Genomic DNA, 72,089 nt, shown 5'->3' with positions numbered 1-72,089 from the left:
GTTGGCTTGAGATTAATTTGCTCTAGAGGTTGGAGATGTCCTCTGATTAGAGCATGGGGGAACAAGCTAGTTAAGTACTAATTAACTAAAGGTCTCAGCTTAGTCTGTAAAGGGAGGAAGAGAAAGTATGCTGACGAGGGACAAAGGAATATTATTGTGTCAGCAATTAATTAAAGTTGCTTACTTTTCATGCATGCATACATGGGGCCTAATAAGGCTAACCTTGCGTGCAGCGACTTAATAAGGCTAACCTAACTCTTATTTATGCTATTTTAATTACTGATTAATCTGTCATTAGTTCTTCATGCTTGCAGCAGTTAACTGAAGTAGTTAGTAAGTAGTACTGGCCGGGGTTGCTGCACGCTAGCTTAGGGCCTCTTTGATTCATAGGATTTTGAAAGTGCAGGAATAGGAAAAGTGTAGGGTTGGAGTGGCATGCCCATTTGAATCCTATAGAATTAGCAATGATTGTTTGATGCCACGGGAAAAACAAAGGAATTGTAAAAAGAGGTTGGAGTGGATGTTAAATTTCCTATGAAATGTAGTACAAAAGATTTCATAGGAAATTTTTTTATGAAATCCAATCCTATAAATCAAAGGACCAACATAGGAAAAAATCCTAAGGATTTCAATCCTCCAGAAATCCTATAAAATTCCTTTGAATCAAAGAAGCCCTTAGCTTCAGCAATCTAAATTCAGTGAGTCGGTTAGTCAAGGAATTTGTTGAGGACAGCAGGTGGGGTTTGTCATCCATCCATTCATCCATTCCAGAGTTGTTCCAGACAAGAGAATCCTGGAGCAATCACATCACATGCATATGCTAGGATTGGAGGAGTATCAAATCTGGAGGCTGTGAGACACTGAGACCAAACAACCCATGTGACTGACATGACTAAGTTTCATGCATTGCTTAGCTTCTCTCACTTGACTTATTAGCCAATCAGATCACTTGAGTTGAGTTGAGCTGAGCTGCTAGCGAGCCAGCATTCTCAAGGGCTCCGTCCATCCATCATTGTTGGTTGAAACAATTCAATTCAATTCAATTAAAGAGGATGAGAATGTCGATTTCATTAATCCATCCTGCCTGTCTCAAGATATCATCATACATGATCAATTAAGCTCGACTGGACTAGCTTTACAGGCAGCAGGTACAGTAGTAACAGGATGCTGAGTGAAGAGGGCTGAATTTAAGCTAGCTAATATGCATGCTGATTAGTGGGATGAGCTGATGCAGCTTATCTTCATGCATGCCTCTGTATCTGTCAGCTCATCTTCTTCGTCTACTGTTTTAGCTTGCAAAACCATCTTATATTATGGAACCCTTTGTATCTCATTAATCAACTACGTACAGTACTACACTAGACTGCATGATGCTCAGTTTGAGACGATCTAGGCGTCGTCGCGGTACAAGTGACACTTGTCGTACCTCTGGTGCCCTGTCAGGATACATAACTGTCGCACAAACGATGCAAATTCAGTGAAGCGAAGCGAACTAACAAAGTAAAGGCTACATAACTCTCGCACAAGAGAATATATACTTGAAAAACAATATAATGCACTTTCAGCGTGTTAAGCAGAGCAAGAGAGATGGTTTTTTATCCAGCTTGCATGTAAGATGATCCGAGAAGCTTCAAAATTTCCTATCTCAACTACAAACCGCAGGTCTTGGTTAAACTTAATTTCCTTAGCCCAGCATTTATTTATAAGAAAAACAAATTAAGAATATACTGGTTTCAATACATATCAGTAATAGTATAATCACTTAAAATCAGGTTCGTTCAACAAAATATAATATAAAATGGAAGCAACAGGAAAAACAGCTACTAGCAGGAAGGTTGCTACCATGCACGCACAGCAGTATATATCAGGAGAAGCCCCGTACCAGGACAGTTTAGAAAGACAGTGTTGGTTTTTAACCGAAATTGTGTGCGCACTACAACAATTATTATTAGCTTGTCAAACTCTTGGATAGTCTCATGGTCTGGGACAATATCTATTATCCGATTATTAGCTTTTCAGCCGAGGAAAAGCATGGGCTGGAGAAATCTGGAGGAGTATATATATGAGAGACGTCCACATATGCCATTGCATCTTTGCACAGACGGGCCACTGTACTGTGACAAGAGCAAAAGTTAGAATATGAGTTTAACCTAGGTAGTAGGTAATTAGCAGGCAGTGATCTGACCACCCTACTAATTCAACTCTGCACCTTTGCAGGACCCCTATGGAAAACTAAACATGCTGAAACCTGCTCCACCCCACACTTTCATGATCCTTGGTAACTAGGAGTATTTGTCGAAGGTTAATAGGCATATATATGGATACACGTTGTGAGACGTGACATATTTAAATTCAGTAAGTGTTAACAACTGTTTGTTTGTCTAGTTGATTGTTACGTAATTCAGTTACTATAAGATGATTATGTGCAGAGTGAGCATATCTCTGAGCATATGTAGTGTCGAACCAAGCACAGGATAGAAACTCTCTCAGACCTGCCTGTTTAAAGACGACATGCACAATGAATATACTCCTTCCAGTTGATATTGCAGGCACATTATTCCCCTGCTGTTATTGAAATTGACTAATAAATAAATAAATTACCAGCGTATATATTCGTATTCATGCTCCTTGAGGTGAGGTATAGAGGAGAGGAGTGCATCGATCAGAAGAATATCCAAAACATGTAAATGCGACCAGCTTGTATGTCGCGTCCCTGTAGCACAGAGGATTCACCAGGGCACATTTTTATTTTAGAAATACGTGCATGTCCATGGAACTGTAGTAGTGAAAATTAGGCTAGCAGTGAAGAGTTTGTTACTCTTTTTTCCTCAAAAAAAAAAGAAAAAGGAAAAAAAAAAGAGAGTAATCACTCGATCATCAACACAGAAAGTACGTATATTGCACAAATCTCCCTCACAGAATACTTGCAGTGAACCAGCAGTCGCATTGTTTGCCTTTAATTTGAAGCAGAAAAGACGAGTGAGCAGTAAAATTTGTGCCAGAACAAACCTTGTGATTATTATTTCAAATAACAGTAAAACCGATGTCACATCGATCTACATCCTTTCTATCAAGCAGATAAAAACAAACATTAGACATCATACGGTGCAACCAAGGCGCTGTTTAGGTTGGCCAGAATGCGCAACCCCTCGTTTTCACTAAGCAGCGCCTCCGCCCCTCGCACATCTCCAAGCTCATTTTCACACTCTTGGATAGTCTCACCAGTCATATCCACACAATGGAGTAGACCCAATGACTTCAGGTCGCCCTTGTCACCTTGGTGATCCCTAATCATAGCTTGGCAGATGTTGAGCGTGCTCACCACCTTCTCATATTGCAACTCAGAAATGCTGAGAGCATACATTGTCAGCGTGCCTTTCTTGGCGTTTTGCAACATTTTCTTTACCTTGACGCTAGCATCAGTGACACGACCCTTCAGGATGTCAATCGAGATGACCACCAAGTCACGGAGGTCTTTAGCCTTGGCGCTCCGACTGTCCGACTGGAGGGTCGACAAACAGAATTCCTTTGTGACACCGGTGTCTTGGCTCTCGCCTGAGGTGTTCTTGCACGCTTCCACTATGAGGCTTGTTGCCTTAGGTTTGCCACTGCCAGAGCCGCCGGCTTGAGTGGTGATGCCATTGGAAAGGAGCAGGAAGACGATCACGGAGAAGACGATGGAGGTCGGCGCCATTGTTGCCATTGCTAGAAGGCTAGATACAAGCCTTCAACTGTCCTTAAGCAGAGGGAGATAGAGTGAAATGGATAGGGAAGGGTGTGTATTTGTAGATATGGATGTATGAATGGAGGTGTTCGTGAGTTTGAGTTTTATTTATAGTGCGTACAGTGAGAATTCATAAATGCAGTATGCCGCTTGATCATGGATATGCATATTAATTAGTGTCCAGTCTCTGCACATTTTGCACATCCAAGTAATAATGCCCTTTATATTTACAAATACGATCGATGCTCTTTCACATTTTCATTTATTAATGCACATGAAGCTTCCATATATTGATCCTTTAATGCAACATAGCTTGAACATGGGTATCGAAATGATGAGTGTCCGTAGAATGCACAAGGATATATTCGTGTTCATTTTGCAACTCATCGTATTAATGCTCTCTATGTTCCACAAATACACATATACTCATTTTAGATCTTCTCATAGTAACACATATAATATCCATAGACTCATTAATGCAAAACAACTTGATCATGGATATCCAAGATGTATCTCATCAATATAGATTCACTATTGCAATGAAACATCTAACATTGATATCATCCATAGATTGATCCTTTAATTTAATGTAACATAGCTTGGACGTGGATATCCAAATGATGAGTGCCCATAGATTGCACAAGGATATATTGGTGTTCATTTTGTATCTCATCGTATTAATGCTTTCTATGTTCCACAAATACACATATACTCATTTTAGATCTTCTCATAGTAACACATATAACATCCATAGACTCATTAATGCAAAACAACTTGATCATGGATATCCAAGATGGATCTTATCCATATAGATTCATTATTGCAACGAAACATCTAACATCTAACACGGACATCATCCATATATTCATTATTGCAACATAGCTTGATCATGGATATCCAAATGACGAGTCTCTGTATAGAAAGCACACATATATATTGGTGCTCATTTTGTACCTCAGGGTATTAGTTGTTGGAAATATGCCCTAGAGGCAATAATAAAAGGATTATTATCATATTTCCTTGTTCATGATAATTGTCTTTTATTCATGCTATAATTGTGTTATCCGGAAATCGTAATACATGTGTGAATACATGGACACCAACATGTCCCTAGTAAGCCTCTAGTTGACTAGCTCATTGATCAACAGATAGTCATGGTTTCCTGACTATGGACATTGGATGTCATTGATAACGAGATCACATCATTAGGAGAATGATGTGATGGACAAGACCCAATCCTAAACATAGCACAAGATTGTATAGTTCGTTTGCTAGAGTTTTTCCAATGTCAAGTATCTTTTCCTTAGACCATGAGATCGTGTAACTCCCGGATGCCGTAGGGGTGCTTTGGCTGTACCAAACGTCACAACGTAACTGGGTGACTATAAAGGTATACTACGGGTATCTCCGAAAGTGTCTGTTGGGTTGACACGGATCAAGACTGGGATTTGTCACTCCGTATAACGGAGAGGTATCTCTGGGCCCACTCGGTAATGCATCATCATAATGAGCTCAAAGTGACCAAGTGTCTGGTCACGGGATCATGCATTACGGTACGAGTAAAGTGACTTGCCGGTAACGAGATTGAACGAGGTATTAGGATACCGACGATCGAATCTCGGGCAAGTAACGTACCGATTGACAAAGGGAATTGTATACGAGGTTGCTTGAATCCTCGACATCGTGGTTCATCCGATGAGATCATCGAGGAGCATGTGGGAGCCAACATGGGTATCCAGATCCCGCTGTTGGTTATTGACCGGAGAGCCATCTCGGTCATGTCTACATGTCTCCCGAACCCGTAGGGTCTACACACTTAAGGTTCGGTGACGCTAGGGTTGTAGAGATATGAATATGCAGTAACCCGAAAGTTGTTCGGAGTCCCGGATGAGATCCAGGACGTCACGAGGAGTTCCAAAATGGTCCGGAGGTGAAGATTATATATAGGAAGTGCAGTTTCAGCCATCAGGAGAGTTTCGGGGGTCACCGGTATTGTACCGGGACCACCGGAAGGGTCCCGGGGGTCCACCGGGTGGGGCCACCCATCCCGGAGGGCCCCATGGGCTAAAGTGGGGAGGGGAACCAGCCCATAGTGGGCTGGTGCGCCCCCCTTGTCCCACCCCATGCGCCTAGGGTTGGGAACCCTAGGGTGGGGGGGCGCCCCACCTGGCTTGGGGGGCACTCCACCCCTTGGCCGCCGCCCCCCTAGGAGATCCCATCTCCTAGGGCCGGCGCCCCCCTAGGGGAGCCTATATAAAGGGGGGGAGGGAGGGGCAGCCGCACCCTTGAGTCTTGGCGCCTCCCTCTCCCCTGCTACACCTCTCCCTCTCGTAGTAGAACGGCGAAGCCCTGCTACGGTGACCCCTGCATCCACCACCACGCCGTCGTGCTGCTGGATCTTCATCAACCTCTCCTTCCCCCTTGCTGGATCAAGAAGGAGGAGACGTCACGCTGACCGTACGTGTGTTGAACGCGGAGGTGCCGTCCGTTCGGCGCTAGGATCTCCGGTGATTTGGATCACGTCGAGTACGACTTCCTCATCGATCCCCGTTCTTTGAACGCTTCCGCGCATGATCTACAAAGGTATGTAGATGCAATCCGATCACTCGTTGCTAGATGAACTCATAGCTGGATCTTGGTGAAACCGTAGGAAAAATTTTGTTTTCTGCAACGTTCCCCAATAGTGGCATCATGAGCTAGGTCTATGCGTAGTTCTCTTTGCATGAGTAGAACACAATTTGTTGTGGGCGTAGATGTTGTCAACTTTCTTGCCGCTACTAGTCTTATTTTGCTTCAGCAGTATTGTGGGATGAAGCGGCCCGGACCAACCTTACACGTACGCTTACGTGAGACCGGTTCCACCGACTGACATGCACTAGTTGCATAAGGTGGCTGGCGGGTGTCTGTCTCTCCCACTTTAGTTGGAGCGGATTCGATGAAAAGGGTCCTTATGAAGGGTAAATAGAAGTTGACAAATCACGTTGTGGCTTTCACGTAGGTAAGAAAACGTTCTTGCTAGAACCCTATTGCAGCCACATAAAACTTGCAACAACAATTAGAGGACGTCTAACTTGTTTTTGCAGCAAGTGTTTTGTGATGTGATATGGCCAAAGTTGTGATGAATGATGAATGATATATATGTGATGTATGAGATGTTCATGCTATTGTAATAGAATCACGACTTGCATGTCGATGAGTATGACAACCGGCAGGAGCCATAGGAGTTGTCTTTATTTTTTTGTATGACCTGCGTGTCATTGAGAAACGCCATGTAAATTACTTTACTTTATTGCTAAACGTGTTAGCCATAGTAGTAGAAGTAATAGTTGGCGAGAAACTTCATGGAGACACGATGATGGAGATCATGATGATGGAGATCATGGTGTCATGCCGGTGAAAAGATGATCATGGAGCCCCAAGATGGAGATCAAAGGAGCTATGTGATATTGGCCATATCATGTCACTATTATTATTTGATTGCATGTGATGTTTATCATGTTTTTGCATCTTGTTTACTTAGAACGACGGTAGTAAATAAGATGATCCCTCATAATAATTTCAAGAAAGTGTTCCCCCTAACTGTGCACCGTTGCGACAGTTCGTTGTTTCGAAGCACCACATGATGATCGGGTGTGATAGATTCCAACGTTCACATACAACGGGTGTAAGACAGATTTACACATGCAAACACTTAGGTTGACTTGACGAGCCTAGCATGTACAGACATGGCCTCAGAACACAGAAGACCGAAAGGTCGAGCATGAGTCATATAGAAGATACGATCAACATGAAGATGTTCACCGATGTTGACTAGTCCGTCTCACGTGATGATCGGACACGGCCTAGTTAACTCGGATCATGTTATACTTAGATGACTGGAGGGATGTCTATCTGAGTGGGAGTTCATTGAATAATTTGATTAGATGAACTTAATTATTATGAACTTAGTCTAAAATATTTACAATATGTCTTGTAGATCAAATGGCCAACGTTGTCCTCAACTTCAACGCGTTCCTAGAGAAAACCAAGCTGAAAGACGATGGCAGCAATTATACGGACTGGGTCCAGAACCTGAGGATCATCCTCATAGCTGCCAAGAAAGATTATGTCCTACAAGCACCGCTAGGTGAAGCACCTGTTCTCCCTGCAGAACAAGACGTTATGAACGCTTGGCAGACACGTACTGATGATTACTCCCTCGTTCAGTGCGGCATGCTTTACAGCTTAGAACCGGGGCTCCAAAAGCGTTTTGAGAGACACGGAGCATATGAGATGTTCGAAGAGCTGAAAATGGTTTTTCAAGCTCATGCCCGGGTCGAGAGATATGAAGTCTCCGACAAGTTCTTCAGTTGTAAGATGGAGGAAAATAGTTCTGTCAGTGAGCACATACTCACTATGTCAGGGTTACATAACCACTTGACTCAGCTGGGAGTTAATCTCCCGGATGACGCGGTCATTGACAGAATCCTTCAGTCGCTTCCACCGAGCTACAAGAGCTTTGTGATGAACTTCAATATGCAGGGGATGGAAAAGACCATTCCTGAAGTATTTGCAATGCTGAAATCAGCAGAGGTAGAAGTCAAAAAGGAACATCAAGTGTTGATGGTGAATAAAACCACTAAGTTCAAGAAAGGCAAGGGTAAGAAAAACTTCAAGAAGGACGGCAAGGGAGTTGCCGCGCCTGGCAAGCAAGCTGCCGGGAAGAAGCCAAAGAATGGACCCAAGCCCGAGACTGAGTGCTTTTACTGCAAGGAAAGTGGTCACTGGAAGCGGAACTGCCCCAAATACTTAGCGGATAAGAAGGCCGGCAAAACGAAAGGAGCTGCGGAATAAGCGGAGACTGGCGAAGGACGAGGTGACGATGCGCGTCGGGAATGGTTCCAAGGTCGATGTGATCGCCGTCGGCACGCTACCTCTACATTTACCTACGGGATTAGTTTTGAACCTCAATAATTGTTATTTAGTGCCAGGTTTGAGCATGAACATTGTATCAGGATCTCGTTTAATACGAGATGGCTACTCATTTAAATCCGAGAATAATGGTTGTTCTATTTATACGAGAGATATGTTTTATGGTCATGCTCCGATGGTGAATGGTTTATTCTTAATGAATCTCGAGCGTAATGCTACACATATTCATAGTGTGAGTACCAAAAGAAGTAAGGTTGATAATGATAGTCCCACATACTTGTGGCACTGCCGCCTTGATCACATAGGTGTCAAACGCATGAAGAAGCTCCATGCAGATGGACTTTTAGAGTCTCTTGATTACGAATCATTTGACACGTGCGAACCATGCCTCATGGGTAAAATGACCAAGACTCCATTCTCAGGAACAATGGAGCGAGCGACCAACTTATTGGAAATCATACATACTGATGTGTGCGGTCCAATGAGTGTTGAGGCTCGCGGTGGCTATCGTTATGTTCTCACCCTCACTGATGACTTGATTAGATATGGGTATGTCTATTTAATGAAACACAAGCCTGAGACCTTTGAAAGGTTCAAGGAATTTCAGAGTGAGGTTGAGAATCAACGTGACAGGAAAATCAAGTTCCTGCGATCAGATCGTGGAGGAGAATACTTGAGTCACGAATTTGGCACACACTTAAGAAAATATGGAATAGTTTCACAACTCATGCCGCCTAGAACACCTCAGCGTAATGGTGTGTCCGAACGTCGTAATCGCACTCTATTAGATATGGTGCGATCTATGATGTCTCTTACCTATTTACCGCTATCATTTTGGGGCTATGCTTTAGAGACTGCCGCATTCACTTTAAATAGGGCTCCGTCGAAATCCGTTGAGATGACACCGTATGAATTATGGTTTGGGAAGAAACCTAAGCTGTCGTTTCTAAAAGTTTGGGGATGCGATGCTTATGTCAAGAAACTTCAACCTGAAAAGCTCGAACCCAAGTCGGAAAAATGCGTCTTCATAGGATACCCTAAAGAAACTATTGGGTATACCTTCTACCTCAGATCCGAAGGCAAGATCTTTGTTGCCAAGAATGGATCCTTTCTAGAGAAAGAGTTTCTCTCGAAAGAAGTAAGTGGGAGGAAAGTAGAACTTGATGAAGTATTACCTCTTGAACCGGAAAATGGCGCAACTCAAGAAAATGTTCCTGAGGTGCCTGCACCAACCAGAGAAGAAGTTAATGACGATGATCATGAAACTTCAGATCAAGTTGCTACTGAACTTCGTAGGTCCACAAGGACACGTTCCGCACCAGAGTGGTACGGCAACCCTGTCTTGGAAATCATGTTGTTAGACAACGGTGAACCTTCGAACTATGAAGAAGCGATGGCAGGCCCGGATTCCGACAAATGGCTGGAAGCCATGAAATCCGAGATAGGATCCATGCATGAAAACGAAGTATGGACTTTGACTGACTTGCCCGTTGAGCGGCGAGCCATAGAAAATAAATGGATCTTTAAGAAGAAGACAGACGCGGATGGTAATGTGACCATCTATAAAGCTCGGCTTGTCGCTAAGGGTTATCGACAAGTTCAAGGGGTTGACTACGATGAGACTTTCTCACCGGTAGCGAAGCTGAAGTACGTCTGAATCATGTTAGCAATTGCCGCATTCTATGATTATGAGATATGGCAAATGGATGTCAAAACGGCATTCCTTAATGGTTTCCTCAAGGAAGAATTGTATATGATGCAGTCGGAAGGTTTTGTCGATCCTAAGAATGCTGACAAGGTGTGCAAGCTCCAACGCTCGATTTATGGGCTGGTGCAAGCATCTCAGAGTTGGAACATTCGCTTTGATGAGATGATCAAAGCGTTTGAGTTTATGCAGACTTATGGAGAAGCCTGCGTTTACAAGAAAGTGAGTGGGAGCTCTGTGGCATTTCTCATATTATATGTAGATGACATACTTTTGATGGGAAATGATATAGAGCTTTTGGACAGCATTAAGGCCTACTTGAATAAGAGTTTTTCAATGAAGGACCTTGGAGAAGCTGCTTATATATTAGGCATCAAGATCTATAGAGATAGATCAAGACGCCTCATAGGTCTTTCACAAAGCACATACCTTGATAAGATATTGAAGAAGTTCAATATGGATCAGTCTAAGAAGGGGTTCTTGCCTGTGTTGCAAGGTGTGAAATTGAGCTCAGCTCAATGTCCGACCACGGCAGAAGATATAGAAGAGATGAGTGTCATCCCCTATGCCACAGCCATAGGTTCTATTATGTATGCCATGTTGTGTACCAGACCTGATGTAAACCATGCCGTAAGTTTGGTAGGTAGGTACCAAAGTAATCCTGGCAAGGAACACTGGACAGCGGTCAAGAATATCCTGAAGTACCTGAAAAGGACTAAGGAAATGTTTCTCATTTATGGAGGTGACGAAAAGCTCGTCGTAAAGGGTTACGTCGATGCTAGCTTTGACACAGATCTGGATGACTCTAAGTCACAAACCGGATACGTGTATATTTTGAATGGTGGGGCAGTAAGCTGGTGCAGTTGCAAGCAGAGCGTCGTGGCGGGATCTACATGTGAAGCGGAGTACATGGCAGCCTCGGAGGCAGCGCATGAAGCAATTTGGGTGAAGGAGTTCATCACCGACCTAGGAGTCATACCCAATGCGTCGGGGCCAATCAAACTCTTCTGTGACAACACTGGAGCTATTGCACTTGCCAAGGAGCCCAGGTTTCACAAGAAGACCAGGCACATCAAGCCTCGCTTCAACTCCATTCGTGAAAATGTTCAAGATGGAGACATAGATATTTGTAAAGTACATCCAGACCTGAATGTAGCAGATCCGTTGACTAAACCTCTCCCTAGAGCAAAACATGATCAACACCAGAATTCCATGGGTGTTCGATTCATCACAATGTAACTAGATTATTGACTCTAGTGCAAGTGGGAGACTATTGGAAATATGCCCTAGAGGCAATAATAAAAGGATTATTATCATATTTCCTTGTTCATGATAATTGTCTTTTATTCATGCTATAATTGTGTTATCCGGAAATCATAATACATGTGTGAATACATAGACACCAACATGTCCCTAGTAAGCCTCTAGTTGACTAGCTCATTGATCAACAGATAGTCATGGTTTCCTGACTATGGACATTGGATGTCATTGATAACGAGATCACATCATTAGGAGAATGATGTGATGGACAAGACCCAATCCTAAACATAGCACAAGATCGTATAGTTCGTTTGCTAGAGTTTTTCCAATGTCAAGTATCTTTTCCTTAGACCATGAGATCGTGTAACTCCCGGATGCCGTAGGGGTGCTTTGGGTGTACCAAACGTCACAACGTAACTGGGTGACTATAAAGGTATACTACGGGTATCTCCGAAAATGTCTGTTGGGTTGACACGGATCAAGACTGGGATTTGTCACTCCGTATAACGGAGAGGTATCTCTGGGCCCACTCGGTAATGCATCATCATAATGAGCTCAAAGTGACCAAGTGTCTGGTCACGGGATCATGCATACGAGTAAAGTGACTTGCCGGTAACGAGATTGAATGAGGTATTGAGATACTGACGATCGAATCTCGGGCAAGTAACGTATCGATTGACAAAGGGAATTGTATACGGGGTTGCTTGAATCCTCGACATCGTGGTTCATCCGATGAGATCATCGAGGAGCATGTGGGAGCCAACATGGGTATCCAGATCCCGCTGTTGGTTATTGACCGGAGAGCCATCTCGGTCATGTCTACATGTCTCCCGAACCCGTAGGGTCTACACACTTAAGGTTCGGTGACGCTAGGGTTGTAGAGATATGAATATGCAGTAACCCGAAAGTTTTTCGGAGTCCCGGAAGAGATCCCGGACGTCACGAGGAGTTCCGAAATGGTCCGGAGGTGAAGAATTATATATAGGAAGTGCAGTTTCGGCCATCGGGAGAGTTTCGGGGGTCACCGGTATTGTACTGGGACCATCGGAAGGGTCCCGGGGGTCCACCGGGTGGGGCCACCCATCCCGGAGGGACCCATGGGCTAAAGTGGGGAGGGGAACCAGCCCATAGTGGGCTGGTGCGCCCCCCTTGGCCCACCCCATGCGCCTAGGGTTGGGAACCCTAGGGTGGGGTGGGCGCCCCACCTGGCTTGGGGGGCACTCCACCCCTTGGCCGCCGCCCCCCTAGGAGATCCCATCTCCTAGGGCCGGCGCCCCCCCTAGGGGAGCCTATATAAAGGGGGGAGGGAGGGGCAGCCGCACCCTTGAGTCTTGGCGCCTCCCTCTCCCCTGCTACACCTCTCCCTCTCGTAGTAGAATGGCGAAGCCCTGCTGCGGTGACCCCTGCATCCACCACCACGCCGTCGTGCTGCTGGATCTTCATCAACCTCTCCTTCCCCCTTGCTGGATCAAGGAGGAGACGTCACGCTGACTGTACGTGTGTTGAACGCGGAGGTGCCGTCCGTTCGGCGCTAGGATATCCGGTGATTTGGATCACGTCGAGTACGAGTTCCTCATCCCCGTTCTTTGAACGCTTCCGCGCGTGATCTACAAAGGTATGTAGATGCAATCCGATCACTCGTTGCTAGATGAACTCATAGATGGATCTTGGTAAAACTGTAGGAAAAATTTTGTTTTCTGCAACGTTCCCCAACATTAGTGCACTCTATATTCTATCAATAACCATATGCTCATTTTTAGATCTTCTCACAGTAATACACACATCTAACTTGCAAATACTAAGTTCCCTAGATTTGGAGCGTCCTGGTGCGTCGGTGGCTATGGGGTTGCCATGGACCCGCCTGTAAGGGTGTGTTTCAATGGTTGAGAGTAACACACACCTAGCTGTAATGGGCTGCCGATTTTCGTGTTTTGGGAAGGTATTGTCTGACTTAAGTTTTTATTTGTTCTCACTTTATGCTTTTAACATAATTTTTATATTATTTTTCTTTATTTTTTGTTTATTTTTATTATTTTTAATTTCAAAATTTCACATTTTTATTCACGAATAACCTTTCTAGATTAAGGGTCGCCTGGTGCATCGAGGGCTATGAAGGTGGCTATGGGCCCCGCCTGGAAGGGAAGTGTTTGTGTTGCTCGTTGAAAGTAACACACATACCTAGCCGAAATGGACCGACGGTTTTCCCGTTTTGAGAGGGTTTTTCTTGGTGTTTTGGTTTCTTTTGTGTGTGTTTTGCTACTATTTTAATAGTTTTCATTTCTAAATTTTTCCATTTTATTTTTCTTCCCTTTTTATATTTTCGTGTTTTAATTCAGGAATGTTTATTAAAATTATTGGAAATTTTAAAAAAAACTCAATTATTTTAAAACTGATGAACATTTTTAAAAATGAATAAACACTTTTGAATTCATAAATATCTCTAAAGTCAATTAACATTTTACAGTCTACGAAATCTTTGAAATTTGTGATTCTTTTTCAAATTTGTGAACATTGTTTAGAATTCAAGAATATTTTTGTAACTTTGTCAATAGTTTTTAATTAATGTTTTTTTAATTCACAATGTTTTTTAAAACTCAAGAATTTTTTAAATCCATGACCACTTTTTATTTACCAAACATTTTCAAATAAGAAAACAATAGCTGGCTTTTCTAAGCTAGCAGTAAGCAGTGGAGCAAAAAAAAACTAAGCAAGCGAGCGGGGCAGGAAGCAGAGTTGAGTGAGCGAGAGTTTCGTTGACCGGCCCATGTGAGTATTATAACAACAATTTCATATTTTCAGCATGGAGATCCCAATGGGATGGGCTTACATAACAACCAACAACTGATATCGATATCGAAGCATGTAAGGACACCACAACCATGCACCGGACAACTCCGCTCTCCCCTCAGAACAAATATAGTCTCCAACAACATTGTAACACGATATGAAAACAATAAAACAATGACAAAACATAACTAACACCCAAGCCAAGTCAGCTCACACTACGAAATACTTTCCTTAATTACACCACGTACGTTGGTACCCAGGGGTGTAAGAACCACCTACAAGTGACCAATTTGGCTAAAGTGCTAAAAATGTTAGAAATAGAATTAGCACATTGGGTTTAATAATTAACATGTGGTAGTTAGTGAACCATCATTAGTCTAAGCGGTGTGTTCAACACTGAACCGACGCATGTAACTTACACCTTTTCTAGGTGTCTCTTCATCTTGTATATATAGTTCAAAGATCAACGAAATCAGTGGTTGTTGGATCATTCGTTTCTCTCATTTTTCATTTAAAATTTATCATCACAGATCAGAGCAAACACATGTCTAAAAAAACACCTACAAGTGACCAAATTTGCATCGACTGCTAAAATGTAGCAGCCCAACAAACATTTAGACAAGTCTAACTTGACCAGCTCTGATGATAAACGCCAGTATCATGCACATCTTACTTCAATTCTAGTTATGGGCTTACAACATTCTACATACAGGGGCGGAGCCAGGATAAAAAGTATGAGGGGGCAACGATTTGTTGAAACTTTTGTTTGACGAAAGATGTGTACGTATTTTCTCTTGTGGGGAGATGTGTCAAAAAAAAATTGGCAGGAGTTATGTAGAACTTTTTTCCCGCAAGGGGGGGGGGGGGGGGGGGGGGGTTGTCCGATTTCTTTTCGCAGGGAAATGTGTAGAAACTCATGGCTAGATCATTTACAAACACTGGTCACAAAAATATTCATAATTTGACTAAGAAACAAAATCTTACATTTTCTTGTAAGATAATTTTATCACACGGAAATATTCAGTTCAACGCAAAAATCAAATAAATCAACAATTAATATTCTGGTCTTCATTTTGTCTTCTCAACACACCATTTAGAGTGGTGGAGAAAACCCGCTATATAAAAAGGTCCAACTCTTCCTCAACTAGCGGTATGTGACTAAACTTTAGTACCATCTCTTGCCCTTTTATTCATGGGCCACCATTTGAGATTTCAGAAATTGCTATGGGCATGGCCTATTAGTTCTAATATTGCACGTCACAAATAATGGAGTTACCATCGACTGTGACAACATGATGCTACTATATTACAACATGGAAGGAGTAGTCACAGGCGTCGATGAATAAATGTATAGGAGGATAGTGTGTGGAGATATTATTGGCCATAGAGGAAAGGAATTACCTGTTCGGAAAAGGTAATTTGGTTTATTCATTGCTGATTTGGGAAATAAGCTTAATGTGATGCATTGAAGGGTAACAAGTTTCATTTTTTTTCATTCCTTTAGCTGGAACATTTCAGATATGCTAAAGATATGTAATTATTGTGCAATGCTTATAAAAATGAACAAATATTTCTTGGGCGAATTAGAAATAGCTAGTTCTTACTCAAGAATATTAGCCGTCGAATGAATATCTTCTCATTGCTTCATACTTACGGTCTTAAACAAATCTTAGTGCTTCGACTGGACAGCTCTTAATTGTCCGCTTAGAAATGGCTAAATAGCAAAACATATGAATGAATCTAAAATCATTTCTAGCATATTCTTAATCTAAAAACTTTAAAGCTGACAGTTTTGACATATGGAAGTTATTTACATGTTTGCGTCATGACGAAAATTTTAATATACTAGCATGTGAGGACGCACGGGTTGATTAGTTTAATTCGTAGTAATCAAGTTAATTGTCAGCATATAACAGCACGGGTCTAAGCATATATCGTATATTCAAGATTCACGCCGTCATAGATCAAATAAAAAAGAGTTTGTGATCGGAAAAAATTTCATGCCTCCTTGTCCAGCCAGACGTCGCCTCATCTGCACACACAGGACCTCCTGAATCTCTGACCGCTGCATCTCGTCCTGTCAAGCCAACATTTTTTTTAATCTTTTTGTGAAGTAAAAGAGTTTTTATTCCATGTGATTAGAGTTACACTGAGCTGGCAGGTCGGTCGGAGTCCTTCCGAAACAATATGGGCCTGAAATTATTCACAAATGGAAAAGACGAAGCAAATAATTAATGATTCAATCAGAGCCTGAAGTGGTGGAGCGCAGAGGTGCCGTCGAGGCCCTTGGCCCTGTACTCCCGCAGCAGCTCCTCCACCGTCGTGCTCCTGTACCGCGCCGACGATGGGCCGTAGCACTATCTTGGACGCGACCGCGCCGGGTGTCCCGAAGAAGCAGGCCACCGACAACCTCGGCCCGGAGGTCTTGGCCAACACGCGGTGCTCCACGCTCTTGAACCTGTCGTTGGACATGAGCTGCAGGTGGTCGCCGATGTTCACCACCAGCGCCCCCGCCACCGCCGGCACGTCCACCCACTTGTTGCCATCGAGGCCGTCCACGAGCACCTGGAGGAGCACGGTGAGGAAGCTGGGGTCCGAGTGCCTGGTGGTGCCCAGCGTGAGGTGCGGCTCCGGGCACGCCGGGTAGTAGTGGCCGGCCACGTTGAGCCCTTGCAGGCACGCGGTGTCCTGCTCCAGGTCCAGGTATCCGCCGCGGTGGAGGCCCAGCGCCTCTGACAGCAGCCCGAGCAGCGTGCGGCTCAGCCGCTGCACGAGCCTCGCGTACTCCGGCACGACCTGCCTGCACGCCGGCGGGATCTGCTCGGGCGACGGCGGCTCCGGCGCCATCTCCAGCAGCAGGGTGTCGCGCCAGTTGGCTGCCGGTGACTGGAACAGGTCGAAGTTGGAGTTGAACCGGACGCGTCGGCGGTGGTCCCGGGTGTAGTACGGCGCCCTGGCCTCCGCCGGCTCCTCGTTGAAGCGCCGCACCGCCGCGAGCACCTCGGACATGGCCTCCTCCAGCACGCCGTGGTTCAGCACCTGGAAGAAGCCCACCGTCTCGGCGGCCGCCCTCACCGCCCGGACGGCGTCGTGAGGCCAGCTAGGTCGATGACCGGGATCGTCAAGTGATGGGTTGGTGTGTTGTCGGGCGGGTGGTGGAAGATGGCGGGGACGGCGGTGACGCCCGCGTCGACGAGGCCTTTGACGCCAACCTTGAGCGCGCGGAGGCGGTCTGTGTCTGTGCTGCTCCTGGTGGTGGTGGACATGTCGCCTGGAATAGCTCTGTCATGTGTAATGTGATGGAGGGTTGGTTTGATTGCCAATGCCGCGGTGGTCGGGTCGGTCGGTCCGGCCAGTAACCCCGGAAGACGCGCTTAAAACGGCAGCGGCAAACGTGGGTGGAGGCCAGGCCAACCCCGACAACAAGGGTGCCGGCAACAACGACGACGATCGGGACAAGTGTCGGAGTTGCGGCATAAGAGCATCTCCAACAGATGCGCAACGAGCGGCGCGCTAAAACAGTTTTGTGCGTGGAGATAGCGGTTTTTTGCGCACGGCAGGGCGCTGGCTCCAGTAGCGGCTGCAAAATATTGCACGCGCGGCCCCCTCCAACAGACGCGCTAAACTGCAGCGCACGCGAGTAGCCGGCGCTTGCCATATGATGCATTTTGGAGACAATATGATGATATTTTAAACATCAAAACAAGACATGGCATAGTTTAAAATCATACAAACAAGTTCATGAATAAAAGTTCAAATTCATGCCCACAACATCATCCAACCAAGTTCAAAATCCGAACCAAGTTCATGACAAAAGTTCACACAAACGAATGGCACATCAACAATCATGCCTCGTCCTCGTCTTCATCCTCCTCCTCCTCTGATTCATTATCCTCATCCGAAGACGATTCTTCCTCCTCCTCTTCATTGTCACGCGCCGCATTATCATGTGGAGCTTGAAAGGTGTTGGCAAGATCTTCACCGCATCATACGAAGATGTGTAATGAGGCACACCGGAAGACATTCCACCCATGCCGCCCAGAGGTGCTCCCATGCCTCCCATGAGAGACGCAAAACTCATACTTCCCATGGAAGCTCCGAAGCCACCCATGCCTCCCATGGCCCCCATGGTAGCTACGAAGCCACCCTTGCCATCCATGTCGCCCATGGTAGCTCTGAAGCCACTGATGCCTCCCATGCCGCCCATGCCACCCATGCCGCCCATGCCATCGCCATGCCGCCCATTCCACCCATGATGCCCATGCCGCTCATGCCAACCATGGCTCTTTTTTGGACCAAGACTTCTTCATGGGCAAGATTGATGTACTCTGTTTGCTTCTCATCGAGCATAGATGTGTCCATAAAGAACAAGTACTTCTCCCATTCCAACAACCTAGTTCGCTCCTCCATGGCCAATTTCTTCTCCTCCAATGCCACCTTCTTCTCCACGGCCGCCACCCTTCTCTCCTCGGCCGCCAACCTCCTCTCCTTGGCATCTTGGTTCCTTGACATCTTCCTCACATCGTTCGCTTCCTTTCTTGAATTTACAATAGCTTCCATAGCATTTTTTAGCTCGTCATCTCCTTTTCCTCTTCTTTTTTTTTCTGTCTTTCTTGCATCCATCCGGTCTTTTTGGCTTGGAGTACGAAGCCGAGTTTGGTGTAGGGCTTCTCTTGCCGTCATCACTTGATGCCTCCTCATCATCATCATCCAAATCAATAGTTCGCTTGCGTTTGTTGCTCTCCTCATCATCGACACCATCACGGGGCTTCCATTTCTCATCACCCTTCAATTATTCATAGCAATGAGGCAAGGTAAATGGTCTCCCTTTCTTGATCTTCCCTTTCTTGGTCTTCTTCTTCTCTCCTGGAATAAGTTTTGTGCAATAGTGAGCTACAAACAAAAAAACAAATTAGCACTTGAAACACCAAGAAGAAGCATGATGAACAAGTTAGCGCTAAAAACCCAAAATTTCCAGCACGACGCTTATATAGCGCGGCTGTTGGAGATGCTCTAAAGGGTCACTGGGCCCGTGAGTGCCGCATGATGCCGGCATGCGTCGAAACCGTGCAAGCAGATCGTCCGGTGAGAGGGCATTGAAGGCAGTTTTTTTGCCCAAAAATAGCCCCCAAAAAAACAACTATAATGCTAATAAGGCTGCTATCGGAGATGCTCTAACATCAGTTCAATGGCGGCCGGTGTAGACTTGCACTAGGGTAGGAGGCCGACCAGCAACACAAGACACCCGTACGATGGCTGAAATCGGCTCGGTGTAATGCACGGTTGTGATGGCCATCAATTGTTGATCCACCCTAATCGCGTGAGCAGGTAACTCCGTAATTTGGATCAAGGGCATCAGACATGATGGCAGGGCCACTCCATTATTAAGTTTGCTTATGCATGCTCGGATTAAACAGTTCCATCACTACTCGAACTTTCATATACCTCGGGGGTGTCGGGGTCTTTGACGAGAGTCAAAACACAGACGCTCGGAAAACTAAACAACGCCGAGAGCCACTCTCGGCAAACCTGGCTTCACGACAACTATCTAGTTTGTCGTCACTGGCTCATGGTGAACAAGCACTGCACGACAAACCGCGTAGACACCGAGAGCCGTGCACGGTAAAGAGGAGCCACGTGGCATGCCCGCTCGAAACAGACGGCTCCGTCAGTTAACTTCCAAATTACCGAGAGTCCGTTTCTCGACGCTCGGCAAAGTATATGCCACATCCTTTTTCCTTTTGTGTGTGTGTTCTTTTACCCTCTATGTTTTCGTCTGATATTTCATATCTTTTAATGACTAAAGTTTCAAAATGCCATGACTTGTGTTTTGTGTTAGATTTTTTCAAATCTCAACTTCTAAGCACTACTCCCTCCATTCCTTTATATAAGGTATATTATTTTTGCCGTGGTGCCCAAGGCACAAAATGATAGCGTATTTAGGACGAAGTTATCCTTGGCTAATTTCTTCGTTAGTGGCAAGTAAATCAATTATGCCATGAAAGAAAAAGAGATACTTGCAATAGGGAGAAAATTCTTACTGAGCACAGCTAAACGATGAAGATCCCTAGACCTAGGGTTACAACCTGTACCAAGAGGGCTCTTGGTACATGCAGCTATTACCGAAAACGGTTATCGACCCTCGGTACTGAGTAAGCCACATCATATTTACCTTTTATTTGTGTGTGTATCTTTGCCACTCTCATTTTTTGTCTGATATCTCATGTCTTTTAATGACTCAAGTTTCAAACTAACATGACTTTTGATGACTTGTGTTTTGGGCTAGATTTTTTCAAATCTCAACTTCTAAGCACTATAAAGTAAAAGAATGAAAACAGACATGTCGTAACATGGAGAAGCAGGTATTCATCAACCCCTACCCCCTCTCGGTGCCTGTCAACGTCGTAGACCATCCGGGCCTCCGTAAGGGCGCACGGCCGGAAAACACCATCTCGGTAATGTCTAACTAAAATGGTAAGGTGCTTTGCGAAGCATGTAAGAAAATAAAAGGAGATGTAAACAACAGCAAAAGGAATAACACACATATTTACCGAGCACGACTACGAATGGAGAGGACGTGCGGACCTAGGGTTACGACCTTAACCATCAACACTTGTGGTCTTGTTAACCATCAACACTTGATGCTCTTTCTTGGTTTGTACCTCCGTAGCTTTGAGCGTAGCGAAGAGCTCGGGAATTTTCTTATCCATCCCTTGCATATTATAGTTCATCACGAAGCCTTTGTAGCTTGGTGGCAGTGATTGAAGAACTCTGTCAATAACACTATCATCCGGAAGATTAACTCCCAGCTGAGTCAAGTGGTTATGATACCTAGACATTCTGAGTATGTGTTCACTGACAGAACTGTTCCCCTCCATCTTACAGCTATAGAACTTATTGGAGACTTCATATCTCTCAACTCGGGCATTTGCTTGGCCCTCCGCGAAACCGAGTCTTCGATGGGCGATCCCGTGACAGAAAGGGCTTAGACTTTGTTTGTCATCTCGCGATGACCTGTCGTAACATGAAGAAGCAGTTGTTCACCGTGGCCTACCCCCTCTCAGTGTCAGTCAATGCCCTAGACCGTAGGGGCCACCAGATGGGTGCTTGGTCTATAGAACCGGGCGAGGGCCATCAGATAGGTGCTTGGTCTTTATTTTCCTATGACATCACACATGATTTCCCATGCCGCTTCCGGGCATAATTTCATGTGGTGCCTTGGAGATCAGGAATTTCCGGCGATGAAACCCTAGCAGAGCAATAAATTTCTCGAATATTGCACACGTGCCTGGAAAATGCGGGGGGCGTGGCACGTGTCATGCGATGGCCTCCTTTGGGAGCACAAGAAGTTTTGAGGCCACCGGAGCAACATGCCCCGCGCTTCCTGCACAAACCGGACACATTCCCTCTCGATACCCAGAAACCACAAGTACACACATGCAAACTAAGAAGTTAATTTGAGCTCAAATGCATATAAATCAAACAAACTCCCACATAATTACTCTCAAACTAAAAACCACAAATCACTATACTTATAGAGCATTGCACGAGCTAATCTAGCAATGAGAGATGAAACGACAAAGTTGCTAACCTTTGTGAATACTTGGATAGATGGGGTGTCTTCAATTTTTGACAAATCTTGGCAAAAATGGAGGAAGAGCTCGAGCAAGTGGAAGAACAGAGGAGAGAAAGGGGAAAACAGATAGAATGGGCTCGGGCTGGACGAAGGGTTTATGTAAGAGCAGTCGGGGGCACGGGCATCATTAGTCCCGGTTCCAACGGCTAGGAGCGATCGGGGGCACGGGCATCATTAGTCCCGGTTCATTTGGTACCTCTAGTTCCGGTTTGTGATACAAACTGGGAGTAAAGGGGCATCAGGCTGGGGCCCCAAGAGCTCATTTAGTCCCGGTTTGTAACACAAACCAGGACACGCTCCTAGCCATTGAAACCGGGACTAATAGTCACATTAGTCCCGGGCCGAATCCAAACTGGGACTAACGATCCGAACGTAAAGTCTGTTTTCTACTAGTGAATACATAGCAAAATCACAAATGATGATTATATTCCAGGAAGTGCAAGTAAGCTCTGTGATCACCACGTTCCCAATTTCTCGAATATTCCAAAGCCACTCAAGTCACAAGTAACACAATTCCCAATTGCAGAAGCACAAAAGAGGCAGTCGATATTACTCAGCTTCATTAGGACGATGAACCCTCCTTGACATCAATGATCATGATGTATCCAATCCTGCACAAACATGGGAAAACATCAAATATCACAAATAACAAATCCTCGGCTGAAATCCCAATAAATCCCAATACAGGAACAAATCATCCAAAAAGAGGAGGGGTTCAGCAGCGCGACCAACTCATATCTCCTTGACGCTGTAGCGAGGATCCATGCACTCGGTATTTACAGGAGAGCTGCGTATTTGGATTGATTAGAAGGAGGGCAAAGAATGCCGGCCAGTTACAGTGTGCAAGCTAACGCATTAGCTAGCAAAGGAAAAAACAAAGCCAACACAAAGCATAAAGTTAGCATGGCCACCAAACGTGCCGTGCCAGCTTTCTGGAGGCGATCGAGACATGGGATGGACAATGCCCGCCTTGCTCTGCACGTCAAGTTCCTTTTATCTTCATCATATTCAAAGATAGCAGATATATATTGTGTAGACGTGCCAGAGGTATATATTCTCTATCCAAATAGTACTAACATTCTGGCTTACTCATTTCTGTCCGTGATTAATGTTGTGTGGATAATCATAACCATCCATGGGTATATACCATAAGACAAAAATGAGTAAAATTTATGCCACAGCAAATGTTATGATTATTATTTCAAATTTATTATCCTTTCTCGCAGATAAAAAACAATCATTATACTAATCTAATCACGGACATCATATGGTACAACCAAGGCGGTGTTGAGGTTGAACAGAATGTGCAGCCTCTCGTTATCAGTTTGCAGCGCCTCCGTCCCTGGCACATCTTCAAGATCAGTTTGGCACTCGTTGGAAGTGTCGCCGGCGATATCCACACAGTGGGGCAGACGCAAGGAGTGCAGGATGCCCTTGTCACCTTGGTGATCCTTAATCATGGCTTGGCAGATGTTGAGCGTGCTCACCACGTTCTCATATTGCAGCTCACAAATACTGAGAGCGTACATCACCAGTGTGCCTTTTTTTTTGTGTTTTGTAGCATTTTCTTGACCTTGACACTAGCATCAGTGACACGGCCCTTAAGGATGTCGATGGAGACGAGCACCAAGCCAGGGAGGTCTTTAGCCTTGGCGCTCCGCTTGTCCGACTGGAGGGTCGACAAACAGAATTCCTTTGTGACATCGGGGTCTTGGGTCTCACCCGAAGCGTTCTTGCACGCTTCCACTATGAGGCTTGTTGCCTTAGGTTTTCCACCGCCAGAGCCACCGGCTTGAGTAGTAATGGCATTGGAAAGGAGCATCAAGACTATCATAGAGAAGAAGATGGAGGTCGGCGACATTATTGCCATTGTTAGAAGGCTAGATACAAGCCTTGAACTGTCCTTAAGCAGAGGGAGATAGAGTGGAATGGATAGAGAAGGGTGTGTATTGTAGAGATGGATGGATGGATGGAGGTGTTCGTGAGGTTGAGTTTTATTTATAGTGCGTGCAGTGAGAATTCATAAATGAAGTATGCCGCTTGATCATGGATACACATATTAATTAGTGTCCAGTCTGTGCACATTTTGCACCTCCGGCTAATAATGCCCTTTATATTCATAATACAATTGATGCACATTTCAAATTTTACTTTTATTAATACACATGTTGCTTCCATAGATTCTTTAATGTAACATAGCTTGATCATGGATATCCAAATGATGAGTGTCCGTAGAATGCACAAGGATATACTGGTGCTCATTTTGTATCTCATCAGGTTAATGCTCTCTATGTTCCACAAATACACAAATGCTCATTTTAGATCTTCTCATAGTAACACATCTAACATCTATAGACTCATTAATGCAACATAACTTGAAGATGGATATCTAATATTGATCTCATCCATAGATTCATTAGTGAAACGGAACCACTTTGCAGATGACAAATATGTGCACGACCACTGCACGATAAGCATCTAGCGGCCTGCTGCCTACTGTTGCCATGCAATGGACGGAGCTGATTGCATTGTCGTGCACACATCGTCTGCACACTATCGTGTGTATAGCACTGCTCTTAATGAAATATAGCTTGATAATGGATATCCAGATAATGAGTGTCCGTAGAATGCACAATGATATATCAATGCTCATTTTGGATCTCATCGTATTAATGCTCACTGTGTTCCACAAATACACATATACTTATTTTAGATCTTCACATAGTAACACATATAACATCTATAGACTCATTGATGCAACACAACTTGATCATGGATATCCAAGATGGATATCATCCATAGATTCATTAATGCAACACAACATCTAACATCTAACATGGATCTCATCCATAGATTCATTAATGTGTCATAGCTTGATCATTGATATCCAAATGATGATTGTCCGTAGAATACACAAGGGTATATTGGTGCTCATTTTGGATGTCATTGTATCAATCTATGTTCCATAAATACACATATGCTCATTTTAGATCTTCTTGTAGTAATACACATCTAACTTCCAGATACTAAGCTCCCAAGATTTGGAGTGTATTGATGCGTCGGTGACTAGCTATAGGGTCACTATGGACCCCTCCTGTAAGGGTGTGTGTCGCTGGTTGAGAGTAACACAAACCTAACCGTAATGGGCTGCTGTTTTCCCGGTTTTGAGAAGGTATAGTTTGGCTTATGTTTTTCTTTATTTCTATTATGTTATGCTTTTAATATATATATAGTTTTTTCTTTTCTTGTTTGATTATTGTTATTATTATTATTATTATTATTATTATTATTATTATTATTATCAATTGCATTTTTCACATTTTTAATAATGAATAAGCTTTCTATATTTAGAGCCGTCTGGTGCATCGATGGCTATGAGTGTGGCTATCGGCCCCGCTTGTATGGGTGTGTGTTGCTGGTTGAAAGAAACGCACACCTGGCCAAAATGGACCAACCGGTTTTTCCGGTTTTGGGAAGGCATTGCTTGTTGTTTAGTTTTTGTTTATTTTTTGTGCTATACTACTGTTTTTAATATTTTCTTTTTCTATTTTTTGTTTCATTTTTATTTCTTCTCTTTTAGTTTTTCGCCACATTTTAATTCATGAATGTTTATTAAAATTCCTGAATTATTAAAAATGTTGAACTATTTAAATCCATGAATATTTTTAAAATTAATTAGAACTTTTTAATTCATGAGTATTTCTAAATTTAAAGTTCATGAACATTTTTATAGTATGTGAAATCTTCTAAATATGCGGGGCTTTTTTCAAATTCATGAACATTGTTTGGAATTCAATAATATTTTTAAAATTCATGAACATTATTTGCTCACCGGCGGCAACGGCCAGATCAGGAGCAACTGTAGAAGGGTCAACCCCAATTGCTGATCAATCAGTTAATCCCGAAGTCTTGTTCCTTTACCGAAAAAGGCTTTCGCCCCGCTTTATATATAAAGCATACGGCCGAACCGATACAAAGTGATGAGGGAAACCTCTTACAAAGCAGATCAAAGATAGAACAAGATTACAAGAGTGCCCACACTCTATCAAGACAAACCCGAGGCTACTAACTAGAAGAGAGACCGCGCCTCCATGAGAAACCACCGGACGTCGATGCAACACACACACACCAAGTTGTCGCTGGAGAGGGCACCCCTGCCCTCTAGCTCCGGACCGTGGAGCACCGATCCTGCCTGCACACAACAAGGACCGAGAGCGATGCCCTCGACATCACGTGTAAAGGGTAGGAAGCCGTCGGCACCGCCCCAAGCCAGAGCGGAAGGAGCTTCGAGATAGGATCCGAGCTCGCCCGCTGATGGTGAAGAAACGCAACCGAAGGGTACCTGCGCTCCACGACGACGCCCCCAAGAGGGTGATGACGCAACAGGCCGCCGCCGTCGAGACCGAAGACACAGTCAAGGGTTTTCACCCGGAGCCCTGATGCGGGGAGAGATACCACAACGACGTCCTCAAGAGGGACACGACACCCACAGGCATCGCAAAAGAAGCTTTTTCAACAAAGGTTACGAGTGTGTTTCAAATCTTCAAGTTGGCCAACACTACGAAATACTTTCCTCAGGTACACTATGTACGTTGCTAGCTAGGGGTGTAAGAACAACCTACAGGTTACCAAATTTTGCTCAACTGCTAAAATTTTATCATCGCAGATCAGAGCAAACACATGTCTGAAAACCAAAAACCACCTAAAGTTACCAAATTTGCGTCAACTGCTAAAATGTAACTGACCAACATACATTCAGACAAGTATAACTTTACCAGCTCCAATGATAAACTGCAGCATCATGCACATCTTACTTGAATTCTAGTTTGCATTCTACATCAGGAACAATAATGTTTAGGTACTCCCTCTGTAAAGAAATATAGTGATTCTTTACAGAGGGAGTAACAATCAACAAAACACATAAATCACCCGAAGTTTACATTAACACCGGCAGTCCATGATACGATCTTCTCAAATACAGTGGTCCATTACATGCTTCTAGTAGATGAGATCATCACGAAATCCACACATCGTTTAATATGGACAATTATTGTTTTGCAAAGGTCTGCAACAACGATAATTGCCAAGATAACTGTGGTAGCACCTAGTAGTAATACCCGCCTCCAGAATGCCCGCCTCTGTAGTGTGGTCGGAACAAGCCCCTACCATATTGCTGCATAGAATTGGATTGAAAAATGTAAGCCAGAAAATTACACAAATAGAGGATAACCAAAAGACAAGACAAACACCTACATCTGACCCTGCAAAAAAAAAACACCTACATCTGAGGCAGGACCAGGACCAGGGCCATAGTAATCACGTGAAGAAGCACTCCCCACCCCAAAAGAGTCTGCAAGTGAAAATATACCATGAGAAATTATCTCAAAAATAAGGATTAAAGGGACTCCATCCGACATAGTATTATATATTCAAGAAAGGGAACATGTCTCTGCTGCATCGAGGATTGGATTCAAACCTCTATAGCAGTTCCCTCCAGAAAATGGTGGCTCATCATAGTGATCAAATCAGTTCCCCCGATAAAAGGGAGGCTCGTAATAGTCAAAGCGAGGGCATACACAGCGATCAAAGTACCCAGGATCAGGTTCCTGTCAAACAAAATGTAAGCTCGGTGGAGATGGCTACAGGCAATTACTTAGCACTCAATTTTGGGGAGATTGTCTTGTTGCCAAAGATTAAGGAGGCCGAACGGATCCAACAGTTCAGACCCATATGCCTCCTTAATGTCAGCTTCAAAATTTTCACCAAAGTGGCTATGAATAGGTTAAACTCAGTAGCTGACCATATTGTCCGGCCATCTCAAACGGCTTTCATGCAAGGAAGAAATATACTCGATGGCGTAGTAATCCTGCATGAGACCGTCCATGAGATGCACCGAAAAAACATGAGTGGAGTCGTATTCAAAATCGACTTTGAAAAAGCCTATGACAAGGTCAAATGGCCTTTCCTCCAACAGGCCCTAAGGATGAAAGGTTTCTCTAATAAATGGCGTCAGTGGATCCATAATTTTGTAACTGGAGATAGTGTGGCCATCAAAGTCAATGATGACGTAGGTCATTACTTTCAAACAAAAAAAGGACTACAACAGGGTGACTCCATGTCCCCAATGTTATTTAACATTGTCGCTAACATGTTGGCTATTTTGATTGAGCGCGCCAAGCAGGACGGCCAAATTGCAGGAGTAGTACCACACCTTGTGGATGGTGGCCTCTCTATTCTGCAATACGCCGATGACACAATTCTCTTTATGGAACATGACCTAGATAAGGCTCGAAACCTGAAACTCTTGTTGTCAGCATTTGAGCAAATGTCGGGCCTTAAAATTAATTTCCATAAAAGTGAACTTTTCTGCTTTGGAGAAGCCGTTGAGGCGGCGGCCGATTATGCTGACCTGTTCGGTTGCACACATGGCCAATTCCCGATTAAATATCTGGGAATACCGATTCATTATCGGCGTCTCACCATTGCGGAGTGGAAGCATGTAGAGGAGCGGATAGAGAAACGTTTGAGCAGTTGAAAAGGCAAATTGCTCTCAGTTGGAGGACGGCTGGTTTTGATTAACTCCGTCCTCACAAATATGGTTCTTTATATGCTCTCTTTCTTCCAACTCCCAAAAGGGGTCCTACAAAGACTGGACTATTTTAGATCCAGATTCTTTTGGCAAGGAGATGGTGAAAAGAAAAAATACAGGTTGGCCAAATGGAGTGTGGTTTGTAGGCTAAAAGACCAAGGTGGCCTTGGAATTCATGACCTGGAAGTCAAGAATGAGGCCCTACTTAGTAAGTGGTTGTTTAAACTTCTTACCGAGGATGGTGTTTGGCAAACCATGCTGCGCAACAAGTATCTAGGTCAAAAGGCGGTGTCTCAGGCATATTGGAAACCTGGTGACTCGCACTTTTGGGCTGGCCTAATGGCAGCAAAGAAACATCTCTTTTGCTTTGGGTCTTTCGCGATAAAGGACGGGTCGGAGATTCATTTTTGGGAAGACATCTGGCTAGGCAATGTCAGTCTCCGAGAACAATATCCAGCCTTGTACAACATCGCTCGCGATAAGAATAAAACTATTGCGCAGGTGCTCAGTTCATTCCCGCCCAATATTTCTTTTAGGCGGGATTTGATTGGCCCCCGTCTTACGTCATGGCATAATCTTTTATCCCGTCTGGATTTGATCAATTTGACACAAGGTCGGGATGTGTTTCGCTGGAACCTTACTGCATCGGGGTCTTTCACAGTAGACTCTATGTATCATGCGCTCACGCATTCTGAGGTACCGGTGAGTAATAACAAGAAAATCTGGAAGTCAAAGATTCCACTAAAAGTTAAAATCTTCATGTGGTATCTTCGTAGATGAGTTGTTCTAACCAAAGACAACCTCGCACGGCGCAACTGGCCAGGGAGTAAGATGTGTTGTTTTTGCACTCATGAAGAGACAATCAAACACCTCTTTTTCCAATGCAAGTTTGCACGTTCTACGTGGTCAGTCATCCAAATAGCGTCAAATTTGTATCCGCCCACAAGTGTCGATAATATTTTTGGTCATTGGTTGGATGGTATTCCAAATAGGTTGAAAACGCTAATAAGGGTGAGAGCGTATGCCTTACTATGGTCGCTTTGGCTATGTAGAAATGATTTGGTTTTCAATAACAAAAATGCTTCTCCTTTGTAGGTTATTTTCCGTTGTACGCACTCGCTTCGTATGTGGTCTACGCTACAACGAATGGAGTACCAACCGCTGTTCAAGGCGGTGTGTATGCGGTTGGAGCAGGTGGCTACGGAGGTTTTTACCCAACATGGGTGGCAGCATAATCTCCGGATCGGTCCACCACCCCTTTCGACATAGGCATAGTGTCGGTCTATATGACTCTACTGTCGCCCATTTGTCGTTTCTTCTTCCTTTCTTTTTATCAGACTTTAGGTGATTGGCTGTGTGCATCTTAGTTATGTAGAGGCCAGGTGTTATTCATAATGCTTTGTATCCTCTTGATGCTATTTTTTGAGATAATAAAAGCGCCCTTTATCGAAAAAAACACGAGGCCAACCTGTGGAGAAATATAGATTTTCACCAAAGTGTCCACCAAAACTAGGCCTCCCTGATGAAGGTTCCCATCTACCACCTGCTAGTAATAGTCAGTGGCATTAATAAATAGTGTAAAACAAGTTGATACAGTAGACTAATGTACTGATTCACAATAGGCAGTCTATCTCGAAACACAAGAGTACGTCTCACATGCTCTGAAGTCAGATGGTGGAGCTTCAAAAGCATCATTATTGGATGCAGAATTATATCTTCCACCGCAACTAGGGGCATGATTATTGAAATCCCTACCACCCTGGAAACCTGCCCGACAAGGGACTGATTCTCCCCTAATATAACTTCTATCTGCACAATCATAAAATTTAACAAACAAATCCACATATATATAACTAACACATGTAGTAGCAAATTTGAGGCAGCACAATTAATTACCAGGTCTGTTAAAACCAGGTCCAGAATGTCCAATCCGAAAGCCGCCACTCATTCCTCCTTTCACAGCTTTACTTTTACGTAATGGATTTGAAAGTCTAACCCGTACCTTTTCCTGAGTTAAGAACACCAAAATCAAGGACATGCGAGAATGTTTGTTTGGTACAAGGAGTTATATATACAAACAAACATGGTAATATTCCAAATTAGAAAATACCTTCGGTTTGCCATCATCACCCAATTCGGTGTTGTTGATGGCTTCAATACAAGCAAGAGCTTCCTCATGGGTTGAGAAGTAAAGAAATCCGAAACCATTTCTTTTGACACTTGACATGTCACAAGCAAGCACCACACCTAATAAACCGTAAGCTTTGAATCGGTCCTTAACACGATCTTCATCCCAATATGGTGGGAGTCCATCAATAAAAACTGACTTAGCCTACAACATGAAAAAGTATTTCACGGCATGACAAATTGTAGGCTTGCGTAATGGTTGGATACGAAGAACAAATAATTGGGAACAACCTAATTATGAAAATAGGATACTGAAGGAGATATTTTTTGGTTCTTTCACGCCACTATAGAAAATGTCTGATCTAAGATTCAAACTCTAAATAGGTGATTGGTGCCAAATTATCCAAATTGTAGTAACAAGCTTCCTAAGTACAGTACCTAAATATGATCAGAATTGCAAACTGTAATTGTTAGATATACTACAAGTAGCTAACCCGTTATTGAAGGTACGGTGAAATCCTTCTACATGTCACCTCTTTCACTAACCTATCAATATAAATTTAAGGCAACTTTGTTATGAAGGAATTCTCTACAAATACAAGAGGCCGGATGGTAAAGGTAGGTTCAAGCACCTTGTACAGAACTTCTGCATCTGTTTCCTTTATCGGCTCTGCAAAAGCAACTTTTGCAGTTCTCTCGGGATGACCAAACACAACATCAGGTTCCTGCAGCCTTTCAAATGCAATCATCGCATCTCCGTGGCAAGAAAACTCAAGAAATGCAAAGCCCCGGTTCTTTCCCTCATTTTGAGTATCAGGAACCAGAGTTAAGCTTTCAACTCCTTGTATCCCATACTCATTCAGCCTTTTCTTAATCTGAAAAACAGAAGGTACATAGTTTATCAAGTAAATTACTTGCTGGCTCATGATTCATGATTGCTTATATTAAGAAAAACATACAGCTTCCTCTGTCCATGTATTGCAAATATTTCCCAAGAATAGTGTGTCGTTGTCCTCGCTAGCACCGATACAACATTGCTTGCCATTTATCTGCAGAAAAAGAGAATTTTACATATGTATCACATCCCACAAATAATGATATCCTATTAAATACTCCCTCTGTAAAAAAGTAAGACGTTTTAGATCACTAAAGGGAGTATGTAATATCAAGGGAGCTGGATCATTACCATAGGATTCTTCACCTCAGCAAGCGCCCGAGCCACCTGCTGTTTGTTTGCAAACCTGACGAATGCAAACGCCTTGTTCTTGTTGGTGGAGAGATCCTTGTGGAGACGGACCTCCACAACATCACCGACCTGTCCGAACACCTTCCTGATATCCTCCTTTTCAAGTGCCTATTCTTGGCCATTTCTGACATAATTAACCATCTGCTCATCCTTCTCCACCCTAGCATGATCCTCTTCTTCTTCGACCTCGGTTGTATCCTGCCGTTCACCAGCAAGATCCTCCAAAACCACCTCTTCGCTATCCTTCTCCTCTTGCTCGGCATCCATTTCTCCTCCGCCAGCTACGTTGTCTTGATTATTTCCTGCATTATCATTTGCATTCTGTGCAGTAACATCACCCTTTACCGCTACATCGTCATCATTTACACCTCCATACCCTTTCACCTCTTCTGATTCGTTCTCTACTGTTTGCTCGTTTGCATCGGCCGCTGGCACCTGCTTGTTATGTCCTACTTTTCGATCATATCCCTGAGAAAATAAAACAAAATAAATTATGAGAGGTAATATAATGCAATGTAAGATTTTTCGAATGGAAAATATTCACTAGTGTAAAAAACGCTCTTATATTATGGGACAGAGGGAGTAGTTCTTGTGCACAATAGGGAACCAGTGGGCGGAAAATGCGAACGGTATCGAGGCCGTCAGGACGCCATGTGGATTCCCGCTGGCAGTGTATCCCTCACGTATTCTATTTATTTTTGGCCCGTATTGGAGCAACCAGGCCCCACGCACATGCAAAAGTCTATAGGGCTCTGACGCGAAGCTGACATGTACGAACAGCACTGCAACGATCTATACATGTTCGACCTGGTGTGGCGGAGGCATGTACGACGTGCATGTCAGTACTGGAGCAACTTTGCAGAGTCAGCACCACAAGTTTGTTCAATCGCAGACGTGGCAGACCGACGACCAGCTAACACGCAAGTTGGTTCGCTTGTTATCAGTTCTCTAAGCAGTCCCAATTACATTGATTGTTATAGTAATTGTGAGGTTTGACCATGGATTTGACCATTGATTGTTGTAGTACATTACCACGATGTAAGTCATGTGATGCTTGCGATCTAAAGAAGTTTAACGTTTTTGGAACATGTGATTGTATCAAGTCAACCTCAACGACGCTGTCACGGATGTAACTAGCATTAGCGAGTTCAGGTTTTACATGTGACGACCCCTATTAACCATATAAATATCATTAGCCAGTTCAGGTTTTATGTTCCGCCGCGCATCCTGGTTCTCTTTTTACAGTCATGTCACGTATGGGAATTTACTACGCCATCACCTCAATCACAGTTGTCGCCATCTACCCCTGCCGTGTGAATTTTTTTTATGGCTATAAAATCCACCCAGCCGAGATACTTGAGCTCGCTAATGAGGATTGTCATAGGGCAAACAGTCTTTTTTAACAAGCGCTAGTTGAGATACTTAACACTACCCAACGGCAGGGTCATGCTCATTGCACGTTTGGCATTCTTGTCACTCAACTGCCCGGCGTGGCGCGGCAGGCTCGACGAGAAATTTTTTTGGGAGTAGCGCTTCCATCAGCTTTCACCTCGTACAGGTAGCCCACGAATGTGTCGAGCACGCGTGCACTCCTACAGTTTTGACATGCCCGTGAGCAGAGCAGCCGGAAAAGAGATGAACAATGGGCATGCGTGCACTGTGTTAACAAGGATCAAAATTCTCTCTCAAAATAATAATAAAAAAACCCACCAAAACTGACGCGCCCTCCTCAACTGTACTATCAGCTCACGCTCGAGACTGACGCAAACGGAGCAGTCCATCCCACCCCACAAGTTCTGATTCTAGTAGTAAGGTGCCATACAGTGCGACGATGAGATTAGTATCTCCAATGGACGTTTAGTCAGTTAATCTGTACCACCCGTTTGGTCCAGTTAAACAATCACATAGTACTATAAAACATGATTCGCATGATAACTAGCGGATTTATTTAGTGCTTTAAAATAAAATTAAAACGCCTAGCACATCTGCATTAGCGAGTAAGGCATACTGAAAATGGTAGTCACAACAAGCATCAGCCACGCAGGTAATATAATCTTATACTTCAACTTCCAAAATATGAAGCCAAGGCTACATTTTCATCTATTATGCCAACAAAAACAAAATTCAACTCAGGGCCTAAAGGTTTTGTAAGAAACAAACTTTTCAGAGTTTCTGAACTCTGTATTTCCGTTCATTTGCAATGGAAAGGGGTATAGCCCGGTTCAAAAAAAAAGAAGCTAGCAACACTCAAAGCCACACATCGTAAATCAGAATTTCGGATAGTCTGCCAACACCATAACAATGTTCAGATAATTAGTCAGCGGCAGATAACCAGACTATAGACCAACTAAAACCTGCAGCAAATCTGTACATTACTAGCAATTGGACACTGTAAAATCCAAATGCTAACATATATTCAGTTCTAGTTCGTCCAGCACATATGCACCAGCTTTGTACAGAGTTTAGTATATTAGAAGAAAATTGCCATTGTTAGAAGGCTAGATACAAGCTTTCTAACTGAGGGAGTATGATTCCGGCCTGCCTGGTGCTCGGCCGCCATAAGCCCGCACTCACCAGTGGGAGCTTATAACAGGGACAAAAGGGTAAAACTTAACTGTCAAAGTATGACAAGTAATAGAGTTAGTATATTAGAAGAAAATTGCACCCTTCTAATGGTATACAACTAAGCCAATATCTTTTAGTGGTATTTTCGACTACTTTTTACTCGTAGAACATAAAAAATCTTTTGATTTACAAATATAGACTTACTTTATTATTAGAGCTCACTACATGGTCAGCCTTAAGAGAATCATTTACCTGAAAATAACAAGGACAGTTTTGGATAATACAAAAATACCAAGGTATATGAAACATTGTTGGTACATAGTAGCGGTTTGCAACTTTCTGCTGGTACACAGCTAAGACAAGATCTTTTAATGTATTTTCTACTAAGTAGCGAACCTTTTCATAGTACATAACAAAATCTTCATTATTTGGGAACTGAGGGAGTACAAAGATAGACTTACTTCATTATTAGAGCTCTAGGGTGATGAATTCATATTGTCTACATGGTCAGCTTTAAGAGAATCATTCACCTGAAAATTACACAAGGAAAGTTTTGTATAGGTCACTTGTTCTGCATGCGCCTTAAATATACATTGATGTAGAAAACAATACCTGCAGGCTAGCATACGGCTCTTTCTTCAGCACATTTGCCACACATTCTAGATGTTCATCGGTGATATACTCAATGCGTGGATAACCAGGTGGTGGTGGTTCCAAGTTTGGAATGTGCGCAAAGTCCGCATATATAAGCTGCACACACACACACACACACACACACACACACACATATATATATATAAGGTACAAACCTAAATCGACAAAACCATAACTTTTGAAGTGAACTTACATGGAGAAGGTGAAGGCATCCCGCAAGTCTTTTTTTCTTCCCATTTTTGTATGCCGTTATGCCAGCAATAAGATAATCAGCAACGAAAGTACACCAGTCCAGATTAATTATATTTTTATAGTCAACGAGATCTTTCAGAAAACTTGTATCAACATATTGACTTGTGGATGGAGCTAGAAACGAACTAAGGAAGCCACTCATAAAATAGACACAAAATTTCTGCGGACCCATATTCTTATCCATGGTTATTCTGCTCCAAACATCATATTTACTCTTACCAACTAGGGATTTGAACTCTGATTTCCTTGCATAAGCAAGGTCTGCATGGTCAGGATCCGCGGGATGTTGAAGTTTGGTCCCACCATTGGGCAGATTGTAGAAATCCTTGACACGAGACCGTATGTCGATGTAGGTGTTTTCACCAATTTTGAGAGCCTTCTTATCCAAATCAAAATTCTCAACTAACAATGACGTGACAGTGGGATCTAAGATGACATCCGGTTTCATCTTGAGGAAGGCACCCATCCCCAGACTGTGCACCAATTTCACCTTTTCCTTATCATTTGACAATGCTCTAAGACATTCTGCAACATGCGGGGGGTGGCAGGCGTGTGATACAAATCTTGGCTAGAACGCAATTATGCCAACAGTCAGTTCACATGTTACTATATATAGTTTAAAAAAATGACAAGCAAAAACAGAGTTTTAGATATATATATAGTACCTTTGGCTTTGGACCCCCTCTGCTAGTGCTCCCAACTTTGGTTTTGGCCATGGATGGCTCTTGCTAGTATTTGACAATCAAACTGCAAAAATGGGCAGGAAAGAGATGGGGAAAATGGATCTGGAATTGAACTCAAACAAATTGATCCATCACATCAGGAGGACTGCATACCTAGTAGGCAAGAAAAGGGAATAGAAGCGTCGTGCTTCCCCAGCTGCTGTCGCCGCTCGATCCATTCACGACAGATGAATGCACCATGGACAAACTTGGTCTCAAACCCTGGTTAGGGTTTGTCTTTCCCATGCCGGTTAGGACAATAAATGCCCTCCAAGCTTCATTGGCGAGCATGTTCATCGACCTCCCCTTTGCTTGCCGCTCAGACGGCCGGTAGCGGCGAGGGGGGTCTCGGTGCCTCGGCTTCGGCCACTATGTAGTTGAGGTTAGTTTTTTTTCCTTGTGGGGGCGGCGTTCGAGCGGATATCTTATTTTCGAGTTGGTCTTCCGGGCTTTGAACCTCCTCAAGTTCGTCCACCATGGCAGAGTCCGCAGAGCTCCGACGTAGATTCATGTCGTCTCATTTGGACGGCGAGGTTAGAGTCTCTTCTGTTGATGAAAGGTACTAAGTGTGAACATGTGGGTGGCAATGTCCAAAGAATCTGTTGTCAAACCAGACACCTACAAAGACAGACAGGAGCTGATTGATTGTCAATGGCAAAATTTCAACCGGCTAACTACATCCATTATCTTGACTCATTTGTAAACCCTACAATAGTGAGCAGTATGTAGGAAAGGTATTGGAATTGGGCGATGGATTGGGCATGAGGTGGGTCGCACCGGCCGCATGCTTGTTGTTGTAGACTTGCACCTCGCTCATGCATGCCCACCTTGAGTCAGCCTTTCTTTCCCACAACGGGATGGGAGGAATGCAGCATGTATCACGCTACGCTACAGTGGACGACGATGCATGGCTGCTGCAGGTCGGAGGCCAACGCTCTGGCGCTCCTCCTCCTCCTCACAGCTTTGACCGGCGATCCACGCTTCTGGCAGCCGGTGAGGTAGCAGCTGTCACCCCACCAATGCTGCGGCCACAACCGTCGAGTCCGGGAGCTGCAACCATCGTGACTACACAACACCCGGGGGATATTGCAAAAGCGTAGACGGCGAACCGGAGCTGCAACCGTGTGCAACAATAGAACCGGATATGTTTTGCAACAAGGAAAAAAAAGAAAACTAGTTTCAATAAATGTCATACAAGTTTTTGTGGTGCTCAAAAGAAGGTGAGGAATGAGTGACAGTGAATTAACGAGCAATTCACATTTACTACTACAAGGAAGACGATTAACTAAACACACAACACAACGTACACCACTTACATGTTTGTATTGTAATATTTGAATTAACTTACAACACCAAATTAAACCCTGCAAAGAAAAAAAAACTTACAACACCAAACGTACATATGCTCGTTAATTTGCATGACAGAAACTACAGAACGATTTTTTTTTTAAAAAAAAAAGAAAAAAAAAACACGAGACGGTGAATGCAAGCTAGCCATGCATGTACATTTTGCAGATTCGCTCTCTGATGAATGGTGGAAGGAAGGAAACAAATTAATGCATTAGGCTGTAGAGATGTAGTTGTGGCGGAAGGAGGCCAAGGCCTTGCCGGCCCCGCCCCTGATGATGTACTGGTGGTACACCATGGCCACGCCGGCCCCGATGAAGGGCCCCACCCAGAAGATCCACTGCTCGTCCCACGCCTTCTTGTTGTTGTACACCACGGCGGGCCCGAGGCTCCTGGCCGGGTTGATGCCGGTGCCGGTGATGGGGATGGTGGCGAGGTGCACGATGAGCACCGCGAACCCGATGGGCAGCGGCGCCAGCACGGGCACGTGGGAGTCCCTCGCCTTGCGCTTCGGGTCGGTGGCGGCGAAGACGGTGTAGACGAGCACGAAGGTGCCGATGATCTCCGCGGCGAGCCCGGCGCCCTTGGAGTATCCCGGCGCGAGCTCGTTGGCGCCGCCGCCGTGGCGCGCGTACTGGGCGCCGTGCACGGCCCTGACGAGGCCGGCCCCGCACATGGCGCCGAGGCACTGCCCGACCATGTAGAGCAGCGCGCGGACGAGGGAGACCTTGCGGGCGAGGAGGAGGCCGAAGGTGACGGCCGGGTTGATGTGGCCGCCGGAGACGCCGGCGGTGCAGTAGACCAGGACGAAGATCATGCCGCCGAAGGCCCACGCGATGCCGAGGATTCCCGCGCCGCCGCAGCCGACGGTGGCGTCGGTCTGGCGCTTGTGGCCGATGACGGTGGCGACGGTGACGTAGACGAAGAGGAGCGTGGCGGTGAACTCGGCGATGACGGCGCGCCAGAGCGACCACTTGCCCAGCTCGCCGGCGTTGATGAGCGGCGCCGGGGGAGGGTCACGGTAGTCCTTGGCGGCGTTGTTGTTGTCATTGTTACCGTTGGGCACCATGTGGATGGATTGATACGTACGGTGGAGATGGGTAGCTCTAGGCTCTAGCTAGCTGAATGGGCGATGGTTTGCTTTCTCGATCGATGTTGACAAGCTTAGCTAGCGAGCTGCATGTATATATAGCTAGCCTGCAGGTATGCTATTGCTATGCATGCCCTAGCTGCTAGAGTAGTTAGCACATGCTGCGTCTGGTTTTTGTCGGTCTAATAAAGTGTATGTATGAACTGATCCCATGCATGCACACCATCTCCTCAAGTGACCAACCAACCAGACAGTTGTCTTACTGAATGTGGACTCGTAGTCGATGAAAACGTCTGCTCCCACGGAACGCACGTCGCTGGTAGGTCTGAAATAAATCCAGAAAATTGCGCACATGTGCCAAGAACTTCCGATCGTAGTTTAATAAATGATCATAGTTTAGGGACAAACCGACATGCGAGGACAAAATTTGTTGGGTTTAGTCTCATACTATATGTGTATCTATCAATCGTAGAAGAAGAGCCAAACCACGAAGAACCAAGAAGAATGGCTATATAACGTTTTAGGACAAAGAATCCAAGGCCTGCCTCTTATGAACATGTGCTTAATCTATATAAGGTTGGGTTTGGACAGGACGTTGATATAACGGGCTCATGGCTAAATGAGGCTTGAACATTGGTCTAGTACGCAAGGATTGCGGAACATATTGCATATATTGTCACCTATTTAACCAAATTTCTCTGCAGCTATCATCTTTCCACTTTAGATTATAAAGTATATTCAACATAACTCAATTCATCTGACAAGCACAAAGCTGAGCCTTAATCACACTTGTTTTTTTTCCTTTAGAATGCATCTTACAATCTGTGTTGCTAAAATTTGACCACTTGTTCCTAGCTAGACTGGTTATATAAACTTTAGTATGTGTACAATAGTTATTTTTTGTAGTGCCATGATTATACTAATTCAAAGTTGTAGCAAACAGTTTTTATTTTGCGAAAGGTAGCAAGCAATTGTTAAAAGTAGCAGCTTAAAGAATTATACAAATGCTTTGCCCAAAAAAAAAAGTGCCTTTCACCCTGACCCGATGGCACCCCACGAAGTAAGGGCATTTCCAGTTTCTTATATGAAGATAAGGTGAGAAAAGGGGAGAGAAAAGGGTGAGGTAAAAGGGAATCCTAAAGATGAGTTGAAGAAAGAAAGAAAGAAGCTCTGTTGATGGCATCTCGATCGACTGCTTTTCTTTCATTACCTACATATATATGTTCACAACAATGGATTTTTCTTTAAAAAAAAGCAGTACACGTATGCAGCATGCAGAAATGTACGTACGTCGCATGCATGCATGTGATGCATGCAAAAGATGTACTAGTAATATTAAAATAGTACGTGGACCCATAAGAAGAACTGGTTGTCAAAAAATAAATAAAAGGACCCATGCATGCGAACAAGTGATCGGTGGTGTATGCTTGCTTTGTCAGTTGTTGCATGCCCATGCTAGCTTAGCTTTCTTTATAGTGTCTTTCATTAACTTACAAAAATGTTAGTAGCAGTATTGCTTCTCCATTAAGGAAAGGAAAACAGATAAGCCATGCATGCATGCGTGGGCAGGCCAATAATGCATGCCATCGAGCTATATACTTATATAGCTGCTGTACTTACGTCGATAAGAAAATCAAATTAATTGAGCTAATATGTTTATTTATATAGTTTTGTTTCGAATCAAAAGGGAAGGAAATATATAGTACTAGTGTAGATTTACCAAAGAATTTGTTGCCAGCCACGACTAAGTAATGAAGTGCTCCATCTAACTGCTTTTGACAAAGTCTAAAGGGAGGCTAATTAAGCTTTTTTTCCTTCTCTTTATCTGCCATCAAATTACGGCCCAGTTCTTTTGACCCGATTATGGGGAATCAGGGTCTGGAAAATCAGAAGCTAGAAAGAACTCATTTTGATTCTCTAGAATCGTCAAAATCGAACCATAATCGACAATGCAACTCAGAAGCAGCGTTTTGAGTTGATTCTGGCGATTCTGGAGCTCCCGCAAAAGAAAACGATTGGATTTTAAGGGTATACCCCTGTTTCAACACGAATTTACGGGCAAAATGCCCCTCCCACAGCCCGACCCACCGCAGCCAAGGAAACGCCACCAACCGCTCGCTCCCCTGTCCTCCCTCGATCCCCCCTCGCCCGAGGGTTCCTCCAGTCGCCGCTAGGGTTCCAAGCCCCGCCACCCCTCCTCCCTCGACGACCGCGGCCTCCTCGGAGCCCTGCCGGAGCCGGCGAGCGCGGCCCCGACGCCCCCATCCAGCCGGCCGAAGCAGTCCTCCGTGGCGCCTCCTCTGACCCCCATCCCGCCGGCCCCTGAGGTCCTCTACTCCGCCAGCCCCGACCGCTGTCCGCTGCCGTCCTCCACCGGCCCCGACGACCCCATCCAGTCACTGCTGTCCTTGGACCTCTGCCTTGGCGAGCCCCTTTTCTTCTCTGTACATGAAAAAGTGGATGGATTGATGGATGTAGATGATTTGATTTTCTTCTCTGTACATGGAACAACGGATGGATAGATGCATGTAGATGATTTGCTTGATTGATTAATGCATGATGTTAGTTTATTTGTACACGGATGGATGAATGGTGCAAGTATGCTACTACAAATTATTGGTTCTCTGAATGGTCAATGCTTTGAACCTGTATCCTTTGCTTCAAACTTGTAATGTTTAGCACCATAATGTAATGTTCAGAACATCATTATTTGCTCATATTCGATGTTAAATGGTTCGAAACAACTAAGTGTTAGCAATTCAACATCCAATTCCAGCTCAAGGACATTATAGACATTTCAGCATACAACTCATCCCATAATCTTAGACCACAATCTCAGAAAAGAACTCGACGGCCGATTCTGGCTGGTTCTTGGAGAAGCTGATTCTGGGGAAAGTTTTCCAAAAGCTGATTCTGGAGAATCAAAAGCTAAAAAGAACTGGGCCTACATGGCCGTGGGAATCTGCATGCAGCCAGTGGAAGTTCGTCGCCGGCTGCACTCTCGGCGGCGAAGACGAGCACATCGAGCCCCGCCGATGGGAATCATATGGGCGAGAGGAAGAAGAGAGAGCGGGCTAGGCATTGATAAATGGACTTCACGTTGTTGTCATAAACCTTTTTTCTTTCGTGAAAGGTATGTTCTACAGTGTGTGATTGGGTGCTCTTGAACCCACTAATTAGTGTTTTATGCATGCAACGAAATTACGCATGAGTAGAGTAGGTGTTATTTTTCACAAATCGGTAGAGCGGTGGTTTATGCAAACCTAGTCCATGGTTTTATGCAATTGATGTATGTTTTTTTTTAATTTTCTCCAATGAAATTACTTTTGTATGATATATGATCGGATCGAAGCCCAAAAATGGCGGGCAGCTTGGACGACGACCCAGCAAAGCAACCCTAACCGCCAAAACATAAACGGCCTCCCATCCATGCATGGAATGGAATCCCAGCTCACGCTTTGCCTTCCTTAATTTCGCACCACAAGATAACAACAGCCAGCCATCGAATTCCCTCCCCGTTGCACGAGGGATCTAGCTGCCATTCCTCTCAGTCTCCGGCGTCCGGCCACCGCACGCGCACGCGAGCCGATGGGCTTCGCGAGCCGCCCTAATAAGGTCGACGGCCCGCCAAGCCGGACAAGCAGCGTGGCCTCCTCCGGCGCCACGCCCCCGCCCAGCACCAGCGCCAGCGCCCGGACGTCCTCCATCTCCAGCGATGACGGGAACGGCGGTAATGGTGGACGGCCAGGCCAGTCCCCGGCGCGCGGCGCCCCGGGCCACACGCTGGAGGCGCCGTCGCGGAAGAACCGGCCCGCACGCAGCCCCTCCCGGCCGGCGCAGCTGTTCCAGAAGCTTCGCCGCGCGCTCCCCATCCTGGCGCCCCGGTGCGGGAGGACGCCGGCGGGGTCGGCGCGCGAGGTCGCGGCGTCGACCTCCTCGGGCGCCGCCGACTCCCACCTGATGTCGCGGCACGTCGCGTCGGGCGGCGGGAGGCGGCCGTGCCGGCGCGTGACGGGCACGCTCTTCGGCCGCCGCAAGGGCCGCGTCGCGCTGGCGCTCCAGGAGACGCCCCGGAGCCTGCCCAGCCTGGTGGTGGAGCTGGCGCTCCAGACGCACGCGCTGCTCCGCGAGCTCGGCAATCCCGCCGGCGCGCGCATCGTGCTGGAGACCGAGCGCCGCCGCGGCGGCACTGGCGACGGGCCTAAGCGCGCGCCGCCGCTGCTGGACGAGGTGGCCTGGACCATGTTCTGCAACGGGAGGAAGACCGGGTACGCGGTGCGGCGGGAGGCGACGGACTACGACCTGACGGTGATGGAGACGCTGCGGGCGGTGTCCATGGGCGCCGGCGTGCTCCCGGTCGCAGCTGGAGCTGGAGGTGGGGGCTCATCGGGGTCGGCGCCGGACGACGAGGTGGCGTACATGCGCGGCTGCTTCGAGCACTTGGTGGGGTCGTGGGACTCGGAGTCGCTCTACATGGTGACGCCCCAGGGCGGCGGCACCGGCCCGGAGCTCGCCGTCTTCTTCGTCAGGCTCTGACCAAAACGCCCTCTCCTTACTCCTTAGGAAGGAGATGGGCGGTGGAAGATCAGTGATGGCCACATGCATGCAAATGCTCATGCTTAGATTTTGATTAGATTTTAATTTATTTATTCTAACCCAAAAGCATGCACAACCCATGTATATACATCGTTGAAACAAGTAAAGCTAAGCTATGCTGAGCAAGATACCATCAGCATATACTCCCTCCATCCCAAAATTCTTGTCTTAAATTTGTCTAGATACGGATGTATCTAATACTAAAACGTGACTTGATACATCCGTATTTAGACAAATGTAAGACAATAATTTTGGGACGAAGGAAATACTATATGGAGCATGGACCATACATTCATACTACTAGCTTTTTTTCAATGGTTTCTTCTTCTTAAAACCCACCTCAACTACAAATCTGCCACGAGAGGCTTCAAGATACTATAATGTTATTGACAATTGCAGCTCTGGCAGGATGATCACACGATTCTTTCACTGCATGCATGAGAGCAAATTCAGGAACAAATATATCGCAAAGCTCTTAAGAGGCAAAAATGGTTTATTGCAGAAAGAGAACAACATTACATGGGCTACTTTTGGCCATGAGAATACCTAGTTCTTCCAATGACCGGCAACTAGGCAGGTTGCAGGACATCCGACTCTCCCTCAGCGTCCTCGCGGAGAATGGCAACCGCCAGCCGGCCGTCTCCTTCTCGGCGGCTCCTTCAACGTGAGCTTCAGCAGCACCATGATCTTCAAGCTGGGCGCCGATCCCTTCGACGTGGCGAGCAAGAGCATGCATGCGCTCCACTACCCGACGGACGCCATCGACGTTGTGCCAATCGACCGGTGACGGATGGAGGAGGCGCTCATGAGCGGCGTGGTGATATTCAAACATAAGAGAGCATGGTGGACTTCAGATTGTGGATTCTATAGTCCCAACAACACAAATGGGTTTGCTTGATGAAGAACCAACCTGAGTTACCTCCTAATAATGTTTCGCTTATACATTCTAAAATTAAGAAACAGTAAAATGGGGCTAGCTACACCCTCTCACAGCGATTTGATGTCATAGTCGTCGGATCACACTAATAAACGACTTAGATCTCCTGGTCGTGCTTCTGATCACTTCTAGCCAGTTGTCAACGCATCAATCTCGCAATCCGCTCGGCCCACGGTAGCCGGGCCGCTACTCCGCAGACCAACTATGGTGGTGTGACGCTCCGAGACCGATGTGCCAGGTGCCTTCCAGTTATTTGATGTGTTGCCTTGCATGTGCTTGCGTGTCATGCATCTCATACCATGTCATCAGGTGCATTTCATTTGCATACATGTTCGTCTCATGCATCCGAGCATTTTCCCCGTGGTCCGTTTTGCAATCCGGCGCTCCTATGTCACCCGGTGTTCCTTTCTACCTCTTTTCGTGTGCGGGTGTTAAACGTTTTTGGTTTGGACCGATACTTTTCATGCGGCCTTGGTTTACTACTGGTAGACCGCCTGTCAAGTTTCGTGCCATTTGGACTTCGTTTGATACTCCAACGGTTAACCGAAGGACCGAAATGGCCTCGTGTGTGTTGCAGCCCAAAACCCCTCCAAAGTGGCCCTAAACCCATCTAAACCTCCTCCATCACCTAGGTCGTTCGATCACGATTGTGTGGCCGCAAACCACACCTCATTTGGAGCTTCCTCTACCTCTATAAATAGGCCCTCCCCGAAATTTTCGGATCTCTTCCCCCGAAAGCCTAGCCCCCTTCTTTCTCCGCGCGCCGGACAACGTCCGCCGGCGCCGGACGTGTCCGACTTGCACCGCGCCGCCGCCCCGCACCAGTGGTGTCCCGCCACGTGGCGCCTGCTGCCCGCCGCCGCCGAGGCCCGTTCGGCCCGAACCGGGCCCCCGAGCCCATCGCGCCGCCCGGGAGCGTCCCACTCCGCGGCCTGTCGTCCTCTTCGCCGCACCCCGCCGCCAACCGCCCAGCCGCCGCGCTTCTCGTCGCCGGCGAGCTCCGCCGCAGCGAGTCTCCTCAAGCCCGCGCCGCCCGAGCCGGCCTCGTCGCGCCCGGTCACCGCCGACGTCGCCCCTGTCCTCCTCCGGCCCGGTTCTGGACCTCTCCGCCTCTCCTTCGACTCCGGGAGCCCTACTCCGGCGATCCCCGACGTTTCCGGCGAGCTCAAGTTCAACCTCGTGCTACGTGCAAATCTCAGATCCAGATCCGGTTGACTTTTTCTCCCCGAAACCCTAACTTTTGCATACTTTGCCATGCCATAACTTCATCACCGTGGCTCCGATTTGTGCGTGTAGCATATCAAAATGTTTGTCTCGACGAGTACTCCATTTCATCCCATTGCATCATTTTCATTTGAGCTCATATTGATGCCCGAAATGCTGTTGGAAGAGGGCTATGTGATGATAGTTTTAGACCTGTTTCAGCAAATGCACTTTTGTCATTTTTGCCATGATTAATATGTGCATGCTATGATCCTGAGCTCTACATGTGTTTTGAAGTATGCCATGCCATCTTTACAGGTGTGTATGCCATGTATTTTTGTGATCTCTGTGGTGACTAGCAGAAGCATGCAAAGTAGCTTACTTATTGTTGCTGATTTCAGGGACTTGGAATTTCACTAAGTCTCTGCCCTGTCATTATTTTTATGTCATATGTTCATGTTTTTCCTAGTGATCCGTGCCTCTTTTGAGCATGATCAGTAAGGGTGTTTTGTAGATATTGTGGTGCTCTATCCATCCATGTCTTTGTTTGTATTTATGGAGCAACCTAGCTTGAGTCAATAGAGCTCTACTTTTGCTATAAAATGTTCCTGGCAGATTGTTAACATGTTTAGCAATTTTGCCGAGCTTGTTGTAATTGATCCATGCTTGCTATGATGTTGTTCTTGCTATGTCTAGCTTCTATGCCATGTCTACTTGCTGGGTGTATGCTTAGTTTATCATACAATGCCTCGTAGTGAGTGCATCGAGCTCGTAAACATGCCTACTTGACATCTGTTTTGCCATGTTCCAGTTTTCTACTAAGTCTGAATCTGTTAACGATATTTGCTATGTTCACATGCTTGCAATTGTATTTTCTGATCCCTTTTGGCTCATGGTCACTAAGGGACTTTTGTTGTATGCTTTGAGTAGCTTCATGTCATGCCTTGCTTTGCCATGATATGTTCCTGTAGCATGTAGTTATCATGCTCTAAACATTGCTTCCTGATGTTAAATTCCTGACTTGTTATTTTCACTAAGTCCGTAACCTGTTATCATTTGCACTTTTTCCATGCTTGTTTGAACCTGTTATTGAGTGATTTAGCCGTAGCTCAGTGTTCATTTTTTGTCAAGTATCATGAGTGGATCCCTGCCATATATTTTTTCGCTATGTTGGAGTGCTGTAGCATGTTGTTCTTGATGCATTTAGCTAGTCTCGTGCTGTTAATCGCAGCCGGTGCCATATTTGTTTCGCTTGTCATTTCCAAACCGTGCATCTGATTCCGGTGAACTTTATATCGATTTCGACCGAAATCAACTCCTATTTCCAGTGGCACTCTTGGATTTCCAAGTTGAGGCCAGGTTCAATCATTCATTTCCAAATCTTGCATATGCATCACATATCGCATCCCGCATATCATGTCATGTTTTGCATCATGTTGCTTGAGCATTGCACATGGTTGATTGTGTCTCCCTTTGCTCGTTGTTCTTGCTTAGGTAGAGCCGGGAGATGAGTTCGTGTTCGAGGAGCCCGTTGAGTACGTTTACGAGGATCAAGTTTTCGTCTTCTCGGAGAACTTTGCAGGCAAGATGACCATACCCTCGAAATCACTTTTATCTTTGCTTGCTAGTTGCTCGCTCTTTTGCTATGCCTATGCTACGATACCTACCACTTGCTTATCATGCCTCCCATATTGTTAAGCCAAGCCTCTAACCCACCTTGTCCTAGCAAACCGTTGTTTGGCTATGTTACCATGTTTCTCAGTCCCTCTTATAGCGTTGTTAGTTGTAGGTGAAGATTGGAGATCGTTCCTTGTTGGAACATGTTTTATTGTTGGGATATCACAATATTATCTTGTCTACCTTAATGCATCTATATACTTGGTAAAGGGTGGAAGGCTCGACCTTATGCATGGTGTTTTGTTCCACTCTTGCCGCCCTAGTTTCTGTCATATCAGTGTTATGTTCCCGGATTTTGCGTTGCTTACACGGTTGGGTTATAATGGGAACCCCTTGACAGTTCGCTTTGAATAAAACTCCTCCAGCAAGGCCCGACCTTGGTTTTACCATTCGCCACCTAGCCTTTTTCCCTTGGGAGTCGTGCATCCCGAGGGTCATCTTTATTTTAACCCCCCCGGGCCAGTGCTTGTCTAAGTGTTGGTCCGAATCGGGCAGCCTGCGGGGCCACCTCGGGGGAACTCGAGGGCTGGTTTTACTCGTAGCTTGACCTATCTGGTGTTGCCCTGAGAACGAGATATGTGCAGCTCCTATCGGGATGTTGGCGCATCGGGCGGCTTTGCTGGTTTAGTTTTACCATTGTCGAGATGTCTTGTAACTGGGATTCTGAGTCTGATCGGGTCTTCCTGGGAGAAGGAATATCCTTTGTTGACCGTGAGAGCTTGTGATTGGCTAAGTTGGGACACCACTGCAGGGATTTGAACTTTCGAAAGCCGTGCTCGCGGTTATGGGCAGATGGGAATTTGTTAATGTCCGGTTGTAGAATTCTCGAAACTTAACTTAATTAAAATGCATCAACCGCGTGTGTAACCGTGATGGTCTCTTTCCGGTGGAGTCCGGGAAGTGAACACGGTGTTGGAGTTATGCTTGACGTAGGTTGTACTAGGATCACTTCTTGATCATAGTTGCTCGACTGTGCCTTTGCCTTCTCTTCTCGCTCTCATTTGCGTATGTTAGCCACCATATATGCTAGTCGCTTGCTGCAGCTCCACCTCATACCTTTACCTTGTCTATAAGCTTAAATAGTCTTGATCGCGAGGGTGTGAGATTGCTGAGTCCCCGTGACTCATAGATACTTCCAAAACCAGTTTGCAGGTGCCGATGATACCGTGCAGGTGACGCAGCTGAGCTTAGGAGGAGCTCGATGAAGATCTTGTCCATTGTGTTGTTTCCGTTTCCAGTTGATCAGTACTGGAGCCCAGTTGGGACGATCGGGGATCTGTGTAGCATTTGGGGTAGTCTTCTTTTATTTTGGTTCCGTAGTCAGACCTTTTTTGTATCTGGATGATGTAATATTATATTCATGTTTTGTGTGAAGTAGCGATTGTAAGCCAACTATGTATCTCTTTCCCTTATGTATTACATGGGTGGTGTGAAGATTACCTCACTTGCGACATTGCTTAAAATGTGGTTATGCCTCTAAGTCGTTCTTCGACACGTGTGAGATATAGTCGCACCGTGGGCGTTACAAGTTGGTATCAGAGCCTTCCCCGACCTTAGGAGCCCCCTGCTTGATCGAATCGTTGGCGTTGTTGAGTCTAGAAAAATGTTTTGAGTCATTTAGGTTTATATATATATATTGGAGAGTATGATTCTTTTCACTCCTCAGTCCCTTCGTCGCTCTGGTGAGGCATCCTGACATAGAGTTTTGACTCTTCTCTTCTCAAATTTCACTAAAAAAAATTAGGATCACGCGGGTATCTTGGAATCGGTCCGATAGAATTGTGACGAGAACATTGTTCTTGGTGCCTCCTGACATTTAGGGGTTGTGGCAGTGTCCCGAGGAGTTGAGCTCCGAGGTGTTGTCGTCACAATTTTATCGTTGCAATTCTGGAATACCTGAGTTTCGCCGACATCGAAAATCTCTTTTATGCACTTGTTGGTGAGATAACCTTGACGCCACCCAGTACCGGGGCGGGAGTTCGGGAGCATTGCCATAACTCGTATAACGGATGCTTTTCGAAGGTTGAGGTAAATGATTTCCGAAGGTTTCTTGGTTATGTGTTGAAGGATGGATACAGCTAGATGTAGGATTTGTTAGTTTTGGGTGAGATATTATGCTTCCCCTGTATCCCCAACACCTGATTGCATAACTGGAAAATTTCGGGAGTTTATAAGTGGGAATTCAAGTAGCTCCTAGGATATCTTTCCGACAGATGCATGATATGAAATTGGGGTTCGACATCTAGTGGTCCGCCTATCCACGATAGGTTTTACAGTGGTCTCGTTGTGTCTTAAAGAGTCCTTGGCTATGCTGACTCGGGGACGCTTCGTATGTCATGTGCACTTCCTTGTACATGATGGTGTTGTACGATCGAGCCCGTGTAGGCCCCACCATGAAAACTTCGGACGAAATCTCTAGCTTATGTTTGTTCCGGCTTATTTTGCAAGCCAATCCTTTGTTTTGTTTTGAGTTGTGGTATTCGAGTTGCTTCAATGTCAAGTGCTGATTCCATACCTTCCCCAAATGGTGTTCTCATGTTCCTATGTGAATACTAATCCTTCTTGATCATCGAGATTGTCTTGTCAATTCTTTCCAACTGGTGTGATTTCTCTTCAAGTGGATCCGATCATTTCAACATCCGCAAGATCAACTCAAGTCTTCTCAATGATTGTTCGTTTCATCTGTCCCCAAGTTTCCTTTGTTTTCCCACCCACCCACTCCCTTTTTCTTCAAGGACTCACAGTTCTTTATCACTATCCATTTTATTGGTGGAAGTCTCTCCATTCTTTCATGTTCTTACCCGGTGGTTCTCTTGAAGATGCTCTACTCGTTCATCATTCTCCTTTCTTTTCTTCTCCGGTGGATCCAAATCAAGCTTTTGGTGTTGATCATATCCCTTTTCCTCGTTTCAAATACCTTCTCATGCCGGTGCTCCTCATATTCATTCATTTCTCGCTATTCAACTATTCCGGAGTGCTCAAGATATCTCGGAAGATTCATGTTTCCACTCTTAATCCCTTCAAGCTATTTTGAGGATGTTATCTCTTTCAAGACATTTAATTCAACCGGCGCAAATCTATCTTAAGTTGTTATACGGTGTTTTCTCTTGAGTGGGCCCTAACCCAAAGGTCCTTTTCCAGGATCTTACCAAACTCTTCTAATTTTACCAGAGTTATTCTCAAATTCTTTTCCAAGTTTGACATAAGAATGAATTATCATCAGTCATAAGTATTTCTCCAAGATCGGTCAAATTCTTTTCATCGTTCGGCTCAACCTCTTCGCTTTTGATTCTCCCGGAGTGTCTAAATAATTCTTGGTGGTGCTTCTCATCGTCATTCTCTGCTTTTGAAGATCGAAGAAGAGTTTTACCTCCATATCTTATCCGTTCTCTCAGAGATTCATGATTCTAGTTCGAGCCCATCCTCTCATAATTGTTTTCGATTGTTAGAATTCTTTTCACCTATCCGGAGCAATTCAAGATTCTGTTCAGTTTGATTATCCGGAGCCCATCATCTAAGATTTATTCATTCCAGCTTTCAGCTCTCATACTCTAAATCATACTGGTGCTTAAATCAAGGATTCTCTAATCAGCTCGTAACCTCTTCGTTCTCATGGATCTAAATTCTCTCAAGCATCTTCGTTTATTTGCTAATCCTTCCTGGTGTTATTTTTCAATTCTTACGGTGGTTCGTTCAAGATTTTCTCTTACCTTGTTATCATATCAATTTATTCGTTGTTTCAACCCGACCGGTGATTCGTTGAACACCTTCTCAAGTTTGCACTATATCTATCTTAAATCATTTCTACGAGAATAAGTAGTATGCCAATTCCATTTCTTGTCATCAATTTGAATTGGTGAAGGATAAGCATAATGTAATTCTTATTCTTGTTTCATCGAGTTTATTCAATTTGTTTTTTATGGAGTGGTTCATCATATCACATTCTCAGTTCGAGATGCTTTATCTTTTTTTTCCGGAGTTCCAAGTCTTCACTTTATCTCGTCGCAAAGCTTCATCTAATCATTGCAAGGTTTCACCTTGTGTTTTCAACTTCTCTTTCATTTCGATTTATCATTCCTTTTGTTTACCGGAGTTCTTCATGAAGGTTCTACATGATGGTTCATCAAGGATTAATTTTTTTCGAAGTGTTCATCGAGATTATTTTCAGAGGAGCTCAAGCAATCTTCATATTGCATAACGAAGTCCAATTCGTCCTATCTTATATTTGAGGTGGTGTTATGCCATTCATGATACTTTTCCGTCATGCTCCGTGTTTAACAAGTTATCAAGAATGAGATATTTCAAATCCACCAATCTCGTCATTTGAGTTATCTTGGGCAATATTTTCACCTAAAGCCTTCCCTAAGGATTGTTGCTATTATGGTGCTTATAAATGACTCAAGTTCTTCTTTTATCCTTCCGGTGAATAAGTTTCTCGTCTCCTTGTTCTTACCAATCAAATCTTTTCCGTGTATGGCAAGTTGTCACCTCACAATTTTAGATGTCTTCTATAAGTCCATATCAAGCTTATCCTTTTCGTTGGTGGTTTTTTTCCAACAACTCCGTTCGACCCTTCTCCTAAAAATGCCTTTTAAAGCTCTTTTGTGGCAGAAGTTGGCATTTTCTTCTCCATTCTCCTATTTCAATTATCTATCTTCTATTCTTTTGTTCAGGAGGCATTGTGATGTTGCTCTTTTCAACCCATCATCTCGTTTTGTCAAAGATCATGTTCTTTTCATGCTTATCCATTTAACCAGAGTGCTTTCAACTTTATTCATCTTCGTTGTTTTCTTTCTTTCAAGTTGTTCAACCTCTCAAGGTTCTTTTGTTTCACTCATTTGTCAAAGAAGCAACTTAGTTTTACCTCTTCTCTTTCTCTTCCATTTTCCCCTCCGGTGCCATTCTAGATCTCGGGATGAGATCCTCTCGTAGTGGTGGAGTGTTGTGACGCCCCGAGACCGTTGTGCCAAGTGTCTTCCAATTATTCGCTGTGTTGCCTTGTCATGTGCCTGCGTGTCATGCATCTCATACCATGTCATCAGGTGCATTTCATTTGCATACATGTTCGTCTCATGCATCCGAGCATTTTCCCCGTTATCCGTTTTGCAATCCGGCGCTCCTATGTCACCCGGTGTTCCTTTCTATATCTTTTCATGTGCGGGTGTTAAACGTTTTTGGTTTGGACCGAGACTTGTCATGCGGCCTTGGTTTACTACCGGTAGACCGCCTGTCAAGTTTCGTGCCATTTGGACTTTGTTTGATACTCCAACGGTTAACCGAGGGACCAAAATGGCCTCGTGTGTGTTGCAGCCCAACACCCCTCCAAAGTGGCCCTAAACCTATCTAAACCTCCTCCATCACCTAGGTCGTTTGATCACGATCACGTGGCCGCAAACCGCACCTCATTTGGAGCTTCCTAGCTCCATATACCTCTATAAATAGGCCCTCCCCGAAATTTTCAGATCTCTTCCCCCGAAACCCTAGCCCCCTTCTTCCTCCGCGCGCCGGACAACGTTCGCCGGCGCCGGACGTGTCCGACTTGCACCGCCCCGCACCAGTGGCGTCCCGCCATGTGGCGCCTGCTGCCCGCCGCCGCCGAGGCCCGTTCGGCCCGAACCGGGCCCCCGAGCCCATCGCGCCGCCCGGGAGCGCCCCACGCCGCCGCCTGCCGTCCTCTTCGCCGCACCCCGCCGCCAACCGCCCGGCCGCTGCACTTCGCGTCGCCGGCGCGCTCCGCCGCGGCGAGTCTCCTCAAGCCCGCGCCGCCTGAGCCGACCTCGTCGCGCCCGATCACCGCGGACGTCGCCCCTGTCCTCCTCCGGCCCGGTTCCGGACCTCACCGCCTCTCCTTCGACTCCGGGAGCCCTACTCCGGCGATCCCCGACGTTTCCGGCGAGCTCAAGTTCAACCTCGTGCTGCGTGCAAATCTCAGATCTAGATCCGGTTGACGTTTTCTCCCCGAAACCCTAACTTTTTGCATACTTTCACATGCCATAACTTCATCATCGTGGCTCCGATTCGTGCGTGTAGCATATCAAAATGTTCGTCTCGACGAGTACTCCATTTCATCCCATTGCATCATTTTCATTTGAGCTCATCTTGATGCCCGAAATGCTGTTGGAAGAGGGCTATGTGATGATAGTTTCAGATCTGTTTCAGCAAATGCACTTTTGTCATTTTTGCCATGATTAATGTGTGCATGCTATGATCCTGAGCTCTACATGTGTTTTGAAGTATGCCATGCCATATTTACAGGGGTGTATGCCACGTATTTTTGTGATCTCTATGGTGACTAGCATAAGCATGCGAAGTAGCTTACTTATTGTTGCTGATTTCTCTTCAAGTGGATCCGATCATTTCAACATCCGCAAGATCAACTCAAGTCTTCTCAATGATTGTTCATTTCATCTGTCCCCAAGTTGCCTTTGTTTTCCCACCCACCCACTCCCTTTTTCTTCAAGGACTCACAGTTCTTTATCACTATCCATTTTATTGGTGGAAGTCTCTCCATTCTTTCATATTCTTACCCGGTGGTTCTCTAGAAGATGCTCTACTCGTTCATCATTCTCCTTTCTTTTCTTCTCCGGTGGATCCAAATCAAGCTTTTGGTGTTGATCATATCCCCTTTCCTTGTTTCAAATACCTTCTCATGCCGGTGCTCCTCATATTCATTCATTTCTCGCTATTCAACTATTCCGGAGTGCTCAAGATATCTCGGAAGATTCATGTTTCCACTCTTAATCCGTTCAAGCTATTTTGAGGATGTTATCTCTTTCAAGACATTTAATTCAACCGGCGCAAATCTATCTTAAGTTGTTATACGGTGTTTTCTCTTGAGTGGTCCCTAACCCATAGGTCCTTTTCCAGGATCTTACCAAACTCTTCTAATTTTACCAAAGTTATTCTCAATTTCTTTTCCAAGTTTGACATAAGAATGAATTATCATCAGTCATAAGTATTTCTCCAAGATTGGTCAAATTCTTTTCATCGTTCGGCTCAACCTCTTCGCTTTTGATTCTCCCGGAGTGTCTAAATAATTCTTGGTGGTGCTTCTCATCGTCATTCTCTGCTTTTGAAGATCAAAGAAGAGTTTTACCTCCATATCTTATCTGCTCTCTCAGAGATTCGTGATCCTAGTTCGAGCCCATCCTCTCATAATTGTTTTCGATTGTCAGAATTCTTTTCACCTATCCGGAGCAATTCAAGATTCTATTCAGTTTGATTATTCGGAGCCCATCATCTAAGATTTATTCATTCCAGCTTTCAGCTCTCATACTCTAAATCATACTGGTGCTTAAATCAAGGATTCTCTAAATCATACTGGTGCTCTCGAGATGCTTTATCTTTTTTTACGGAGTTCCAAGTCTTCACTTTATCTCGTCGCAAAGCTTCATCTAATCACTGCAAGGTTTCACCTCGTGTTTTCAACTTCTCTTTCATTTCGATTTATCATTCCTTTTGTTTACCGGAGTTCTTCATGAAGGTTCTACATGATGGTTCATCAAGGATTAATTCCTTTTCGAAGTGTTCATCGAGATTCTTTTCAGAGGAGCTCAAGCATTCTTCATATTGCATAAGGAAGTCCAATTCGTCCTATCTTATATTTGAGGTGGTGTTATGCCATTCATGATAATTTCCCGTCATGCTCCGTGATTAACAAGTTATCAAGAATGAGATATTTCAAATCCACCAATCTCGTCATTTGAGTTATATTGGGTAATATTTTCACCTAAAGCCTTCCCTAAGGATTGTTGCTATTATGGTGCTTATAAATGACTCAAGTTCTTCTTTTATCCTTCCGGTGAATAAGTTTCTCGTCTCCTTGTTCTTACCAATCAAATCTTTTCCGTGTATGGCAAGTTGTCACCTCACAATTTTAGATGTGTTCTATAAGTCCATATCAAGCTTATCCTTTTCGTTGGTGGTTTTTTTCCAACAACTCCGTTTGACCCTTCTCCTAAAAATGCCTTTTAAAGCTCTTTTGTGGCAGAAGTTGGCATTTTCTTCTCCATTCTCCTATTTCAATTATCTATCTTCTATTCTTTTGTTCAGGAGGCATTGTGATGTTGCTCTTTTCAACCCATCATCTCGTTTTGTCAAAGATCATGTTCTTTTCATGCTTATCCATTTAACCAGAGTGCTTTCAACATTATTCATCTTCATTGTTTTCTTTCTTTCAAGTTGTTCAACCTCTCAAGGTTCTTTGGTTTCACTCGTTTGTCAAAGAAGCAACTTAGTTTTACCTCTTCTCTTTCTCTTCCATTTTTCCCTCCGGTGCCATTCTAGATCTCGGGACGAGATCCTCTCGTAGTGGTGGAGTGTTGTGACGCCCCGAGACCGTTGTGCCAGGTGTCTTCCAATTATTCGCTGTGTTTCCTTGTCATGTGCTTGCGTGTCATGCATCTCATACCATGTCATCAGGTGCATTTCATTTGCATACATGTTCATCTTATGCATCTGACCATTTTCCCCGTTGTCCGTTTTGCAATCCGGTGGTCCTATGTCACCCGGTGTTCCTTTCTATATCTTTTCGTGTGCGGGTGTTAAACGTTTTTGGTTTGGACCGAGACTTGTCATGCGGCCTTGGTTTACTACCGGTAGACCGCCTGTCAAGTTTCGTGCCATTTGGACTTTGTTTGATACTCCAACGGTTAACCGAGGGACCAAAGTGGCCTCGTGTGTGTTGCAGCCCAACACCCCTCCAAAGTGGTCCTAAACCCATCTAAACCTCCTCCATCACCTAGGTCGTTCGATCACGATCACGTTGCCGCAAACCGCACCTCATTTGGAGCTTCCTAGCTCCATATACCTCTATAAATAGGCCCTCCCCGAAATTTTTGGATCTCTTCCCCCGAAACCCTAGCCCCCTTCTTCCTCCGCACGCCGGACAACGTCCGCCGGCGCTGGACGTGTCCGACTTGCACCACGCTGCCGCCCCGCACCAGTGGCGTCCCGCCATGTGGCGCCTGCTGCCTGCCGCCGCCGAGGCCCGTTCGGCCCGAACCGGGCCCCCGAGCCAATCGCGCCGCCCGGGAGCGCCCCACGCCGCCGCCTGCCGTCCTCTTCGCCGCACCCCGCCGCCAACCGCCTGGCTGCCGCACTTCTCGTTGCCGGCGAGCTCCGCCGCGGTGAGTCTCCTCAAGCCCGCGCTGCCCGAGCCGACCTCGTCGCACCCGATCACCGCGGACGTCACCCATGTCCTCCTCCGGCCCGGTTCCGGACCTCCCCGCCTCTCCTTCGACTCCGGGAGCCCTACTCCAGCGATCCCCGACGTTTCCGGCAAGCTCAAGTTCAACCTCGTGCTGCGTGCAAATCTCAGATCCAGATCCGGTTGACTGTTTGTCCCCGAAACCCTAACTTTTTGCATACTTTCACATGCCATAACTTCATCATCGTGGTTCCGATTCGTGCGTGTAGCATATCAAAATGTTCGTCTCGACGAGTACTCCATTTCATCCCATTGCATCATTTTCATTTGAGCTCATCTTGATGCCCGAAATGCTGTTGGAAGAGGGCTATGTGATGATAGTTTCAGATCTGTTTCAGCAAATGCACTTTTGTCATTTTTGCCATGATTAATGTGTGCATGCTATGATCCTGAGCTCTACATGTGTTTTGAAGTATGCCATGCCATCTTTACAGGGGTGTATGCCATGTTTTTTTGTGATCTCTATGGTGACTAGCACAAGCATGCGAAGTATGCCATGTATTTTTGTGATATCTGCCGTGTCATTATTTTTATGCCATATGTTCATGTTGTTTCCTAGTGATTCATGCCTCTTTTGAGCATGTTCAGTAAGGATGTTTTGTAGATATTGTGGCGCTCTATCCATCCATGTCTTTGTTTGCATTTAAGGAGCACCCTAGCTTGAGTCAATTGAGCTCTACTTTTGCTATAAAATGTTCCTGGCAGATTGTTAACATGTTTAGCAATTTTGCTGAGCTTGTTGTAGTTGACCCGTGCATGCTATGATGTTGTTCTTGCCATGTCTAGCTTCTATGCCATGTCTACTTGCTGGGTGTATGCTTAGTTTATCATGCAATGCCTCGTAGTGAGTGCATCGAGCTCGTAAACATGCCTACTTGATATCTGTTTTGCCATGTTCCAGTTTTCTACTAAGTCTGAATCTGTTAACGATATTTGCTATGTTCACATGCTTGTAATTGTATTTTCTGATCCCTTTTGGCTCATGGTCACTAAGGGACTTTTGTTGTATGCTTTGAGTAGCTTCATGTCATGCCTTGCTTTGCCATGATATGTTCCTGTAGCATGTATTTAACATGCTCTAAACATTGCTTCCTGATGTTAAATTCCTGACTTGTTATTTTCACCAAGTCTGTAACCTGTTATCATTTGCACTTTTGCCATGCTTGTTTGAACCTGTTATTGAGTGATTTAGCCGTAGCTCAGTGTTCATCTTTTGTCAAGCATCATGAGTGGATCCCTGCCATGTATTTTGTTGCTATGTTGGAGTGTTGTAGCATGTTGTTCTTGATGCATTTAGATGGTCTCGTGCTATTAATCGCAGCCCGGTGCCATATTTGTTTCGCTTGTCATTTCCAAACCGTGCATCCGATTCCGGTGAACTTTATATCGATTTCGACCAAAATCAACTACTATTTCCAGTGGCACTCTTGGATTTCCATGTTGAGGCCAGGTTCAATCATTCCTTTTCAAATCTTGCATATGCATCACATATCGCATCCCGCATATCATGCCATGTTTTGCATCATGTTGCTTGAGCATTGCATGTGGTTGATTGTGTCTCCCTTTGCTTGTTGTTCTTTCTTGGGTAGAGCCGGGAGATGAGTTCGTGTTCGAGGAGCCCGTTGAGTACGTTTACGAGGATCAAGTTTTCGTCTTCTCGGAGAACTTTGCAGGCAAGATGACCATACCCTCGAAATCACTTTTATCTTTGCTTGCTAGTTGCTCGCTCTTTTGCTATGCCTATGCTGCGATACCTACCACTTGCTTATCATGCCTCCCATATTGTTAAGCCAAGCCTCTAACCCACCTTGTCCTAGCAAACCGTTGTTTGGCTATGTTACCATGTTTCTCAGTCCCTCTTATAGCGTTGTTAGTTGTAGGTGAAGATTGGAGATCGTTCCTTGTTGGAACATGTTCTATTGTTGGGATATCACAATATTATCTGGTCTACCTTAATGCATCTATATGCTTGGTAAAGGGTGGAAGGCTCGACCTTATGCCTGGTGCTTTGTTCCACTCTTGCCGCCCTAGTTTCTGTCATATCAGTGTTATGTTCCCGGATTTTGCGTTGCTTACACGGTTGGGTTATAATGGGAACCCCGTGACAGTTCGCTTTGAATAAAACTCCTCCAGCAAGGCCCGACCTTGGTTTTACATTCGCCACCTAGCCTTTTTCCCTTGGGAGTCGTGCATCCCGAGGGTCATCTTTATTTTAACCCCTCCGGGCCAGTGCTTGTCTAAGTGTTGGTCCGAATTGGGCAGCCTGCGGGGCCACCTCGGGGGAACTCGAGGGCTGGTTTTACTCGTAGCTTGACCTATCCGGTGTTGCCCTGAGAACGAGATATGTGCAGCTCCTATCGGGATGTCGGCGCATCGGGCAGCTTTGCTGGTTTAGTTTTACCATTGTTGAGATGTCTTGTAACTGGGATTCTGAGTCTGATCGGGTCTTCCTGGGAGAAGGAATATCCTTTGTTGACCGTGAGAGCTTGTGATTGGCTAAGTTGGGACACCACTGCAGGGATTTGAACTTTCGAAAGCCGTGCCCGCGGTTATGGGCAGATGGGAATTTGTTAATGTCCGGTTGTAGAATTCTCGAAACTTAACTTAATTAAAATGCATCAACCGCGTGTGTAACCGTGATGGTCTCTTTCCGGTGGAGTCCGGGAAGTGAACACGGTGTTGGAGTTATGCTTGACGTAGGTTGTACTAGGATCACTTCTTGATCATAGTTGCTCGACCGTGCCTTTGCCTTCTCTTCTCGCTTTCATTTGCGTATGTTAGCCACCATATATGCTAGTCGCTTGCTGCAGCTCCACCTCATACCTTTACCTTGTCTATAAGCTTAAATAGTCTTGATCGCGATGGTGTGAGATTGCTGAGTCCCCGTGACTCACAGATACTTCCAAAACCAGTTTGCAGGTGCCGATGATACCGTGCAGGTGACGCAACTGAGCTCAGGAGGAGGATGATGAAGATCTTGTCCATTGTGTTGTTTCCGTTTCCAGTTGATCAATAGTGGAGCCCAGTTGGGACGATCGGGGATCTGTGTAGGATTTGGGGTAGTCTTCTTTTATTTTGGTTCCGTAGTCGGACCTTGTTTGTATCTGGATGATGTAATGTTATATTCATGTTTTGTGTGAAGTGGCGATTGTAAGCCAACTATGTATCTCTTTCCCTTATGTGTTACATGGGTGGTGTGAAGATTACCTCACTTGCGACATTGCTTACAATGCGGTTATGCCTCTAAGTCGTGCTTCGACACGTGGTAGATATAGCCGCATCATGGGCGTTACAGGTGGCCTGTGGTTAGTCCGTGGTGGGCTGCTCTGAAAAAAAGTCAGTGATGGGCGATGCATCATTTTCTCACGATGTGTCTGATACGGCGGCGGCGGCGGTGGGGAAGGAGGAGATTCGACAGAGCACCGTGGCCAAAGAGGACGACAGCGCACCGGCGACGAGTTGGCTCAGTAGTAGAAAAAGGGTCAAATGTGATGCACATTAGTGCCGGTTTGAGTTTGAGCCGGCACTAATGTGACCATTAGTGCCGGTTCCAACGGCTAGGCGGGCGGACATCATTAGTACCGGTTTGTGTGCAACCTTTAGTACCGGTTCATGCCACGAACCGGTACTAATGAGGCCAGTGCGACTGTGGTCAGGCTGGGGCCCCCACGAAGACCTTTAGTACCGGTTCATGGCATGAACCGGTACTAGAGTTTCTTAGTAAGCTGATTTTGTTGGGGAACGTAGTAATTTCAAAAAAATTCCTACGCACACACAAGATCATGGTGATGCATAGCAACGAGAGGGGAGAGTGTAATCTACGTACCCTCGTAGACCGACAGCGGAAGCGTTATGACAACGTGGTTGATGTAGTCGTACGTCTTCACGGCCCGACCGATCAAGCACCGAAACTACGGCACCTCCGAGTTCTAGCACACGTTCAGCTCGATGACGATCCCCGGACTCCGATCCAGCAAAGTGTCGGGGAAGAGTTCCGTCAGCACGACGGCGTGGTGACGATCTTGATGTTCTACTGTCGCAGGGCTTCGCCTAAGCACTACTACAATATTATCGAGGACTATGGTGGAGGGGGGCACCGCACACGGCTAAGAGAACGATCTTGAAGATCAACTTGTGTGTCTAGAGGTGCCCCCCTGCCCCCGTATATAAAGGAGCAAGGGGGGGGGGGTGCGGCCGGCCCTAGGAGGAGGCGCGCCGGAGGAGTCCTACTCCTACCGGGAGTAGGACTCCCCCCTTTCCCTAGTTGGATTAGGACTTGGGGGAAGGAGGAGAGGGAAGAAAGGAAGGGGGGGGGGGCGCCGCCCCCCTCCTTGTCCAATTTGGACTTGGGGGTAAGGGGCGCGCGGCAGCCCCTAGGCCTCCTCTCCTCTTCCTCCACTAGGCCCATTAAGGCCCATTAGGTTACCGGGGGGTTCCGGTAACCTCCCGGTACTCTAGTAAAATGCCGATTTCACCCGGAACACTTCCGATGTCCAAACATAGGCATCCAATATATCAATCTTTATGTCTCGACCATTTCGAGACTCCTCGTCATGTCCGTGATCATATCGGGGACTCCGAACAAACTTCGGTACATCAAAATATATAAACTCATAATGAAAAAGTCATCGTAACGTTAAGCGTGCAGACCCTACGGGTTCGAGAACAATGTAGACATGACCGAGACACATCTCCGGTCAATAACCAATAGCGGAACCTGGATGCTCATATTGGCTCCTACATATTCTACGAAGATCTTTTATCGGTCAGACCGCATAACAACATACATTGTTCCCTTTGTCATCGGTATGTTACTTGCCCGAGATTCGATCGTCGGTATCTCAATACCTAGTTCAATCTCGTTACCGGCAAGTCTCTTTACTCGTTTCGTAATACATCATCTCGCAACTAACTCATTAGTTGCAATGCTTGCAAGGCTTATGTGATGTGCATTACCGAGAGGGCCCAGAGATACCTCTCCGACAATCGGAGTGACAAATCCTAATCTCAAAATACGCCAACCCAACATGTAGCTTTGGAGACACCTGTAGAGCTCCTTTATAATCACCCAGTTACGTTGTGACGTTTGGTAGCACACAAAGTGTTCCTCCGGCAAACGGGAGTTGCATAATCTCATAGTCATAGGAACATGTATAAGTCATGAAGAAAGCTATAGCAACATACTAAACGATCGGGTGCTAAGCTAATGGAATGGGTCATTTCAATCACATCATTCTCCTAATGATGTGATCCCGTTAATCAAATGACAACACATGTCTATGGTTAGGAAACATAACCAGCATCGATTAACGAGCTAGTCAAGTAGAGGCACACTAGTGACGTTTAGGTTGTCTATGTATTCACACAAGTATTATGTTTCCGGATAATACAATTCTAGCATGAATAATAAACATTTATCATGATATAAGGAAATAAATAATAACTTTATTATTGCCTCTAGGGCATATTTCCTTCAGATTTTTAGTCCCACCTCGCCAAGGGAGGGGCAGTATGAGCAGTTTATAAGCCGTGAGTGCAGAGACAATGACGAAGAGGCGCAATGTTCACCTGCACGTTGATTAGCTTCAAGCCTTTCGGAATAGCATAGATTGCACTGAGCTATGTGCAATGCAGTCTACACTATTCCGAAAGGCTTGAAGCAAATTAACCAGCATTGCACCTCTTTTTTATTTTTAATAACTTATTTGAACTCCGGACTTCTTGTGTGTTCAGTATGCAGCTTTCAAAGCGACGTCATCAATTTCCAACATGTTCTGACATCATTTGCTATTTTTCAGTCATTTACCTAATTGTTTAGAGAGCTAAATGACCGTGAAATTGAAAATCACTACAAAATGAACTATGAAAATGTTGAAATTTGGCATGGTATCATCATCTCACCCGCATAGCATGTGCGAAAGAATAGAGAGGGTCACGGCAAAAACTGGACGCACTTCGTGTACAAACTGGACAATCTCTTTCGGAGTATCAGGGTTTCGGACGAGAACTCATCTGTTACACGGGCACTTCAATGTTTTTTAAACTTATTTGAACTCTGGACTTCTTTTGCGTTCATTATGCAGCATTCAAAGCGACGTCATCAATTTCCAACATGTTATGACATCATTTGCTGTTTTTCAGTCATTTACCTAATTGTTTAGAGAGCTAAATGACCGTGAAATTGAAAATCACTACAAAATGAACTGTGAAAATGTTGAAATTTGGCATGGTATCATCATCTCACCCGCATAGCATGTGCGAAAGAATAGAGAGGGTCACGGCAAAAACTGGACGCACTTCGTGTACAAACTGGACAATCTCTTTCGGAGTATCAGGGTTTCGGACGAGAACTCATCTGTTACACGGGCACTTCAATGTTTTTTAAACTTATTTGAACTCCGGACTTATTTTGCGTTCATTATGCAACATTCAAAGCGACGTCATCAATTTCCAACATGTTATGACATCATTTGCTGTTTTTCAGTCATTTACCTAATTGTTTAGAGAGCTAAATGACCGTGAAATTGAAAATCACCACAAAATGAATTGTGAAAATGTTGAAACTTGGCATGGTATAATCATTTCACCCGCATAACATGTGCGACAGAGTAGAAAGGGTCACGGCAAAAACTGGACGCACTTCGTGTACAAACTGGACAATCTCTTCCGGAGTATTAGGGTTTCGGACGAGAACTCATCTGTTACACGGGCACTTCAATGTTTTTAAACTTATTTGAACTCCGGACTTCATGTGTGTTCAGTATGCAGCATTCAAAACAACGTCATCAATTTCCAACATGTTTTGACATCATTTGCTGTTTTCAGTCACTTACCTAATTGTTTAGAGAGCTAAATGACCCTGAAATTGAAAATCACTACAAAATGAACTGTGAAAATGTTGAAACTTGGCATGGTATCATCATTTCACCCGCATAGTATGTGCGAAATAGTAGAGAGGGCCACGGCAAAAACTAGACACACTTCCTGTACAAGCTGGACAATCTCTTTCGGAGTATCAGGGTTTCGGACGAGAACTCATCTGTTACACGGGCACTTCAATGTTTTTGAAACTTATTTGAACTCTGGACTTCTTTTGTGTTCAGTATGCAGCATTCAAAGCGACGTCATCAATTTCCAACATATTCTGTCATCATTTGCTGTTTTTCAATCATTTACCTAATTGTTTAGAGAGCTAAATGACCATGAAATTGAAAATCACTGCAAAGTGAACTGTGAAAATGTTGAAACTTGGCATGGTATCATCATTTCACCCGCATAGCATGCATGAAAGAGTAGAGAGGGTCACGGCAAAAACTGGACGCACTTCGTGTACAAACTGGACAAACTCTTTCGGAGTATCAGGGTTTCGGACGAGAACTCATCTGTTACACGGCCACTTCAATGTTTTTTAAACTTATTTGAACTCCGGACTTCTTTTGTGTTCAGTATGCAGCATTCAAAGCGACGTCATCAATTTCCAACATGTTCTAACATCATTTGTTGTTTTTCGATCATTTACCTAATTGTTTAGAGAGCTAAATGACCGTGAAATTGAAAATCACTACAAAATGAACTGTGAAAATGTTGAAACTTGGCATGGTATCATCATTTCACCCGCATAGCATGTGCGAAAGAGTAGAGAGGGTCACGGGAAAAACTGGACGCACTTCGTGTACAAATTGGACAATCTCTTTCGGAGTATCATGGTTTCGGACGAGAACTCATCTGTTACACGTGCACTTCAATATTTTTAAAACTTATTTGAACTCCGGACTTCTTTTGCGTTCATTATGCAGCATTCAAAGCGACGTCATCAATGTCCAACATGTTCTGACATCATTTGTTGTTTTCAGTCATTTACCTAATTGTTTAGAGAGCTAAATGACCGTGAAATTGAAAATCACTACAAAATTAAATATGAAAATGTTGAAACTTGGCATGGTATCAACATTCACCCACATAGCATGTGCGAAAGAGTAGAGAGGGTCACGGCAAAAACTGGACGCACTTCGTGTACAAACTGGACAATCTCTTTCGGAGTATCAGGGTTTCAGACAAGAACTCATCTGTTACACGGGCACTTCAATGTTTTTTAAACTTATTTGAACTCCGGACGTCTTTTGCTTTCATTATGCAGCATTCAAAGCGACGTCATCATTTCACCCGCATAGCATGTGCAAAAGAGTAGAGAGGGTCACAAAGGAATAAATATAGAAAAAAATTAATCAGAAATAAATTGAAGAAAATAAATAAAGCAGAAAAGAAAAAAACTATATAAAAAATTTCTCAAAAATATATAGAAGAAAATAAATAATGCAGAAAAGAATAAAACTATATAAAAAATTACTCAAAAATAAATAGAAGAAAATAAATAATGTAGAAAAGAAAAAACTGAGCTAGATATTAATTAATGAGATTATTTGAACTAGTTGAATTAATATAACTAGTTTATTTTTAGTAAATGCTTAGTTGAACTAGCTAGTTGAATTAGTACTAGTTTATTTTTAGTAAGAAAATTTAGGTATATGAGATTTGATGATCTAATTAAAATATTACTATATATAGCTACTTTATATATTTTAGTAAGAAAATTAATAGAAGTAGTTTATTTTTAGTAAATTCTTAGTTGAATTAATAGAACTAGTTATTTTTACTAAGAAAATTTAGGTATATGAGATTTGATGATCTAATCAAAATATACTATATAGAACTACCTACTTTATTTTAGTAAGAAATTAATAGAACTAGTTTATTTTTAGTAAATGCTTAGTTGAATTAATAGAACTAGTAAGTGTTTAATGTTTCATAAGTTGAATGTTAGTAAATTCTTAGTTAAATGTTTAGGTATATTATTAGTTAAATGTTTAATGTTAATACTTTATTTTAGTAAATTCTTAGTTAAATGTTTAATGTTAATAATTTATTTAGGTATATTTTTTGTAAGTGCTTAGTTGAATTAGTTGAATTAATTAGTTAAACTAGTTGAATTAACATAATTAGTTGAATTAATAGAACTAATAAGTGTTTAATGTTTCACCTATGAATATAGGAATGTCGTGTGACGACGAACACGATTTCATTATGTGCGAATACTGCGAAGACCAGCGCGGCCTGTGCGGCAGAAATTTTCTAGTTGATGATAGACGCTTCAGCATCAAGCTGGATGAGAACTTCGAAGTGGATATAGTAAGTCACAATGACAAGTCTTTTTTCGTAATTAAGCATGACTTATGCTTCATTTGCTTCAACTTTTAATTTTAATTTTTCACTATTCTACTAGCGTACCCCACTGCCATGCAAGAATTTTTGTCTTGGATAAGATAGGTTTCAGTCCTAACGAAACTATGGAGGTAAAAAGAGTTTACTTGAAGACCGAGCATGGTTATATCTTCAACGTCAAATTATACAATGAAGACACATACACCTATTTTGAATGCAAACCTTGGCAAGCACTATGCAAGGCTTATGCATTTGATTCTGATATGGTTATCACCTTTGATACTCGTCCCGAAGATGATATTGAAGGTAATAGAGACATCTGGGTTGATGTGCAGATGCCTCCAGTTCTACCATTATGTGAGTTTCTCAACCATATTTATGTCTTCGATATGAGATTATTTGAACCAGTTGAATTAATAGATCTCAATTTGTATTGACACCTTATTTCCAATCAAGCAAACATGTCCGACGCTTGGTAGACAGGACCGTCCACTGTCCCGGGGCTGAACTAAACTGCGAGGAGACAAGTCATTATGTTTCATGGCTTGAGGATCTTGATGATGTCAAGAGAAATTATTTTCCTGCACTTAGAAATGTTAGTACTCAAAACGTGCGACCAATAGTGTTCGTACTGAACTATGGTCGCATATATTTTGGAAAGATGGTAAGATTTCTACTATTTCTCCTTAGTGCATCTTTTGCATACATTATTTTTTAAGCTAAACTTCATTGCTAAGTATGTTACTATACGATGTTCTTCAACAGGGACTCCCGATGAATGTTGTGCCTGATTGGATCAAGACTAAAGGTACCATGAATATTGTTAGCTTACGGCCAAGATATCTACAATGCACTTTAGTGCATTCAGGATTTCTAATAGCGAGGAATGCTCAATAGTAAAAGACTGGAGCAAAATTATAAACGATCGCAGAGAAGTACTAGGGGGCATCAATCAGAAGCGCAACCCACGATTAGGAGACATGTTCATCTGCATGCTCCAATATGATGAATCAGGAAAGCTATACATGTTCTATGCTATTTTACCTGAGAGAGAGCAGCAGGAGTGATTAATTAGCTAGTTCATGCTCTTAGTACTTGTCCTCTCATGTCCGTGTTCTTCGTCCTGAACTTAATCTCAAAGAGTGATTTGCTTTTGTGGTGTTATGAACGCTTATAATATCATTACCATGTTGAACTCGATGATATCTTTGCTTCTGGTACAAGTGAGTGTTTCTTCTTTAAGCTAGTGTTGGTGGTGATTAGATAGCGGTAATGACTATATGATGATTAAGTAGTGGTAATGAGACGACTATTATATGATGATTTTTAGCTAGCTATGAAAACTGTTGTTGGTGATGATATATATGATGCAAGAGTTTTTATATTAATATGATGATGATGATGATGTATTAATATGATGATGATGATGATGAGTTATTATATCATTTATGAAAGAAACCACAGATTAGTTTCAACTGGATGGATTCTAGCTAAGTGATCAAGTATATGCCATATCCATATTACCTCGATCACTTAATTAGGTGATCAAGTATATATAATATGGATATGACATATACTTGATGACTTAGCTAGGATCCACATGCATCCAGTCAAACTAATCTGCGGTACATTCACCTAATGATTTAACAACTTATTATAATGTAAAACAATCACTAAATTAAATTGAAAACACAAAATTAAACTAAAAATAAAAAATAAAACCAAAACACACCCAAACATTTAGTACTAATGTCCTACGCACCCACGGAGCTGGCTCATGCCACGTGGTTGCCCTTTAGCACCGGCTCGTGCTGAACCGGTACTAAAGGCGGGGGGGGGGGCTTTACACTAGTAGAAAACAGAGCTTTAAAACCGGTTTGTAAGGGCCTTTAGCTTTAGTGCCGGTTATGGAACCGGCACTAAAATGTGGGCACTAAAGGCCCCCCCCCCTTTAGTACCGGCTCGGCACGAACCGGCGCTAAAGTGCCACCATGTGGCGTGAGCTCACGCCCTGGTATGGGGGACCTTTAGTACCGGTTGGTGTTACCAACCGGTACTGAAGGTTTTTTTTTGAATTTTTTTCTTGAAAATTTTGGAATTTTTTTTTGATTTTTTTCAATTTTTAATTTTTCTGAATTATTTGATGATTTAGTCTCTAATCACCTCTCTTAACTGCTCAAGTGTGGATCACTCATTCCAAATCATCTAACTTTCGGGTTCTATTCTCCTTCATTTCCGAGTCTGCACTTATTGTTTTCCTGACAATAATAAGATTGGGCCTTACGAACCGGCACTAAAGGGCCTTACGAACCCGTGCTATTGCCCGGTTCTGCACTAGTGGATTTCAGCGCTATGCCACCATCCTTCTCTTTCCTGCTCGGCTTTCTCCCTGCTGTGACGACGGCGCCCTAGGCAATCATGGTGTGTGTTATCCAGTGGGATTCCCATCTTGTCTGACGGCGGTGTCGGCAGCCAGTGGCGGAGCCAGAACTTTTCTAGAGCCTGGGCAAATTTGAGCCTTAGGTGAGAGAAAATTGGGTGTTTGGAAGTAGACCATATAAAATGGCACCAAATTTCCAAACCACAGATTCTATTAATATTTATATGTTTGATATCAGGATGGCACCAAATTTCCAAACCATGACATTTATTTTGGATCGAAGGGAGTAAAACACTTTACTTTTTTTAGACAGAGTAAAAAGCTTATGTTTTTTAGTTTCGTTTGTTCCAAAATAAGTGTCGTCCTTTTAGTTTAAATTTGAGCTGAAAGCACGACACAAATTTGAGGGAGTAAAAAGCCTTTTTTTGCGAGTGTAAAAAGCTTGTAGGTCTAGCATTTTTCCAAGTAAACAAAGCAACAGCCGATGAGCCGAACCACGTCTTAGGTAGCCGATTACATAAGGAAACGCACAGGAAAAACATGATTAGCCCATTAATCTATTGTATTAGTCCACCTACTACTACATGCATGTCTAGTAGGCCTTCTCGTTTTATAAAGTAAGCAAACAGAAGCCCATTCAGCCACTGCTGCCCGAGAAAACCACGGTGCGATGACAATTTTTCCCGTTGGGGCATGGCCATCGCTAGCTTGCATGTAGCAAGTGAGCCCGGGCAAATGCCCAGGCTAGCCGGGCGTTGGCTCCGCCACTGTCGGCAGCGGCGTCGCTTCTCTCTCCGCCTTGGTGGAATGGAGTAAGAGGCGTAAGCGGTGCACAATCATGTAGCGCACTAAGGCTGGTCCAAACCCTACGCAGCGGCCCACGACGTTCAGGCTTGACCATCGACAAACTAGAAAGCTGCGCTACGCTCCTTCCACTTCCGCCCATGTGTTATTAGGCTGCTTGTAATGGGTAGTATCATACTTTAGTATCATGCACATGATACTAAGGTATGATACTGTCTCCGTAATGCACAATATCATATATTAGTATCATAGGTAATCTTATTTATTGTTATGCATGACACATGGTAGTATAGCATTTAATATGATACAGTATCATGATATGATACTCAACACTCTCTTTCTTCATTTAATTCTATGCCACCTCAGCAAAATAGTCTAGTTGGCATGCATGATACTACCATTACGACCAGCCTTAGTGGTCTGGGTACTTTTCCAAGCGACTTCACCAATTTCGAAGGTATTCCTGTGAAAGCTGCCGGTGTCCCACCTTGCTCCCTGAATGCCCTTCGTCTCATAAAGTCCATGCCATCGTCATTGCAGAGATTAGACGATCCTGCTGTTCCTTTATCCTCTCGACAACCCTTATCTTATTTGCAATCTACGGTGTTAATGTAGATTTTAAATTTGTACCAGATTCTTTGACTTTGGACATCAATCCTGGAGGCTGAAATCTTAGCTGTTTGCTTGCCGCAATGTCATAGCTAAGAAGCTTAATTTGCAAGATCGGGAAGTTCAGGTACTGCGCACAGTTCCATACGTGATATTCATGCATTAGCTTTATTGGTTATATGCAAATTTACAAACAGATTACGTGTGCCTGTTTGTTTTGTCACACTGCGCCCATGAAACCCTTTGTTACTACTTACTTTAGCAAGCTCTATGTAAGTTCGGAAGTTCGTTGCATGTGTCAGCCTACTACTATGTTCTATATTTGGTTGTTTCTTTACCTCTGAATTATTTTATGTAATTGCTCCTTCGTTACTGTAGTGATTATTAATCACATGTAGATTTGAGGTTTTGCAATTTTAAACACTCATATTTTCTAGATATTTGTACTCTGCAAATTCCAGCAGGTATTTCTATCATTCTTCATTTTTTATTAAAATGGATGGGCGCGGCAACGCGCGCCTTTATGATCTAGTAATGAACATAGGTTTGACCAGCATTTCTCGCCGATTCCTCCTTGAGAATCTCAATTCACTGAGCTTTGAGTCGACTATCCTCGCTCGATTTCTACAAAAATGGCTTGTTGTTATAAGCCAATGTGTACTCCATTCATGAGGGCAATGCCCTTCTTGTGTGATAACTTTCATATTTTATAAATATAAATATGGGCAAGGGGCCGATGCCTCCTCCCCCCCTATGCGGACATAAAACCTATACTTCATTATGTTGTGATCCGAATTCAAGTATAAAGTAAAAGGCCAACTTCTGTAGTGAACATATCTGAACAATTCTAACTTTCTCTCGATCAACAAGAATTTCTCAAACAGTTTTCAACCTGGCAGCATACAAAAAGGTCTTGAAGAGCAAGAAAGGACCTGAGATTTGATGTTTAGATGCTCATTTGGTTACTGTCAAATACTAGGAGTGATGTTCATGGTCTCTGCGTTATGTCCATGTGGTCTTGTGTACTCTGAAACTTACTATGGTATATTGTTCAGTAAATGATGTAAACGCAAACCTCATTAGGCCAATGTAAGAAACACAAAGAATGGGGTGACGCGGGCTGGGACCTGGGAGGAGTATTTTCTTTGTAATTTGAGCGAACAACGGTGCCATTTTGGTAAAAAAACGCAAACCTCATTAGGCCAATGTAAGAAACACAAAGAATGGAGGCATGTTGTTGAAACCTGCCTCGGCAGCAGTGCTTGAACATCATGAATGTCGCACACAAATAGGTCCTGCTGCTGTGTCTGTGTGAAATCCTGACACACAATAAATCTTACTGGTAACATCAAAAGGTCACAGAGAGGGTGAGAAGTGGAGAAGGTTATACCAGAGGCAGGAACAAGCGCTCAGCTACATCGCGGGGCACAGACCACCCCCAGCTAGTATTGACACACCGTCTTCCAATAGTAATTCACTGGCTTGTTTCACGATGCCCATCTCGGCGGGCGGTTCGTAGGAGATCTGCTCTAGGTTCAGCGGCTGCAGCTTCATGAGAGCATACACTTCTTCTGTCTCTAGATCCGCCTAAAAAGTTTCTCACCAAAGCTCAGCATCCGCAGAACAGAAACATATAGTAGGGATCACCGCTTCTGAGAAAACATAGGCAGGGAAAGTACGTAGATGCATTCTCAAGAGCACTAGTAGCTAGCTAGCAGAACACGCCATGCATGCACTGGTAGAAAAAAGGGCCTATAGTCCCGGTTCGTAAGGGCCTTTAGTCCCGGTTCCTGAACCGGGACTAAAGAAAATTTATGATTTTTTTGAAATTTTGTTTTTGAATTTTTTTTTGATTTTCAAATTTCTAAATTATTTTAACCTCTAGTCTGTAATCACCACCGCTCATCACTTCTCAATTTATCCTCTAATCACCCCTCATCATTCCAAATCATCTAACTTCCCGAACGGTCACCCATCCTCCCACTCCCCCAGCCTGAGCACGCTTAACTTCCGGATTATATTCTCCCTCGCTCCAAGTCTGCACTTGTTGTTTTCCTAACAATAGTAAGATGTTAATCCTATTAACCTTCAGGAATTTTGCTTGAGCATGAAGTGACACATTTCACTGTTAGAGTTTGAAACTATTGTTTTAAAAAACAATAATTATTTAGTAACACTAATATTTCTTGAATAATTAGTTTGACCATTGTTTGACCATAGTTTGACCAGATTTGACCAAAATTGAAATAACTAAAATAATTATTTAGTAACACTAATATTCTAAAATAATTAGTTTGACCATTGTTTGACCACAGTTTGCCCACTGTTTGGATATTTTTCAATTTTTTCCACTTTAGATCTTAAAAGCCCAATAACTTTTTTTCTATTAGGTTTTCTACTAGTGATGTGTGGCCTTACCTAGTGGCTTAAGTGATCCTTATATTTCAGACGAATTTATGTACAAAATGAACATCAACAGAACACTATTTATAGGATTTACAGTGTATGCCTTGTCCTTCACAGCACCACGCAAGAAGAAAGTATGTGCCTTCTCCTTCACAACACCACGCAAAAAGAAAGTGTGTGCCTTGTCCTTCGCCAATATGTACTCCATTTATGAGGGCAGTGCCCCTTTTTTGCGATAACTTTCATATTTGCTGAATATGGACAAGGGGGCCCATGCGCCCCCCCCCACCTCCACACATAAAACCTATATTCATTGGTAGCTCATTTTATAATGCATGAGCAGAACATCATTAGGAGGTACTTCGGATTAGTTCTTCATCAGGCCAAGCAAGCTGCGTCGTTGGACTAGTAGAACCTTTGGATGCAGACGAGGCA

The 72,089-nt window shown here is 44.3% G+C and overlaps 3 protein-coding genes and 3 pseudogenes across 3 annotated transcripts; 1 reads left to right on the top strand and 5 right to left on the bottom strand.

Annotated features, from left to right (window-relative positions):
- Nucleotides 1–2,992: 2,992 nt before the first annotated feature.
- LOC125553313 (uncharacterized) lies at nt 2,993–3,812 on the bottom strand. The gene has a single exon (XM_048717123.2). It carries the CDS (start codon nt 3,701–3,703, stop codon nt 3,092–3,094), a length of 612 nt encoding a protein of 203 aa, XP_048573080.1. The 5' UTR covers nt 3,704–3,812; the 3' UTR covers nt 2,993–3,091.
- Nucleotides 3,813–16,526: 12,714 nt separating this feature from the next.
- On the bottom strand, nt 16,527–17,726 carry LOC125553314 (1-aminocyclopropane-1-carboxylate oxidase homolog 3-like; annotated as a pseudogene).
- A 5,484-nt stretch (nt 17,727–23,210) lies between these two features.
- On the bottom strand, nt 23,211–23,986 carry LOC147977494 (uncharacterized; annotated as a pseudogene).
- A 3,141-nt stretch (nt 23,987–27,127) lies between these two features.
- Nucleotides 27,128–36,172, bottom strand: LOC125553292 (uncharacterized; annotated as a pseudogene).
- A 1,490-nt stretch (nt 36,173–37,662) lies between these two features.
- On the bottom strand, nt 37,663–38,709 carry LOC125550114 (putative aquaporin PIP2-1). The gene has a single exon (XM_048713028.2). The coding sequence runs from the start codon at nt 38,592–38,594 to the stop codon at nt 37,740–37,742; it is 855 nt and encodes a 284-aa protein (XP_048568985.1). The 5' UTR covers nt 38,595–38,709; the 3' UTR covers nt 37,663–37,739.
- Nucleotides 38,710–42,017: 3,308 nt separating this feature from the next.
- LOC125553315 (protein MIZU-KUSSEI 1-like) lies at nt 42,018–43,612 on the top strand. The gene has a single exon (XM_048717125.2). It carries the CDS (start codon nt 42,204–42,206, stop codon nt 43,149–43,151), a length of 948 nt encoding a protein of 315 aa, XP_048573082.1. The 5' UTR covers nt 42,018–42,203; the 3' UTR covers nt 43,152–43,612.
- Nucleotides 43,613–72,089: the final 28,477 nt, after the last annotated feature.

This window comes from Triticum urartu, chromosome 4A, assembly GCF_056163025.1.
Source record: "Triticum urartu cultivar PI428250 chromosome 4A, HENAU_Tu73, whole genome shotgun sequence".
Lineage (NCBI taxonomy): Eukaryota > Viridiplantae > Streptophyta > Magnoliopsida > Poales > Poaceae > Triticum > Triticum urartu.
This window is presented reverse-complemented; position numbering and strand designations above follow the sequence as displayed.

Bases quoted from the DNA above. Each gene is read 5' to 3' on its own strand.
- LOC125553313 (XM_048717123.2), bottom strand. From the start codon at position 3,703: ATGGCAACAATGGCGCCGACCTCCATCGTCTTCTCCGTGATCGTCTTC.
- LOC125550114 (XM_048713028.2), bottom strand. From the start codon at position 38,594: ATGGTGCCCAACGGTAACAATGACAACAACAACGCCGCCAAGGACTAC.
- LOC125553315 (XM_048717125.2), top strand. From the start codon at position 42,204: ATGGGCTTCGCGAGCCGCCCTAATAAGGTCGACGGCCCGCCAAGCCGG.